Source organism: Parambassis ranga, unplaced genomic scaffold, assembly GCF_900634625.1.
Source record: "Parambassis ranga unplaced genomic scaffold, fParRan2.1 scaffold_33_arrow_ctg1, whole genome shotgun sequence".
NCBI lineage: Eukaryota > Metazoa > Chordata > Actinopteri > Ambassidae > Parambassis > Parambassis ranga.
The window spans coordinates 338,019-410,107 of NW_021144803.1; the positions used below are offsets into that span (position 1 = coordinate 338,019).

A 72,089-nucleotide genomic window follows, 5' to 3' on the forward strand; every position below is an offset into this window, starting at 1 on the left:
ATCTGATAACATTCTTCCATGCAAATTCCCTCCATTGCCCTGAACTGGTGGCGGAGGAGTTTATTTCACAGATGTTTACCCAGTCATCTTCTGTCAAGGTTATGTTTGCTTCTTTCTCCCAAGTACATTTAATATATGATGTTGAAATATTTTTATGTAGTTGTAAGCAATGGTATATTCTAGAAACCACTCTGCTATGGAATTTACCTTTGTATGCATCAATAAGGATATCGATAAGGTCTGTGTTACCTGATTTTAAGATTTTAAGATTTCTGTTGAAATGATGCCTAAGCTGCAAATATCTGTAAAAGTCTTGCCTGTCTAAGTCATGGGTTTCCTGTAGATGAAGAAAGCTGTCCAGGCCAGTATCAGATGAAATTACACAATATGAAGTAATACCTTTCCGTGTCAGTTCATTAAATCTCAAATCAAGCTGAGCCGGTTTGAAATCACTGTCATACTCCACCCATCTTAACAATCGTGCTTTCCTCTCCAGGTGCGAAATACAGACCTCTTTGAACCAGATATTCAGGGGAATTTTAGTAAATTCGCTTAATTTACTTGAGTATGTAGTCTTGAGGGTTTTATCTCCCAGGAGAGATTGAAGAGGGATATCTAGCTGGTTCAGCTCTAGTTCCTTCCATACTGCATCATAGTCCTCCCTACACCAGAAGACCACATACTGCAGTTGAGCTGCTTTGTAATAGTCCTCCAAACATGGGAGTGACATCCCTCCTTTATCTTTTGGCAGGTGTAATGTCTTAAAGCGTACCCTTGGCTTCCTGTTCTGCCATATAAACCGAGAGATAATCCGGTTCCATTCGTCGAACTGTTTAGATGGTACTACCACGGGTAGCGATTGGAAAAGAAATAGCAGTTGAGGTAAAATAATCATCTTTATGGTTTCTATTCGGTTGTACATATCAAGAGTTAGGGGAGTCCATCTGTCCAAATCACTTTTAATTTTATTTGTGATGATGCCATACTTTTCAGCATATAAATCTTCAAGGGATTTAGGAATATTAACACCTAAGTATTTCATAATTTTAGTTTTCCATTTAAATTTAAAGGTTTTACGTATATTTTCCTGAGGTGAGTAGTTAAAGCAGAGGGTCTGAGTTTTTTCTATATTCAGTTTGTATCCTGAATAGAGACCATATAGGTCAAGGCAGGACATCAGTTTCGGGAGACTAGTGTCCGGGTCGGACAAAGTCACTAATATATCATCCGCGTATAGACATGTCTTATATTCTCTTCCCTTAAATGTAATTCCCGTAATATCTGGATCGTCTCTGATGTTTTGAGCAAGTGGCTCTATAAATAGAGCAAATAGAATAGGGCTCAATGGGCAGCCCTGACGGCATCCCCGTTCCAAAGAGATTGTATCTGAAAGACTGCCATTTATTTTAACCCGAGCCACTGGTGAATCATAGATGGATTTAAGACATCCTATAACTGTATCATTGAAGCCAAAGCGTTGTAGCACCAAGTATAAAAATTCCCACCGCACGGAATCGAAGGCTTTTTCTGCATCGAAGCTGATTGCTAAAGATTTAATATTACGTCGGTTAATAATATCTATCAAATGTATTGCTCGTCTGACATTATCTTGGGTGCGTCTGTTCTTAATAAATCCCGTCTGGTCAGTATCGATCAGGTCGGGGATAATCCTTTCCAGCCTACTGACGATAATTGAGGTGAAAATTTTATAGTCGGCATTTAACACAGAAATAGGTCTATACGAGCTGCACATCCACTTATCTTTTCCTGGTTTCGGAATCACCGATATTATAGCTTGTTTCCAAGATGGTGGGGTCTCGCCCCCTTTTAGCACGTAATTAAAACAATTTAATAACAATGGGGTCAAAGGGTCCCTAAAAACCTTGTACCACTCCGTAGGTAGTCCGTCTCCCCCAGCCGCTTTGTTTGATTTCAGGTTAGAAATAGTCTTATTAAGCTCTGCTATTGTTATATCTGCAGTTATCTGTTTGTTTTGTATTATGCCAATTGATGGCAAATCTAGGGAGTCCAAAAAATACTTAACTGTTGCGGGGTCTGCTAATTTGGGTTGGGAGTATAGGTTCCTGTAGTATGTTTCAAATGACTTATGTATTTCTTCGGGCTTAGAGCATAACTGATTGGTGACTGGATCTTTTACTTTATAAATAGCTCTTTCAGATTGTTGTTTTCTTAGCCTCCAGGCTAATATTTTTTTCGCACGGGGCCCATTTTCATAATAACTTTGTTTGATACGCTTCAGTTTATATTCCTCCTGATCGTTGAGTTTCTTATTTATTTCTGATTTTACAAGAGATATTTGTTCCAGTAGGGCAGGGTCATTAGTCTCTATATGTTTCTGCTCGAGTAAGTCTAAATTATTAGTCAAGTCATTCAGCCGTTTAAGTTTTTCTTTTTTCTTTTGGGACGACCACATTATAATTTTACCACGCAATACTGCTTTTGCAGCATCCCATAATATACTTGGAGATACCTCTGTGTTACTGTTATGTTCTATGTAATCCTTAGTTTCCTTTTTAATGAATTCCTCAAATTGGTTATCATTTAGCAAGGAGGTATTAAGCCTCCAAATTGTATTCCTGTGCGGGACATCCAAATGTAATTTCAGATATACTCCTGAGTGGTCCGATATGTCTCTAACACCAATGTTACAGTCCAGAACTCTGTGTCTGTCTGTTTCAAACATGAAAAACTAGTCGATCCTAGAATAGACTGATTTGGGGTGGGAGTAAAAGGTAAATTGTTTAAGGAGTGGGTGAATGTCCCTCCATACATCTATTATGTTAAACCCTTTAATCATTTTCTTAATATACGATGATTCAGAGTTCATTTTCTTCGTTGGATTTGTAGAGTCTAAGGTGGGGTGCAACTGTACGTTCCAGTCCCCCCCACAAATCAAGACACCGGAAACCTCTGTGGCTATCAAATCAAATATTCTATTAACTAATGTCCTGTCTTGTCCCGGGGGTCTATAAACATTAAGTAATGTTACTTCTTTAGAGTCCAGTAATCCCCTCACTAAGACAAAGCGACCTTCCTTGTCCGCGATCTGTTTGGAAAGCTGGAAATTTACTTGATTTGCAATAAGTATCTTTTTTATTTTAGATACTGTATTAATCCCAGAGGGAAATTCGTTACGGCTGCTGCACAAGCAGTGTCATACAATGACTAGCAAGGCGCGCCACAGGCTAGGGTGAAGTGTCTTGCCCAAGAACACACAACAGTGACTAGGGAGGAGTTGGGACCACTTGCGTAGGAGGAAAAGAACGTATTTTTAAAACCCTATATAAGGAAGCTATAAGTTTCCTTCTTTTAGTGAAATTCTGTAACCCATTAACATTAAGTGTTATGATTCTGTATTCTTGCTGGGGCATTTAACAATAAGTATAAGCCCCTCCTTCTCATACACCCACAGTGACCTTAACGCTTGAACATGAACAGTTATAGTGATAGAAAACATATAACTTAAAACATAGGAAAAAAATAAATGAAAGAAAAACAGGCTTCCATAACTAAAGTTCCTCATGATAAGGGTTTTAGTTGGGGAGGGAAACCTTCACTGTATAAAGGGCCTCTCCAGTGCCAACTGAGATAACTCAAGAATGAGTATCGAAGCAGTGCACGTCCGGAATAAGTTAAACAAGCTCCCAGTCCGACGGTCAAGTATATTGATCCATTTACAGAAGATTGAAGCAGTCCACCCAGATTAACACTGGTACAAGGTATGAAACGTAAAATGAACACAGTGTACCCTTTGGATCTAGACCAGTCGTGAATCATACACTGGTTTAAGTCACTGTGTTGGCAGGTCTTACCGTGGGGATGATAAGTTGTTGTAGGGTTGGTACTCATTTTGTGGGGGGTGTCTCTGCAGTGTCACGGCGAAATCCAGTAAGTTTTTTCCGTGCCCTCTCTCCATGTGTGTCTTGATTTTGTTGTTTGCCAACCACCGTCTCCCATGATAACCTATTCAGTGTCTCCATCGGTGTCGCCGCGGGGGGTCCCTCCTCAGTACTGTCATCTGGTGCGAGCCCTCTCTTTCTCAAGTCTTCCATGGCCTCCGGTGCGTTGTTGTAAGTGACGGGACCATCAAGAAAGAACACTCTAAGTTTTGCTGGTGGTGGGGTCTGAAAGCGGAGGCCTTTTTCCTTTAAAAGCTTTCTGATAGGGGCGTAGGCTCTCCTCTTTTTTTTGGGTCTCTGCAGGGTAATCATGGTCAAAATATAGCCTCTGCTGATTGAGGCGGATGTCGCCTTTTTTCCATGCGGAGCGAAGCACCAGCTCCTTGATTCTATATTCCAGGAAATGTATCACCACCGATCGGGGGTTGGCGTTCTGTGGCGGCTTAGGGCCCAGTGCACGGTGACAGCGTTGTATGCTAAGATCAATGTCCCGAAGCGGCAGCTCAACTTTGATAAGACTTTCAATAAATTCTTGCACGTGAGCGTGACTCTAAGTCAGTCAGTTTGGCTTGGAGTCGATCATGATTGTGTAGAGTTTGGGATAGCACCTCTTTCACCGCAGCGGTCCACTCTTTCATCTCTGAAACACGCTGTGTCGCCTCATCAGCTCTGTCCCTGGTTTCTTTTAAGTCGGCCACAATTCCGTTCAGTTTTCCGTTGACGTCCTCTCTCAAACTAACCAGGTCATTCTTCAGATCTCTGGAGAAGCTTTCACGAAAGCAGCCTAGTTCCATCTTCATGTCCGAGCGGATAGCTAGTATTTCTTTGTGGATAGCCCTGATGCTAGCTTGCAGGCTGTCCATGACCCCGTGTTCATCAGTCACGTCTCCGTTGCTCTTTCCCGTCGGGTTATCTTCCCCTTTCTCTTGAGTCTGGGTTGGTTTGCCTTTAGTCTTTCGAGTCTTGTCCCCTGACATCATAGTATATACGATTTCAAACGCTTGAAACACCTCAAATTTAGGGGATTTCGTAAGTCGGACCGGGAGCACTTGTTTAGCACGTCCGCTCACCTAGGCACCATCACCGGAAGTCCAGTTTTTATTGTTTAAAATAATGACATCGGGGACTGTTGGCCCTCGGAGAGTTTCGCATTATCGAATCTGGCCCTCCCCGAAAAAAAGTTTGGCCACCCCTGCTGTAACCTCTGGGGCTTGATCTGCTGGGTGGGAGTCCACTACATTATCCATCCATCCTCATCCATCCAGCTGAGATACTGAATGTGGGTTTTCATTGGTTGTCCGTTATAACCATCACAATTAAAAGAAATAAACACTTGAAATATTTCAGTCTGTGTGGAATGAATGTTTGCATTATACATCTTTCACTTTTTGAATGGAATTAAGATAAGAGATAAGATAAGATAAAACTTTATTAATCCCGAAGGAAATTCTTGTGCCAGAGGTATCAAGTTACATTAAATGCAGTTAAGTACAGAGTATAAGAGTATAAGTGTCACTATAATCCAAAATAAGAGTACAGTACGCAGTATGAGCACAATATATGATACATGGATACAAATATGGAGATATAAGGTGCTAAGTAAACATAAATATAGACCAGTGGAGGGAATGACAGTGATGCCTGACATGATTATCTAGCACTTCTCCCTACAGAAAGGGGAGGAGTTATACAGTCTGATGGCCACTGGCAGGAAGGACCTCCTGTGGCGTTCTGTGCTGCTCCTCGGTAGTCTCAGTCTACCGCTGAATGTGCTCCTGTAGGACAGCAGTGTGTCGTGCAGGGGGTGAGACGTGTTGTTACGAATACTGAGGAGTTTCCTCAGTATCCTCCTCTCTGTCACCTCCACCACAGACTCCAGCTCCACTCCCAGTACCGAGCCAGCCTTCCTAATGAGCTTGTTGAGTCTGTTTGTGTCGGCCGTCTTCATCCTGCTGCCCCAGCACACTACAGCATAGAAGATGACGCTGGAGACCACCGAGTGGTAAAACATCTGCAGCATGGTCTGGCAGACGTTAAAGGACCTGAGTCTCCTCAGTAGATACAGGCGACTCTGTCCCTTCCTGTATATTGCCTCTGCGTTTGTGGACCAGTCCAGTTTGTGGTCAATGTGGACACCCAGGTATTTGTAGCTGTCCACAATGTCCACGTTGGTACCCTTGATGCTGACCGGGTTTGGGAGTGTCTGGTGCTTCCTGAAGTCCACCACCAGCTCTCTTGTCTTTGTGACATTCAGCTGCAGGTGGTTCTGTCCGCACCACTCCACAAAGCTGTCCACCACACTCATATACTCCGCCTCCCGACCTCTGCTGGTACAGCCCACAATGGCAGAGTCATCCGAGAACTTCTGCAGGTGGCAGGACTGTGAGCAGTGTCTGAAGTCCGATGTATAGAGTGTGAACAGGAATGGAGACAGTACCGTGCCCTGGGGTGCCCCCGTGCTGCTCACTATTGTGTCCGAGACGGTGTTCCTCAGCCTCACAAATTGTGGTCGACCTGTAAGATAGTTAGTGATCCAGGTGACCAGTGGGGTCTCTACCTGCATGTCCAGGAGCTTCCTATTCAAAAGGGCAGGCTGCACGGTGTTAAACGCACTGGAAAAATCAAAGAACATGATTCTAACAGTGTTACCTGCCTCCTCCAAGTAGGTGTGTGCTCTGTGCAGCAGGTAGATGATGGCGTCCTCCACTCCAATACGGGGCTGGTAAGCAAACTGCAGGGGGTCCAGCGATGGTTCCACAACAGCACGCAGGTGTTTCAGGACCAGCCTCTCCAGAGACTTCATCACATGTGAAGTCAGAGCAACTGGTCTGTAGTCGCTGTGTGTGCTTGGATGTTTGGTCTTGGGCACAGGAACAAGGCATGTTGTCTTCCACAGGGCAGGGACAGTCATCAGGCTCAGACTCAGGGAGAAGATGTGCTGGAAGACCCCACACAGCTGTGTGGCGCAGTCCCTGAGTACTCTGGGGCTGAGTCCGTCCGGTCCTGCAGCTTTTCCCGGTCGTAGGCGACTGAACTCCCTCCTCACATCCTCTGTGGTGATGGTAACTGTGGACACAGAAGAGCAGAGAGAGAGATCTGATGGGGGAGGGTGGGGGGTTGTTAATGGAAGGTGGGGTAAGGGGGGCAGGGTGATGTTATTGATGGGGAGGTGAAACTGGTTAGTATGGTTAGGGGGAGGGGGAGGGGGAGGAGGAGGAGGTACATTGTTGTTATAGACAGGTGTTAATGGTGCATCACAGGGAGGGGGAGGGTGGTCAGGGAGTGGACTATCAAACCTGTTGAAAAACAGGTTCAGCTGGTTGGCCTCCTGCAGATCTCCATCCATCAGCTGGTCAGAGATCCTATTGTGGCCGGTGATGGTTCGCATGCCACTCCATACCTCCCTCAAGTTGTTCCGGGCAAGTTGGCTCTCCAGCTTCCTCCTGTAGCTCTCCTTGCCCTCTCCAATCTTCTCCCTCACCTCTGCCTGGGCCCTCCTCATCTCCTCTCTGTCTCCACTCAAGAAGGCTGTCTTCTTTCTGTTGAGTGATGCCTTGATGTCCTTTGTCACCCATGGTTTATTGTTTGGAAAGCAGCGTATTGACCTGGTGGGGATTAGAGAATCTGTGCAAAAATTAACATATTCTGTGATACAGTCTGTGAGTGTGTCTACATCCTCACCGTGGGTGTCACAGAACACATCCCGTGTGTCACCTCAAAACATCCCTGCAGGGTCTCCAGGGCTTCCGGTGTCCACCTCCGTACAGTTTTGGTGGTCACCGGCTGCCGCTGTACTGCTGGTACAGTATATACTGGGGTTTGAGATGGACTAGGCTATGGTCTGATCTGCCCAAGGGAGGGAGAGCTATGGGGCTGTATGCCTCTTTAACATTAGCATACAGTAAATCTAGAGTTTTATTTTCTCTTGTTTTACAGTCCACAAACTGCTTGAAAGTGGGCAGAGTTGATTTCAGATTAACATGGTTAAAATCGCCAGAAATCGCTATGAAGGCATTAGGGTGCTGGGTCTGAAGCCTCGCGGTCACAGAGCTAATGACGTCAGTAGCCCGCGACGCCTCAGCCGAGGGAGCAATGTAAACAACGAGTACAATGGCGTGAGAGAACTCTCTGGGCAAATAATATGGACGTAGACTCACCGAACTAAATCAACCTTATGATGATACTCTAATTATATGACCAGCACCTGTAGTGGTGTTTTGTTGCAGCCTGTGGGGTCACCATAGAAACAAAGCTATTTTATTTTGCTTAGAGAGCACTTGAGAGCACTCCCTAATACTTGTTCTTGTTTCCTGAATAATGAGCAGGACACACCAGCATGGACAGCAGAGGATTCCATGTTATAACTGGATCATCCAGCACAAGCAGCAGGATTCAGCACCACAGCCTCCTTCATGGCCTTCAGTCCATTAATGACTACAGCTGGACCAATGAACAGACTGTGGACTTCTCCATAGACTTAACTGTGTAGAAAGGACACCAGGATAACTGTTGAAACAAAAGGTTCCACTGAGATTTGAACTCAGATCACTGGATTCAGAGTCTTTTTTTTGTATCTTTTATTTATTAAAATATTCATTTAAAATATTTACAGAAAACAAAAAACAAAATACAATAATTTATTCGTGTCCTAAGAGGATACCTCAAAACCCCATTTTAGTAACACCCAGGTGAAAATATTTTCAGAAACAAAAATACACGATTTCATTCTCTATGTAAAATAAATTGTGCCCCTCCAAAATCTTTGCCCGAAGGCGTGCTCCCCTACCCACCAGTGCTCTTACATATTGTTTTAGTGTCAATGTGAAAAAATCCCAGGTGTTCAGTTTCCGGTTTTCCTTCAGTTTTGTGTTTCTTGTGATGTATATTGCATGTTTTGCTGGATTCAGAGTCCAGAGTGCTAACCATTACACCATGGAACCTCCTCTGTGAGTAAACCTGACTGGAAGAGAACCAGAGACCTGTCTTGTCCAGATGGTCTGTCTTTCCAGAAATGGAGTCTGTCAGTTGTTAAAATGAGTGAGCTGATGTCCAGGTGTAGAACAAAGGAGCTCCTGCTAGCAGTGGTGCAGTTTGTACCTACCAGCTTCAAATGAAGACAGAAGTGTCCTCTGATGACTCACACAGCACTACAGTAGATCATTAATCATCAATCAGCGCTCATGCTAACGGCTAACAGCTCGTAAATCGTAAATTGATATGCAGCGATTTTCCCTCAGTTTCACTAAGATTAAAAGCTCCTTAAGGAAACAGGCTGGTTTGTTTGTAGGTGATTTTGTGTTTACAGACGCAGAGCTAGCAAATTTTAAAAAGGCTCTATTGACTTGCTAAAGGTAAGATTTGACCAGTCAAGGATTGGAATGACTACATAACACATCCTTCATTACATAAACGTGTTGTAAACACATGTATTGAACAAATGCACTTCAGATAAAAAATCAAATCAGATAAAAATCATTGAGACATATATGTCACATCGGCCCTTTAGCCAAAAAAATCGGTGAAAAAATGATGTGACATTATGATGAAACTCTTGAGGGTTAAAAGTCTCTCCTTCGAGCCGGATTTGAACCAGCGACCTAAGGATTTCAGTTTTATTGTCTCACTACAGTCCTCCGCTCTACCAACTGAGCTATCAAAGGGTGGGCTGAGAAAGAAATGCCCGAGCACAGCCGAGCGTTCATAGTTGACTCAAACACAGGTCATCTGTGCTTGATTTGAAAGTCAGGAATGTGGATTGGATTTGTGAATAGAATAGAATATATACTTTGAGGCAAGGCGTCTGGACTTGTAGAGTTTTCTTGAAGACGTTTCGCTGCTCATCCAAGCAGCTTCATCAGTTCTAACTGTTTCGTGGGAAACATGGTTTATATGTGGTTGCAGACCTCAGTGGGTGGGTCTGGGTCAAACTTAAAAACAATAGCACTAAATGTTTCCATAACTACCTGTGATGATCTGGCAGGTGTGTCTAACGACTGGCTAACGACTATGAAACTGTCGGAGGGGGACTGGTTGACAGCCCTTTGTTCTTGCTGTGAGTATGTGCAAACTTCCTGGGAATGGATGGAATCACTGCATTGTATGCTTCCTGGGGAAGCCAATCCATGCCTGTATGGACTCCCCAAGATTCACAAGGAGTCCGCCTCAGACCCATCGTCAGCAGCACAAACTCAGTCACATACAACATGGCTAAGCACTTGGCTGAACTCCTGACACCACTGGTAGGACTTTGTGAACAAGGTAGAGAAGATCCGAATGGACCCAGACGACACTATGGCCTCATTTGATGTCACCTCCCTGTTCACCTGCATCCCTACATCAGAAGCCACAGAGACGGTAAGGACGTGCCTCACACAAGACAGCACACTCAAGGAAAGAACCAACCTCATGCCAGACCACATCTGTGACCTGCTGGACCTCTGCCTGACCACCACTTATTTCCAGTACAATTGGAACTTTTACAGACAGAAGCACGGCTGTGCGATGGGATCACCTGTGTCTCCTATTGTGGCCAACCTCTACATGGAAGAAGTGGAGAGAAGAGCCTTGAGTTCCTTTTCTGAAACCACCCCCACCCACTGGTTTAGATATGTGGATGACACCTGGGTGACCAATGAAGTGGAACGGTTCACAGAACACATCAACGCAGTTGACAACGACATTGAGTTCACTCGGGAGCACATCAGGGAGAACAATCTGGCCTTCTTGGACTGCACAGTACATATTGAGGAGGACAGGAGCCTCAATGTGGAAGTATACAAGAAACCCACACACACGGACCAGTACCTGTTGTTTGATTCACACCACCCATTGGAACACAAACTGGGAGTCATCAGGACCCTGCAGCACAGAGCACAAACTGTACCAACCAGCTCAGAGGGGAAGAAGAAGGAGCAACACCACATCAGGAAGGCCTTGCAAACCTGTGGCTACCCCAAGTGGGCACTCATCAAAGCCACAAAAACAAGACCCCCCCAGCAACAAGAAGAAGGAGGACAACAACCGGCAGAGAAAGAACATCTCCATTCCATAGGTGTCAGGAGTATCAGAGAAACTCTGCAGGATCTTCAACAACCATGACATTCCGGTCCATTTCAGACCGATGACAACACTGAGAAGACAGAGACTGGTTCACTCGAAGGATAAGATTCCCAGGGAGAAACACAGCAATGTGATATATGCAGTCCAGTGCAGTGAGGAATGCTCTGATCTGTACATTGGAGAAACTAAACAACCACTCCACAGAAGAATGGCTCAGCACAGGAGAGCCACCTCCTCAGGACAAGACTCAGCTGTTCACCTCCACCTCAAAGAGAAAGGACACTCCATTGAGGACAACAATGTTCACATTTTAGACAGAGAGGAAAGGTGGTTTGAAAGAGGAGTCAAGGAAGCATCTCTGTTAAGCTGGAAAAACCTTCCCTTAACAGAGGTGGTGGCCTCAGACATCATCTTTCTACCACATACAATGCAGGGATGCCATCCATTCCCAGGAAGTTTGCACATACTCACAGCAAGAACAAAGGGCTGTCAACCAGTCCCCCTCCGGCAGTCTCACAGTCATTAGCCAGTCACACCTGGCCCAGGCAGCCATGGAAACATATAGTGCTATTGTTTGTTAGTTTTACCCAGACCCACCCACTGAGGTCTGCAACCACATATAAACCATGTTTCCCCACCAAACAGTTAGAACTGATGAAGCTGCTTGGATGAGCAGCGAAACGTCTTCAAGAAAACTCTACAAGTCCAGACGCCTTGCTTCAATCTTCTCTACGTATTAACATATCATATTTTCACAGCAGTTTTAAGGTGTGTACATACTCCTAAAGGTTAAATTAAGAATTTTTGTTGGTGCAGTAGTCAGAGCGCATATGAGAGATATTCTCACTAACATACTGCAATGTAGATGTCTTTGTTAGAAAAAGGACCATATTTCACTTGTTTGTGAGCAACCTCAGCCGCAGTAGGCAGCGCGTCAGTCTCATAGTCTGAAAAGAGTAGTAGCCAGCACGTATACGAGACATATTGGCACTAACATGGGCACTGTATATGAAAAAAGGCCTTAAACTTCCTGGTATTGTGTTCACAATGGTGGCATTGATCCCCAGCCTCTGTCACACAGTCTGTTCAGTGTGGGGCCCCTTAAGGTCTGTGTTCTACACATGCACAATGGGTAGGCAACCACCGGATTGTATAGTAAGCGCTGACAGACACCTGCTTTTATGGTCATTTCCTCTGTACATTAACTTGTCGATGCTACTATTTAATATTATGTACCTGTAAATGGTGAGTGTGTGTACTCTTTATTCAATGCTGTCTCTAAAAGTTGTGCCCCGTGTGAGGGTTGAACTCCCGACCTTTAGATCATGAGACTGACGCGCTGCCTACTGCGCCAACAAGGCCTAAAAACTGGGACATATGGTCTTCTTTCTTTTTTTTTTTTAACAAAAATCTACAGCAGGGGTCTCAAACTCAACTTACCCGGGGGGTGTCACTTGTTGTGACCTCCCCTGGTCACCCCGGATTGTCAGACTCCGTCTTCTGTAATCAGAACATTGAGTGAAAGACAATACACTTGGTTTATAGTTTCGCCTTTTGCAAAAGGGAGAACACTCAGTGAACACAGGCCTTTCAGTCTGCTTCACTCCCCTCCATAAGTGCTCTGCCCCTCCCTGGATACAGGCTCGTTTTATTCAAAAGTAGAGGTACATTTGCATAATAGATAAACAGTTTTACCATATTGGGAAATGTTACCCTTTTATCCCCACCTACCAATGATTATAATTGGTCTAACATATTTCTGTGGAACACTCTGTATCACTCCTATGTCTGACGATTTATCTTACGTCCGATGCCTTCCAGTGCTTCGGTCTTCACCGCATCAAAAGGGCTCCCGGAATGTCAATATCCTCCCTAACTCTCTGTAAGGGAGTATGTGTGTGTGTGCAGAGAGTCTCCCTTTTTCTCTGAGTGAAAGCATACATAAGAGTACATAAAAAGTAAAAGATCTCTGTATCATGTCAGTGTGTAGTTAACCTTATATAATCCCACAACTCCCCCTTTTGGACTCTACTACAGTCCAACACCCAAAGAAAACCGTGACAAAGGTTATATGTGTCAAAAATATAAGTAAAAGTTTGTGAGCAGTAAACATGTTATACATCATAGTATGTGGGGGTGTTTTAATCGGTCGGTCTTTCACCGTTCCCGCCCCCAGATACTCCTAACAACTCAAATATAATGAAAATTGTTCTACAGTAAAAATGTTCAAAATTGTGTTTTTATCAGTTCATGTATGTGTTCCTGTCCATCTGCCTCATCGTCCAGCGCCCCGCCTGGTTCTCTGGTCCTCTCGTCCTCAGGATGTGTTTTCTTTCTTCGGATCCCTGGGGTTAGACTACCCGGGATCCTGGATTCCTGTCAGGGGATTATTCTGCCCCTTTTGTGACAGGATCCGTATCTGAATCAGCCGATTCAGACTTCTGCGCCCTCAGATCAGCGTGGACGTCCTGTAGAGATCATTGAGGCTCCTCTGCAGCTGTGCACTGGCTCCAGTGGAACCAGGTGTCCCCCTTTCCTCTCAGCCGAACTGCGTGTGAGGTGCGTTCCGTCACCTGATAGGGACCTGTCCACCTTGGCTCCGACCACTTCCTCTTGATGACCCTCAGGAGTACCCACTCGGCTAAATACTAACACCAAAGCTTTAAATTCATTATGGTTTATATTAATATCATACTACATACTCTTTCAGTCTCAGCCGGCCAGCTGGTCCAGGAAACTATCGACCTGTAAGAAGCTCATAAGGTGTAGATTATATGGCGATACCAGAACATCAATACAATACTAATACATGAACCCATATAAATTTGGTCTGTGCACAGATTTTAGCCAATTTTTGTTTAGGTTTGATTCATCCTTTCCACCTTTCCTTGAGACTGTGGATGATAAACAGTACCAAAAGCATGCTTCAGTCCCAACATAGCCTCCACCTGCTGGAGGTCTTTGTTTTTGAAATGTGTTCCATTGTCAGATCTGATTTTTTCAGGAAAACCATGTCTAGGGATGTAGGTGTTAATCAGAAATTTAATGACCGTTTTGCTGTCCTCCCTTTTCGCAGGACAGGCTTCTGGCCATCCTGAGTATGCATCAACATACATCAAAATGTATCTGAATCCCCTCACAGAGTTAATCATGTCAGTGTAGTCAATGATGATTTCTTTGCCCGTCTTGGCCTCTAGTGGGTAGTGTCCTGCTTCTGGTTTGATGGTTGGTCTCGGATTGTATTTATTACACTGATCACATGTTCAAATTACATACTGAGCCATGTCTTTCATGTAGGGGTACCACCAGTGCTCCAGATTTCTTAACATCTGAGCTACCCCCACATGGCCTAGCACATGTGCTTCTTCCATGGCAGTTTGTCTCAATCCAGGTGGCAGTATGTGTCGTCCATCCGGTCCCCTCCATACGCCTCCTGTGTCAGTGGGGTGAGTGTGAATGTCTCTGAGTTTACATATGCGACTACACTATGTGTTGTGAGTACATACAGCTGGTGTCCCATGACCATGTGTTCAGTTTTCTGAATTAGCTTAGCTATTACTGCATGTTGTGTGCACTGCGGGTGTCTTTTTTCCATGTTGTCTAAGAGGACACTGATGTACATCAGTATTACTCTCTCTCCCCCTTTTCTCTGGAACTCCTTCTGCAAACTTCCTCTATCTTTCACCATCAACTTTCACAACATCTTTCTGCCAACAACTTATCTACAGCATCCTTCATAAGAATCACTTCTGCCGCTGCAGTCTTAGAGTCATAAGTCTGGTTCAGTATTCCGCCTAAGACCGTCAGCTGTTCTTCTACCGTCTTTAGTGGGCTGTGCGGACCCCACCCGCCGTCAGTCATGTCTTGGTGCACACTTAAGTCCATGTCGTCAGTCATTAAAGTCTTAATCTCGTGGTCACGTAGGAATTACAAAACTATAGTTCAAATTCAAATTTACAAAACTGCAGTTACAATGGTTCTATGTCCTCTACCAAACTATGTACACATCAGAAGAAAAAAATAATCCAGTTCGTGAGTGAACCTACTTCAACAGACCACTGCTTTACGTTAGCACCAGTTAGGTTTCCAGCAGTGCTGCTGCTTCAGCTCACACGTCCCTGGCACTCATCCACATTTCTCATTCATGCATTACCCATAATATGAGCGCTCAGTATGTGTGTGTGTTACAGCTTCACTCTCAGCTGTGTGTCTCAGTAAGGGGTGCTTTCGAACTTACAGGACTTTCCTCTGTTCTTGTAGCCGGTCCGACTACTCACAGTTCATCTGTTCTTGCGGTCTCTCTTTTAGACGGCTCACAGTTATAATAACAGTGTTCTTCACTGTCTAGATTCAGGCCGACTGAGAAATATGGCACGCTGTGTCCCTAGTACTCAGTCCAGTGGATTTGAGACTAGCCTCTCTTCCACGACACCAGAATCTTATATGTCTGTAATTTGGAAGCCTGCAGACTTACTACAACTTCCGCCTAACTAGTGCGGTCGTTGTTTCAGTTTCCAGTCATTCCAACATTCATACCATGTGTTTGCCTGTTCTTGTTCTATTCCTCTCTCTTTTTTTAGTGATTTAGGGTTCCTCAAGCCCCGGGACTCAAACCCAGCTTTTCCGGCCTCTCGTCAGAGCACCGGTGGAGTCGCCACACTCAGGATTTTGCAACCCCTTTTTTCTTTACCTTTTTATTCTTTATCTTTATTCTTACAAGAATTCTTTAACCTCTTTTTTTTTGTTTCAGTCAATGTTCCTATAATTTACAGGCAGATTACTACTAAGACTCGGGACATGTTACACTTTAGAGTAGTCAATGCAGATATAAAAGGTCTCCTCACCTTATTGTTGGCGTGCCACGTGTCCTCTGTCTGTTTGTAATTAACCCCTGTGTTCAATTGACGGATCTGAGAAGAATATAATTACCTTCTATCCTGGACGGGCCCCCAAAATGTCGTGACCTTTCCTGGTCACCCCGGATTGTCAGACTCCGTCTTCTGTAATCAGAACATTGAGTGAAAGAAAATACCCTGGGTTTTGTAGTTTCACCTTTTGCAAAAGGGACAACACCTAGTGACCACAGGCCTCTCAGTCTGCTTCACTCCCGTCCATAAGTGTTCTGCCCCTCCCTGGACACAGGCTAGTTTTATTGAAAAGTGGAGGTACATTTGCATAATATATAAACAGTTTTTCAAGACCTTCGTTGGTATTCCCATATTGGGACATGTTGCCCTGTTATTCCCACCTACCAATTATAATACTTGGTCTAACTGTTATTTATGACTGTGAAACACTCTCTATCCCCCTCTGTTGGATGCTTTATCTTACGTCCACCTTCACCATAACAAAAGGGCTCCAGTAATGTAAACATCCTCCCTAACTCTCTGTAAGGGTGTATGTGTGTGTAAAAACTCCCTTTTTCTCTGAGTGTAAGCATATACAATCGAGTACATATGTGCTCTATATCATGTCAGTGCGTAGGTACCCTTATATAATTCCACAGCTGCTAACTAATTAAACAAACTAAACAGCCTTATGTTATTTATGCTAACTGACGGTAACTTCAACGGTAAATAAACAAAGCACAGAGCTCTGAGGAGCTAAAGCAGAGAGAGAACAGCTGGAGGGACACATTTGTAGCTCCAAGTCATGAAGTCAGTGTCCTCCTGTCAGAAACACTATGTGCTGAATGTCACTCTTTTCACACAGAGCCGTTGTTGTTCCGTGACATTGTCATGTTTACATACCTGTTCTGTGTAGCTTGATCTCAGGCTTCAGGAGCAGATCCAGCAGTTTGCGCTGACGGTCCAGCTCTCCCTCGTACTGGACGATAGTTTGTTCAAACACTCCCAATATTTCAGCAGCAGCAGCAGTTAGCCGCTCGCTGATAAAAGCTCTCAGAGACTCAGCAGCAGCCATTCAGATGTAATAAAACACTTACAGCGGAAAACTTCTGTTGAACTTCTGCTGTCGCTGTGCTCGTCTTTCTAGTTCCTCTTCCCCCTCCTTCTCCTTGTTCAGTTCATTTGTTTGATTGCTGTTGCTAGGCAATAAAACACTTGTTATTCACCCTCTTTCATCTTTTTTGTTTGATTTCCGTTGCTAGGCAACTTGCCGTTGCTAGGCAATCAACTCTTGTTATTCACCCTCTTTCTTCTTCTTCTTCTTTGTTTGATTGCCGTTGCTCATCTGTTGTTCATCTCCCAGAGGACATTCCGGGTCAACTTCACGTTTTTTTCAAAAAATGATCAAATATTAAGCAATTTCGGTGTCATCTGCCAAATGTATCTCCTCCTAGAAATTTCAAGCTGCAGACTCCATTTTAGTCTTAAAACGCTCATTAGATGCTGCTCTATCAAACTTGTAATCAGAATTTTCTAATTCCGAATCGTTTCCACACGCCAGGCGCAGCCACAGGTTCTGAGTGCTGTGTTTACTTGTTTTTGCTCCTTGGCTTGCTTTATAGTTTTTTTACAAACCATACATTTTGTATGACTTACAAATGCCAATATTTCCTTCAGACTAGATTTCATTATATTTCCATTTGAATGACTTAATTGGAATTGTGAAAAGTCTCCTACCCTGAAATGACTGAGCCGTTTCTGAGGTATTGCCGTCTCCTTCCTCCTCTCTGGCGCTTACTGTTTGTAAATGGCAGATTTCAAGCCCAGGAGACTGGTGGGAGTGCATGTGTGACGGAGCTCAGGAAGGGAGGGTGTTAGGTGAAAGATTTTATTTTGTATAATGTTGTTATGTGGTGTGGGTCCACATATCTAGAAGTGTGTCCCTAATATGAAGTTTTCATTTCTGTATGCATATTACTGTAATGTGTTTTATAAGTACTTATGTGTGAAGTAAGTTTTACAGAAGATCAGTTAGCTGTTGTCTGCTCTTTGGAGACAGCTCTGGTTGATATCAAGCTAAGGTTGTAAATCTAGATCTTGACAGAAAGGATGTGTTCACCTCCATGACCCAATTTTACGACCCACCCTTCCTGTGAGTTTGTCTTCCTGGTCACCTCCAGATCCGACCCACAGCCTATGAGATGTTAGGACTTAAAGTGAACTTACATGGGGGAAGAGGTGTAAGCTTTTATGGGGCGTCGTAAAGTCCTCGTATGGGACAGTGATCATTGTCGTGGTGAACTTATCTTCAACTTAGGTTTATGACTGACAAAAGGGGACCCCCTGCTATTTCCTTTCTGTTTTCTCCTGACTCTCAGGTTTAACCATTACCAAATAAGGTAAACTAAATATCAGTTGAGCTGACCCCATTGGTGCAGAGTTAGGGAAGGACATGATTTTATGGGATCTCAAGATAGGATAAAAGGTGTTTACAAAAGAATGGGATGTTGTTCTCTGGCTGTGAGGCTAGGCAACCACAGAAGCTTCTGTTTGTGTGACTCAGAATTTGTTTCTTTACTGTTAGAATAAATTGTAATTTGAGACCAGATATTGTCTACTTCTTCTTAGTCAAAGAACCGGGGAAGATAAACGAAAGGATCCAGAAGATTTTACTTCCAGAACAATTTGGTGTTTCTGCCCGGTTTGAAGAAGTGAGGGTCTAACAACATCCTGCCTGGCTGTGTGACTGCTGGTGGCCACAAGAATAAAGAGGTAAGCAGAAACCTGTTTAATCAAATTCTGCATATTGGACACTCTAAATTAAGTAGTCACTGTGACTGGTATGGTGTTTTAAAGTTAAAATTGTAAGAGGCAAATTGTAAGTCCACAAAAAAACAAAAACACAACAAAAATTAAATGAGAAAAAGAGAGAAAAAGTGACACTGGTAAGAGTATTAACCAATTAAAGCCAAAGACAAAAAAAAGAGGGTTAATACATTAGTCTCTGGGTTTGGCAGCCCCAACTATGTTTTGGACGCAGGCATAGATAAGCCCGGTTGAAAGCCCGTGGGATGTGGTGACCCCTAAAACGACTGTGATGACCGCCTAAACCTCATAAAAATAAAAAAACAGGGTCACACAGCAACAGTGTCACTGTGATCACAAAATATACAAAGACAAAAAAAAGGATCACGAGAAAAGAGAAAAGAGAAAAGAGAAGAGAATATATAGAAGTTGTGTTTTATGTACTTGAAAATTGTGTTAAATTGTTTTGACCTTGCGCCGTCGAGGAAAGGTGTTTACTCCGTCCCGTCGGAAAACTGTGTGTGTGTAGGCCTAAGTAAATTGTTGAGAAAGTGCTTTATTGTTGAGAGAAAGATAAACCGGTGATTTGTTTTGTCTTGTCTTGTTTTGTCGTTGTTGTTTAATGTACTCCGCACTGTCGGAGAATTATTGTGTTTAAAACTGATTCTGCGTCGGCAGAAAAGTGAGGTTGTGCGGAGTGTACGTGGGAAGTTGGTTGTGTGAGAGTGTGTCTAAGTGAAGGTGTGTGACTCTGTTGACAGAGTCACAGTGGGGGACAGAAGAAGGTACATAGGAAGTTAAATTTTAACGTATAGAAGGAATTTGTAAGTGGTAATCATGTCTAAATGGAAGACAATTGATGAACAGATGGGTAAGATGTTGAGCCGTTGTCGCGGACAGGCAGGTCCGGACAACAAGCAGAAGGTAGCTGCTGAAATGCAAGCAGTGGTTCGTGAAGTGGTGACTGAACAGGAAGTTAAGGGATGTGATAGGAAGCCGCTGAAGAGTGTAATTGTACTAGCGGAGAGCAAATATAAGATGGAACGAGAGGAGTTGGAAGCACAGAGTAAGACAGCAGGGGTATTCAAGAGAAATAAATTCAAGAAAGCAGCGCAAGTAGCAGAAGGAAAGAGGCAAGCGTTGTATCAGGCATATTTGTGCTGTCTTGATGAGGACTGTAGGGAGTCCGAGAGTAGGAGTGACAACGAACAGGAAGTGGAGAGCGAGGGAACTCAGGAGGTGGAGATACCGCCTCCTTATTCGCCCGCCTCCACAGTAGCTGCTGCCCTATCTCAGACCCCACCTCCTGGGATGTACCCTATAATAAATATCACTGATGGGAGGGTACAAGTAACAGATAGACAGACAGGCCAATCCCTTTTAAGCCCAGTCCAAAGGCCTTGTGGTAACTCCCAGGCCTCACATATGCAGCATTCATCCACCCCCCTTCATCAAGATGCATTTGCATGGAGAAGTCTTCAGGAGGCAGGACCACCAAGACCAGTTATACCTCAACATTCTGGACACACTGTAAGGGCTACCTCCCCAGCTCCTTCTTGTGGATCATATACCCCTCTGCCCCAGACCTCAGCCACAAAAAGGAAAATAGGAAAAGGAAGGCAGGTAGTGGTGACTGCTCAGGTAGCAGGAGAGGTGGTAGATACAGATGATGATAATGATGAGATAGAGAATGAAAAGGATTCTATCTGTACTAATACAACTGATCTGCTGCAACAGATAGATCAAACTATAGTAGAATTGCGACACCAGATGAGTGAGGCTGATCTGCCACGACGACATACTATGACACTTAGGTCTCACACACAGCAAGATAAACCAACTAAACCGACTGAATCAGCATTCCAGTTCCCATTAGTGCAGGCAGGCTCATTTCTGCGCTATAAGCCATATTCAGTAGGAGATGTGAACTCCCTGGTGGAAAAAATGCCACCCCCTAGAGAGGGTGGAGGTTTGTGGATGGACAAGTTGGCTGAAATGACAGCTGGCCAAACATTAGCTTTAGGTGATTTCAGGGCTGTTGCCTCTAGGATGATGTCACGCAGTGAGCTGCATGAGATAGAGACACAGTCAGGCACAGTGGGGCGTGGTGATGATGAAAGATTTACTACATATAGTACCTGTATAGGGTTTGCTATGCGTGATCTGTTTCCATTGCCAGTATCCACAGGTCCTCCTAAGTACACATGGGATCCAGCAGTGTCCCCTAGGGATCATTTAGTGAAGTGTAAAGAGGACTGGACAAGGAAAACGGGAGTGAATCCCACTCAGCAGGGTATCCAACAGCAGTGGTTCAGGAAGGCAGTAGAGGAGGGCCTCCCAGTCTCTGTCCAACAAGCTTTAAATAATAACCCAGATCTTCCTGGAAGTGTTTCTACTGTCTGGGAGCGACATGTTACACATCACATGGAACAACACAAAACAAAAACAGATCAAGAAAATGCTGAAGTAAAAGAGCTTCAGGTTAAGTTATTAAAATTACAAGTGGGACATGCTCGTAAAGACGCCACGGATCAGAGAAAGAGTAAGAAAGACACTCCAGCAGTTCAGATGGTGGCGCAACCTCAGCCCACTCCTCAGCCACAGCCACAGCCACAGACACAGCCCCCAGTTGTGAGTAATTTTGATTTTTATTCAACCCCACCTTGGGTTCCCCAACCTCCTAATAATAGAGGGTGGGGCCAGGATCGTAGAGGAGGAAACTGGAGGGGAAGGAGTGGCCGAGGGGGAAGGGGGCGTGGACGGGGTGGAAACATGGTGGGCAGGCCTGGGAGCTGCTACTTCTGTGGTGAGCTTGGCCACTGGGAGAGAGACTGTCCCTACAGAGTGCAATCTCTACACCGTCCACAAAGGGTACCCTGGTATCCATCACAGGGAAATGAAAATCAAGGTCCTCAGCAGCAGGGACCTCCACCACCAGGACAATACCCCTCCCAGCCATGGGGTGGCGAGGGACCTTACTCAGCATGAAGGTCCCCACAGAGAGGCCTAAGTGTGGGCGTGTTGGCAGAACCCACACTGGAGGTGCAGGTCAATAATTCTGATCTGCCTTTTTTGGTTGATACTGGAGCAACATACTCCACTTTGAGACATCTTCCACCATCAACCGCACTGTCATCACACACCATTCCGTTGGTTGGCTTCTCTGGGGAAACTCAACATCTGCCGTTTACAGATCCTGTGAACACTGAGTTAGCAGGCCAACAACACAGACATTGTTTTATTTATTCTGCCTCATCACCAGTGAATCTGATGGGGAGGGATCTTTTGATCAAGACTGGTGCATCTATTTTGTGTTCTTCGGATGGACTGACAGTGACCTTTCCGAATGGAATGACAATTGCCTGCTCCCAAAGCGTTGGGATGGGTGGACAATGGCTTATGAAGCCACTTACTCATCATATGACTTGTGCAGATATCTATTGGGCAAGACTATTGCCTGAACCTCCCACGGGGGGCGGTCTCTTGAGTCTGTTTCACCTGTGGAAGCCCTGGATCATGTCCCTCCGACCTTATGGTTTGCCCTCTGACCCTCTCCATGTTACCCTTTTCTATGATAGAGATGAGGATCATTTTTATCAGGAAAGATTTATGTCTCAACTAGAAGGGCAAAGTTGGCCCATAAAAACAGATAAGTTGTTTGTGGCTGAGGAAGGAGTGGTTGCCGATGTGCAGCTGACATCAGCACAATATGAGTGGTTCAAAATGACAGAAGAAAGTGTGCCACATGTTTCGTTAGCTATTCATCCGAAACATCAAGCTAAAGAGTTGGGCCCAGTGATTAAGAAATGTAAAGCAGCTTCTGATTGGGAGCAATCTAACTGGCCAGGTGTCCAGTATTCTCCATCACTTAAAGCCTATCAGGTTGCTATTAACACAACTGATAGTTCTGTCTTGGAACATGAACAGCTAGACAGATGGCATGGTAGGGAAATGACTGACCATGACAGCGCTGAGCAAATGTTAGCCACATTGCCTATTAGTTTATGGTCTTCCTCCCCCACAGATGTAGGTTTTTGTGATACTTGTGTGCCGGTATCATTCACAGTCTCCACGTCAACACCCATTTGGCGACCTCAGTATTCTCATAAACCACAAGCTGAGGCAGGAATAGCAGACACCATTGAAGGTCTACTCCAAAAGGGGGTGTTAGAACCCTCCCAAAGTAATTGGAATACCCCTATCCTTCCAGTACAGAAGCAGGGAACTGATAAGTATCGCATGGCTCATGATTTGAGATCTGTTAATGCTGTAGTGACTACTGCTACACTTCCTGTTCCTAACCCATACACTGCACTTTCTAATCTCACTCCTGAACAGAATTGGTACACATGTATTGATTTGGCTAATGCTTTCTTTTGTATCCCATTACATCACAGTTGCAGAGACATCTTTTCATTCACATACAAAGGCCAGCAACTGCGCTACACAAGGCTTCCACAAGGTTTCAGCCTGTCTCCTGGTCTGTTTAATCATGTGCTTAAGGACATGTTGACTGGGTGCTTTCTCCCTCCTGATACCACTGTAATACAGTATGTGGATGATATTCTAATTGCAGCAACTTCTGCAGAAAACTGTCTAGCTGCTACTCATTCTATACTGACTAGATTGGCTGAGAAAGGTTTTAAAGTGAGCAAGGAAAAGCTACAAGTGGCTAGACGACATGTGTCATTCCTAGGCCGTACTCTGTCAGGGAAAGGATCAGGCGTCTCTCCATCACATAAAGAAAATATCTTACACCATTCACGCCCATGCACTGTCAAGGAAATGTTGTCTTTTTTAGGATTGACTGGTTACAGTAGACATTATATTCCCAACTATGTAACTTTGACCGCGCCCCTTCGAAAGATGGTTAATGACAAAGGCATGAGAAATCTGTCTGCTCCTCTGGAGTGGACAGTGACTTCTGAACAGTCATTTATTGATCTTAAAGCATCTTTGGCAAGAGCAGTTGAGTTGGCTCTTCCTGACTACTCAGTTCCGTTTCACCTTGATGTTTCTGAAACAGAGGGAGTTGTGAATGGTGTTCTGTTTCAGAAAAAAGGGGGTAAGAGACAGGTGTTAATGTACCTGAGTTTTAATTTGGATGCGATGGAGAAAAGACAACCAGAATGCACCAGACATGCAGCAGGAGTGGCTAAAATGGTGCAGAAAACAGCTCATCTAGTGATGGGACATCCGTTAATAGTACTAACAACACATAGTGTAGTGGCCTATGTTACATCCCAAGCATTCACCATGACATCATTGAGACAAAGAAGGATGAGTAAAATTTTGGAAGCGAGCAATCTCACCTTTACACACGAGGGCATTAATATGGCAGATCAGATGGGAAAAGGAGAATTACATACATGTCAGTCTAAGGTTGAGGTTGAGATTAAAGCCAGACCAGACCTACAGACAGAGCCCCTCCCACAGGCTGAGGATGTGTTCACAGATGGCTGTTGTTTCAGGAAACCTAACAATGAGTTACAGGCAGGCTATGCAGTGGTAAGAAGAAAGGAGAATGAGTTTGAAGTCGTATGCCAAGAGGAGGTTACAGAGAGGCAGTCAGCACAGAGAGCAGAAGTCTTAGCTATGATAGCAGCACTAAAATGGAGCAAAGGTAAAAGAGTGAACATTTACACTGATTCAGCTTATGTTGTAGGAGCAACCATCACAGAACTTCCCCAATGGCAGAGAACAGGGTTCTTGACTGCAGATGAGAAGCCCATAAAACATGAACAAGAGATGAGAGAGCTGTTAGAGGCTCTGCAAGAACCACAGGCAGTGGCCATTATTAAGTGTAGAGGTCATAGTGGAGACAACACTTTGATAGGCCGAGGAAATGAGGCTGCAGATCAGGCAGCAAAAAGAGCAGCAGGATATATTAATACTCTCCAAATGGTAACCACAGAAAAGATTCTACCAGAACTTCTCCCTAGAATCTCTATAGACATGATAGCGGATGATCAGGACAAAGCATCACCACAGGAAAAGACAGTCTGGGTGCAGAGGGGGGCCGCAAAGAACCAAGATGTATGGAGGTCCCCAGCAGGGAAGCCTGTGCTTCCACCAGGGCTCAGGAAGAGCATCTTAAGTGAGGCACATGGGCTTGGACATGTGGGACATAAACAGATGCTGAGGAATCTGGTACATTGGTGGCATCCATTTATGTCAGAGATGACTAAAAATTGGGTAAAAGAGTGTAAAATATGTACACAGTATAATCCCAAACACACAGTGAGGCCGGATATGGGAAGTTTTCCACTCCCAGTTGTTCCTGGACAGGAAATAGTTATTGATTACACAGACATGGTGGAGAGGCACCAGGGATGTCGGTATCTCCTGGTGGCAGTAGATTCATTCACAGGGTGGCCAGAAGCGTGGCCTGCAAAGAAGGAGGACAGTGCTACAGTGATAAAGTGTTTGATTAATCATTACATCCCACAGCATGGATTTCCAGAGCGAATTAGATCTGATAATGGGTCTCACTTCAAGAGTGCAGACCTAGAAAAGGTGGAGCAGGCTTTGGGCCTAAGACATAGGTATGGTGCAGTATATCACCCACAGTCACAGGGAAAAGTGGAAAGGATGAACCAAAATTTAAAACAAAAATTGGCTAAAATCTGTGCACAGACTAAATTAACATGGGTTCAAGCACTGCCTATCGCTCTAATGACTGTCAGATGTTCTGTTAATACTGTTACACAGTTTACACCTTATGAGCTCCTTACAGGTCGACAGTTTCCTGGACCGGCTGGTCCATTGAGATTAACAGAGTATGAAGTAAGGTATCAGTATAAACCTTACTTTAATGAACTCAAAGCTCTGGTGTCAGCATTTGCATTACAGGTGAAAGGTGAGACGGAGAGTCCAGATAGAGCCACACCACACACAGCTGAGTGGGTCCTCCTGAAGGTGATAAAGAAGAAGTGGTCGGAGCCAAGGTGGACAGGTCCTTACCAGGTGGTGGAGCGCACCTCCCATGCGGTGCGGCTGAAAGGGAAAGGAGACACCTGGTATCATTGGAGCCAGTGCACCCCGGCTGTGGAGCCAGGGCGGACGCTGGCCGACATTCAGACGGAGCAGGACAAGGAGAAAATACAAGGGGCAGAATAATCCCCTAAACGCAGGAGTGTGACCAGTAGGTAGTCTACCCTACTGGTTGAAGAGGACGAGACGTGAATTACAGCCGACACGAGTGAGCAGTTGTCAAGAGGAAGGTTTGAAACTTCAGGAGCAGAGGTTTTGGTTCCTGTTATCAAGAAGACCTCGACTGTCAAGATGGAACTGTGGGGAAAATGGAGAGTGTTGGGTGGTTTTATTTTGTTATTTGTAACTGTTGTAATTCTGAGTTTATATGTGTGTGAAAAGAGAAGTGATTTGTTTTTTTCCTCAGGGTCCAGCATACGTAGGGTGAGGAGAGCACCAGGGACAGGAGGAGATGCATGTGTGAGAAAAGAAAGGGGTATAGAGTTAGACTATTATAAGGGTGCAGAGTCCTCTTATATTTTTGATCTGTGTGCAGTAATCAACTGCGGAGGACATAATGCATCGTGGAGAGAGTATAATGTCTATGTTTGTGGGTTAGGATGGCCAGGGGCCTGGAGATGGTGTTCCTCATGGGAACATGTATGGCAGGCAACAAATTGGGCACCTAGAACAGCTAAAACAACCTCAGATGGGCGGATCTTGTTAAGTGGGTTTTTCCGTATACAAAGGGATTGGAGCCACACACAGAATCCCATTATGCTATCAATTATTGGCTTGGAGCAAAACCCTTATGTTAAACCTTCTGGAGTGCCTGGCCAATGTTGGGACTCCAAATCTGATGATTTTTATATTGTCGTAGGAGTAGACGTGTCCGGTAGGGATCCTGTAGGATTGATTAAGATTAATTTGCTTGATAAACCGGCACTGATTAATCCATTGCCAACTCCCCCTCCTCAGAAGGACATCGTAGTTCATGATTACACTATGTTTACCCCATTTGATGTATTAGCATTGTCTACTGGTTATGAGGATGATAATATTTGGCTCAGATGGATGGTGAAACAGGTGAGGGAGCAAAATATGTCAGATTGTGTTGCCTGTGCATCAGCGCGACCCCACTTGTACACTGAACCCGCCCCATTGTATCCAGATGATGCATGGGGATTTGGTTGTATTATGGCCATGACTCGTGAAGTCTCTCCATCAGATTGTACCACGTTGTCTTCTTTATTCCCACCAATTAGTGAGCAAACTAAAACTGGACCCTTCAGGCCGTGGAAGGGTACTGGTAATTACACATGTTTCAACATGACAGGCACAGGAACGGTTAATTATGGAAATATTGATGTATCATGGTGTGAGACGGTGTTGCAACGTAATACCTCGGTTTTAGGATCAAAGGCTAGAGCAGATTTATATTATTACTGTGGGGGGCCTCATTTGTTTGTTTCTTTACGAGTAGACGGAAGGGGTTTATGTTCTATGGTCAGATTGATGTCTCCATTGCAGATAGTAGGTGAGAAAGCTACCAGGGCACCATCCCAACAACACGTAAATGCGGCGCTGACTCGCAGACGGCGGCGACATGTCATCACAAAGCGTTACGCAAGCCACTTTGATTTATCCTTAGGCAGTCCCACCTACATAGATGCAATAGGGGTTCCAAGAGGCGTTCCAGATGAATTTAAATTGGCTGATCAGGTTGCAGCAGGGTTTGAGAACATTCCTATTCTCTCTGCTCTTTTTCCAGTGACTCCTAATAAAAATGTTGACAGAATTAATTATGTGCATTATAATGTTCTTAGGTTAGCTAATTTAACCAGGGATGCTGTAGAAGGTCTTTCTGAACAGCTGGCCCCTACCTCTCTGATGTCAGTACAGAATAGGATGGCTTTGGATATGTTATTAGCAGAAAAAGGAGGGGTATGTGCTATGTTTGGTGAAATGTGCTGTACATTTATTCCTAACAACACTGCCCCGGATGGTAAGGTGACAAGAGCATTAGAAGGCCTCAGAACCCTGTCTCAGGAGATGCATGAGCATTCAGGAGTTGATAACCCTTTAGATGGCTGGCTGAATAAGTGGTTTGGTCCCTGGAAAGCTTTAATTATTTCTGTAATGACTTCTCTTACAGTTTTTATAGCTATTTTGATTACATGTGGATGTTGTTGCATACCTTGCATGCGTAGTTTGTGTAATAGATTAATTGTATCAGCTGTTGAGAAGAAGGATATAGGTGTATATCATCCATATCAAATGCCTTTGTTAGCAGCAGAGGTGCCTGAGGGAGATGAGGATGAGGAGGCTCCGTTGTGAGCTCTTAAATGAGCTCAAAAGGGGGAACTGTTAGGTGAAAGATTTTATTTTGTATAATGTTGTTATGTGGTGTGGGTCCACATATCTAGAAGTGTGTCCCTAATATGAAGTTTTCATTTCTGTATGCATATTACTGTAATGTGTTTTATAAGTACTTATGTGTGAAGTAAGTTTTACAGAAGATCAGTTAGCTGTTGTCTGCTCTTTGGAGACAGCTCTGGTTGATATCAAGCTAAGGTTGTAAATCTAGATCTTGACAGAAAGGATGTGTTCACCTCCATGACCCAATTTTACGACCCACCCTTCCTGTGAGTTTGTCTTCCTGGTCACCTCCAGATCCGACCCACAGCCTATGAGATGTTAGGACTTAAAGTGAACTTACATGGGGGAAGAGGTGTAAGCTTTTATGGGGCGTCGTAAAGTCCTCGTATGGGACAGTGATCATTGTCGTGGTGAACTTATCTTCAACTTAGGTTTATGACTGACAAAAGGGGACCCCCTGCTATTTCCTTTCTGTTTTCTCCTGACTCTCAGGTTTAACCATTACCAAATAAGGTAAACTAAATATCAGTTGAGCTGACCCCATTGGTGCAGAGTTAGGGAAGGACATGATTTTATGGGATCTCAAGATAGGATAAAAGGTGTTTACAAAAGAATGGGATGTTGTTCTCTGGCTGTGAGGCTAGGCAACCACAGAAGCTTCTGTTTGTGTGACTCAGAATTTGTTTCTTTACTGTTAGAATAAATTGTAATTTGAGACCAGATATTGTCTACTTCTTCTTAGTCAAAGAACCGGGGAAGATAAACGAAAGGATCCAGAAGATTTTACTTCCAGAACAAGGGGAAAAGGGTGCTAACAACGCCACCCGGGGAGGCGAGGGCCTCAACCCAGGAAATGAAACAAGGTCACACAGGTTTGACTCACACACAGGGCAAGGGTCAGGTACCATAAAAAGAAGATTTATTTAATTACGACACGAATAGGATCCATATACCATGTTTAAAATCAGTTGTAAAATATGTTGCCAGTTCAGTAGGTGAGATGGGTTGGGATGGCCCTGCAAAATGAAATAAAAAAAATAATACTGACAAGACTGCGGCTCACCAGGACGGAGGGACAAACCAAGAGGGATCAAACTACACCTGTGACACTACACTCCAAACGAAAACCCGTGAAGAACACCCACCACCAGGGAGGGGGGACCACCACCGCTGGGCCGCAGCTCCTGTACAGCAACAAAAGAAAATTAATCACAGGCAACAGGGACCCAACGACATCGACAACATGGCAACATAGGAACACCCATCCGTCCACACACACACACACCAAAACAAAGAAAACCCACAACACAACTTGGAATATCAAAAAAAGAAAAAAATAGAAATAACCCAATAAGCCAACCCGATAACCCAGAGATAAATCAAAAGACACTAAATACAAAATCTATCACAACAAAAATATAACCTAATACAATACAAAAAAACAAATAATAGGCACAGGCCTATAAACTAATCAAAACAGTCAGAATGCCCAAACCAAAAAATTAACGCAGAGATCCAAGCGCCCAGCACCACAGGCAGGAGGAAATGCGCCTGTGTTCAATCTGCTGGCCTAGATTCCACCAGCGAGGACCAAAAATCCTGCGAATATAATTAAGTCCTGGACCAGAGCAGCAACACCCGCCGGTGCAAAGATGAGACAGGTGTAGGAAACTCCCCACCACGCTATGCAGCCACGCTGTACAGCCACACTGATTCCAGGTAAGCCGATCCCGTCGCCACCACTGCTGCAGATCAGAGAGCAGTGTCAGCACAGGGAGATCTAATTTAATGACAGGGATGCGGCATCTTACCGTGCCAACGCCACAGGTGGAATCAAGGTAACAGAGGACGTCAGCCCCGCCGCACACACGCCGCCACCACGCTCGCTGTAAAAGTCATGCGGTATTGATTTCGGTTCCCCTGGTACACAGGCACAACAAACCGAGCCTACCTGGATGCACAAACACCACGGCCCCACGTTCACCGCAGCCAGCTACCGCTGCAAGCTTCTGCCGCACAGGAGGAAGGAGAGAGAGGCAGGCGCACAGCCAGCTGCCTGCTTAAATAGCTGCAGCACCGCCCCGCAATCAGCACGCAGGCTGGAAGGGGATAACTCACCTGGTCACACATGCAGCCTGTGGGAGTCAAATGAAAAACAAACTGGAAGATTGTAAACAAGAAATGTTTATAAGAAATGTGAATAGCTGGTTCATAGAGTGGAGGCTGACCACTATTTTAAATCTGTCCTAAAGTGCATATTGTGCAGAATCAGAAAAACCTCATTAATCCCTGCAGAGATGCTGCTTTGTTCAGTCACTCAACATCATAAATTGTACTGGATAGTATGAGAGATGGATTGATTTCTCATGTTCACAGTCCTCCCAACATCAACAGACAAGTGCCTCATAATGCACCTGTAAGGGCTACTGCTGTAATAAAAGGAATGGCGCAAAAATGTGACATGCATCTTACACACACACATTTCCAAGAATCCGTCTGTATATTATAATTTGTATATTATGTATATTTAGGGCCCGAGCACCGAATGGTGCAAGAGCCCTATTGAAACCCTTAGGATTATTATTTTTTTTTTTTTTTTTTTTTTTTTTTTTTTTTTTTTTTTTTTCCCCCTCCGAGATCGCATTTTTGGAGGCCTTAACATGCCCAAAAACTCACCAAACTTGGTAGAAAAATTCATTCGCCCGAAAAATTTTGAAATTTGCTGACTTTTGAAATGCACATATAAAAATGGCTCTATAGCGCCCCCAACGCGTAGCCCCTCTGGCCGGTTTGACACAGGATTATGAAAATTGGCACACATATGTATCACCTCAAGCCGCACAAAAAAGTCTCTTGGACCCCCCCTCCAAACCCAACAGGAAGTCCGCCATTTGAAGGTTTGTGGCCATTTTTGGCGATGTGTGACCCTGCTGCCAAACTTTTCACGCCTCGCATACTTCAACGGATTGAGCTGAAATTCGCCGTGTCCACTCAGGACACCATAGGGAATAGACGCATTCCAAAACTCTTACAAAAGTCTGACGGTGTGGCCGGGGCGTGGCCTCAAAGTTTGACCATTTCTGAGGACACAGAAAGTCTCTATAACTTCTTCGTTTTCTGTCCGATCTGTACGAAATGTCACATGTATGATCAGAGTCTGACCCTAAACACATCTATACAACAATATTGAGGCTTTGACAGAGCGCCACCTACTGGCTACACAAAATGTTGTGTTTTCATAGGTTTTTCTGCCTGCCCCCCTGGCCTGTTTTGAGTAGGGGCATGAAAATTGGTACACATGTGTATCACCCCAAGATGCACAAAAAAGTCTCTTGGACCCCCCCTCCAAACCCAACAGGAAGTCCGCCATTTTGAAATTTCTGTTAATTTTTGGCGATTTGTGACCCTCCTACAAAACTTTTCATGCCTCGCATACTTCATCCAAATGAGCTAAAACTCACTGTGTCCACTCAGGACACCATAGGGAATAGACGCATTCAAAAACTCTTACAAAAGTCTGACGGTGTGGCGGGGGCGTGGCCTCAAAGTTGACCATTCGCCATTACAAAGGAACTCACTGTATTTATTGCCCTAATGCGTAGCCCCGCTGGCCAGTTTGACACAGGATCATGAGAATTAGCACACATGTGTATCACCCCAAGACGCACAAAAAAGTCTCTTGGACCCCCCCTCCAAACCCAACAGGAAGTCCGCCATTTTGACTTTTGTGGCCATTTTTTGCCTATTTTTGACCCTGCTTCAAAACTTTTCACGCCTCACATACTTCATGCAATTGAGCTGAAATTCACTGTGTCCACTCAGGACACCACAGGGAATAGACGCATTCCAAAACTCTTACAAAAGTCTTACGGTGTGGTGGGGGCGTGGCCTCAAAGTTGACCGTTCGCCATTACAAAGGAACTCCCTGTATTTTTTGCCCTAATGCGTAGCCCCGCTGGCCAGTTTGACACAGGTTCATGAAAATTAGCACACATGTGTATCACCCCAAGACGCACAAAAAAGTCTCTTGGACCCCGCCTCCAAACCCAACAGGAAGTCCGCCATTTTGACTTTTTTTTGTAATTTTTACCGTTTTCTGACCCTGCTATAAAACTTTTCGTGCCTCGCATACTTCATGCAATTCAGCTGAAATTCACTGTGTCCACTCAGGACACCATAGGGAATAGACGCATTCCAAAACTCTTTCAAAAGTATTACCGTGTGGCGGGGGAGTGGCCTCAAAGTTGACCATTCGCCATTACAAAGGAACTCGCTGTGTTTTATGCAGTACTACCCATATACTTTATGCAATGTGGACAAAATCTTACAGTACTGCCATGGAGCCGAGTCTAAACAGATATATATGCTAATAGGATGATACGGTCATAGCGCCACCTACTGGTAGCAGGAAAGTTTGGTTGTAAACATGTGTTTGTTGTATATCTGTGGAAATGAGAGGAGGAGAGCATAGCACAGGAGAGTATAGGAGACGAGAGCATAGGAGAGAAGACTGCGATGACCCCGCGGATCGCAAGGTGCGCGAGGGCCCGCAATGCTGCTTGCAGCTTTAATATGTATATTATGGTTTGTGGTGAAACGGTACCCTAGCTTCTATATCGTATGCTCACTCAGCTGTAGTTCCTCCTCTCAGTTCCATTGCAGTGTATTATTTTGTCTGTCTCCTTCATATTTCATTTCCACTGTGTTTGGGGACTGCCAGGTGAATGCCTGTTTTGTCCATCTGCTGGTGTCGTATGTTACTAACAGTGTTGTCAGTTACTGAATACAGATTACAGGCCCTACAACTTAACATTACTCAGTCTAAGTAACGTATTCTGAATACTTGGATTACTCACACATTGAGTTGTGTAGCATGTATATGATCTCTACAAATCTGGAAGTATTGACTTGGACTAGTGGCTCAGAAGTGAAGGAGCAGCTCTGGGAGTGAGTCAAATAGAGACAGGGAGATGAAGATTTGCTGAAGTACTATATATATTTAAATGACACAGACAAAAGACAAACAGTTAACAAAACCCCACTATTATAAATGGCCGTTCATATCCATCATGATCATACTGCAGTTCAATAATAAACACTGTTTCAATTGTCCATGCTTGTAAACACACTGGACCTGATGCTACGTGCACAGGAAACAAAGGGGGAAGGAAAATCCCAAAAAATAATTGAAATCAATCGTGTGTAGGCAATGGGGGGGGGGGGGGGGGCACACGCAGCGAGGGGACAAAAGTTCAAAATAAAGGGGGCTGCAGGAGCCTCCTAGCACTCCTACAACCAGAAGAGATCTGGGCCAGATCCAGACATTGAGCTGAATCGAAGCTGAATTTATTTTATCAGTGTTATGACCCGCTCGTTCTGATCACAATAATAGTCGGACACACGCTATTAAATTAAATAAAGCAATCAATTTATTTGACCAAAGCAAAACAACCAAAACGAACACTGAGACGGCCGAGCACACAGGAGGCAGGTGGTGAATGCAGGAGAAGAGAAGAGACTGCAGTGCAGGATCAGGTGGAGCTAAATACTTCATTCAGAACACTGGCCAGGGGCTCTGCCTCTGCAATCAACACAGCTCCACCCTGATGGAACCCTGCAACCAGAGTGGAACAAACACAACAAGCACTAGGCCCTGTGGCCGTCACAATCATGAATATATCTTTCCTAACTTATCCTTTGCTGTCTGTAAATGTCTCCACACATAAAGACTTTGGTAGTTGGCTCCTATAGATCGACATTCAGTACATTTAATTTGAAGAGACAGCAGTTTCTACAGGACCTGCCAAGAAAATTTTATGTGACAAACACACTAGACCATGTGGCCTAATGGATAAGGCGTCTGACTTCGGCTCGGAAGATTGAGGGTTCGAGTCCCTTCGTGGTTGAGATTTTATACAGGTATGAAATGAGCCAACTTGTGGTTTATCCGCAACTCACTTCCACTGCTAGAACCTTTAGTGGGTCTACTACTACACTACTACGCCAGTTTGGAGTCGCCCTCAGAACCTGAGACCATCTTCCTCCTTCTCTTTTCTTTGGCACAGTCACCTAGGAGATTGAGGCTCTGATCCAGGTAACGGTCCTGATAACTGTCTGTCTTGATGGGTTCCCTCAGTGTGCAGGGGTGATGGATGGGAGTCATATTCCCATTATTGCTCCTGAGGATAACCATGCTGACTATTTTTTATTTATTCAACATCTGTCCAGTCAGCAGTCTTCCCCATGTGTTCCCATTGTGTCTGCTTTGCAGGTGTTTTGAGTTCATCATCTGATCACAGTGTGACATCATTAGTTTATAATATTGAACTTTTCCACAATATTCTCATTTATGGAGATGCACCTGTACATGGTGGCTGATTATGATAACAAACTAATGAAGTGCTGTGAAAATGAGTTAAATATAAAAACATGAGACAGTGGGGACCTTGGGTGTCTCCTTCAGCCACAGACCTTTGTCCAGACAGGGGTCAGACTGTATAACATCAGTCCATCTGTACTCTAACCTCTGTACTTTATCACCATGTTTACACCCAGTGACACTGATGGTGAAACAGTAGTGTTTTTTCTCTTAGTGCAATAACATCCTCACCTACAGTGTAATACTCAGAGTTTTTCATGATATCATAACAGGACATAATACATCTCTGTAAATTTCTCATCTGTATATCTGCATATCTTATGGTTGCTCTGTACATAGTCTTTATTTCTACTTTATCTGTTATGCTGCTCAGGACCTTGTTTTCATGCTGCTGTAATGGAATGGAAGGAACGCTGACAACCAACATAGGTCATAGCAGCAGTCACCTGGTGCGGTCATGTATCAGCTGGGGTGTGACGCAGTGGCTCCGTCAGTAACTATGGGCAGTGTGTACGCACCCAGACACACATCATTGGAAACCAGCTTTAATGAGAGGTGAGGGTTGCAAAAGTCAGAACAAGAGCCTGTTGTAGCAGTGCCACATATGCATTATGTTTTTGATGTTGTTTTCAGGGGGGTATTGCCATATAAAAGATCTGCTGTATATTGGGAAACGGGGGAGACTATGAGGGACCCGTGAGTAAATTAAGGAATACTACGGACCGTAACGGGTGAGAGGATTCCTTTGTTATGGACCCTGACGGCGGACTCTTTCCTCTATTTTTCTATTTTCGTTTGTTGAACCCCGGACACGCTGGTGGAGAGAAACACCCGCGTGGAGCGGGGCTGGAGTGACTTTGTTTATCTGTCTGTTTGCCAGTGGACATTTGGTTTAGGACGGAGCGGACAATTATTTGTAAATATGGGTCGGGTTGTGGGGTTATTTGTGTTGTGATGGAAATATGATTTTTGAATAAATACAGCAGAAAACATCCCTCTAATGGGTCTGTGGTTTATGCAATGACAAAGTAGAAAGAGAGTATAGTACGGGAGAGCCTGATAACCCTGCTTAAAGGTAACAAAACTTTTATTGATTTTGGGAGGTTGTTACACTGTTGACAGAAATCAAAATTCTAAAGGAGAAGGTTGCCATGTTAGAAAACGAACGAGACTTTCTGCAGAAAACCATGACATCCACTGGTAGGTCATCTGTTCTTTGAACTCAAACGTTTGAACTAGTGCCGTCAAATAATTAAAATTTTAATCACATTAATCACTGCATTGCTGTATATTTATTGTGATTAAATATCACTCATTTGTTTAACCTATACTCATTGGATGAACTCAATTAAATTGAGTTTTTCCATCCAATAAATGCAGCAGAAATAGAAACAGTAAGGTGCATAACATTCCTCCAGGACATAAACCTTTGCATTTTAATATACCAAATTAAGTTGGATGAAACTCCCACATCGCTGGGCTCCTGTCTTCAGAACGTGTAAGCTGCCCTGATATAGGGTTAAAAAACACAAACACACATAACACTCATGTTGATCCTGAGCATCACATAAACATGTGAATCTTTCATTAATATAGAAGTTCCTCCTTTGTTCTGGGAAACTTACAGAAGCTTCTTTGAGAAGTGGTTCAGCTGGGCCATGAACTTCAATGCAGTGGCTTTATATTCCTAACCAGAAATCTTTGTTCATAACTTTACCAATGTCAAACTAAGAAGAACATGTTCTTTGTGTTGTTCTTCCACCGACTGAAACATGAAAAAAGAGATGTCATACATGGCTCGTTGGTCTAGGGGTATGATTCTCGCTTTGGGTGCGAGAGGTCCCGGGTTCTCCCTCATCTTTGAACTTCAGTAGATAGGATGGCTGCCTCATGTTTACATTTACAGCACATAAGTTCATATTCCAACTTAGTCCCTGTAAACACCCTAGAAGCAATCATTCTAGAACTGATATTGTTTATTCAAGAGAAGAACTCTTTACACTGAGGACTAACGTCGGAATGCAGCACAAGGTCCAGGGAGAGCTGAGGAAGAAGTACAGAGGCTGTAAGGCAGGAGTGAAAGTAAAGGCTGCACGTAGACACTTTAAGCCAGCGATCCCTCGGCAATAATAAGGAATGTCAACTGAGCTGGGCCATAAACTTCAATGCAGCGGCTTTGTGGTGATCTGCAAGAAGTCATCATTCACCTGGAAAACGGTAGTAGTACAAACAATATTGTTATTTGTAGTTACTCTCACACAGACTATAAAGAAATGTGAGTTTTCATTTTACATTCATTAATTACCATGGATAAATAAAAATGTGATTTAGTAGTAGCATAATCCATGTATTAAAGTATATCTGCATGTAGGCGGTGTATGGTGTATGATAAGCTGCAGATGCATAAAAGTACCTGATTCCAAACTGCACTCTGCACACTTCCACATACAGCATCCTGTAAAATAAAAGAAGTCAGAAAAGAGTCAGATCACATTGACCAAATAACAAGATGCTGTAATTGATTACCAAGTATATAATTAGCTACAGTCATTAAGAGCATAAAATGAGATTATATATTAGAGGTATGCATATAATAAATATGTTAAAGATGTTATGCTGCAGCAGCCACTCCCAAATTTTCACAATGAAATTTCAAATCTGAAAAGCCTCTGAGGTCCACCCAAAACTTTAATCTGAAATCTCAAATCGTTTTAATCAAATATCATTTAATAGGTATTTTTTAGGTTGAGTTGGACCAACATGGAAAAAAATCATGTTGGTCCAACTCAAATACATCACATTGAGTTGGGGCTACCCATATTTATTGGATGGAAAAGTCTCCCACAATTTAACTGAGTTCATCCAATCCATCCATCCAACCATCTTCAACCGCTTATCCGGGGCCGGGTCGCGGGGGCAGCAGTCTAAGCAGGGACACCCAGACTTCCCTCTCACCAGACAATTCCTCCAGCTCCTCTGGGGGAATCCCGAGGTGTTCCCAGGCCAGCCGAGAGACATAGTCTCTCCACCGCATCCTGGGTCTTCCCCGGGGCCTCCTCCCAGTGGGACATGCCCGGAACACCTCCCCAGGGAGGCATTCAGGAGGCATCCGAACCAGATGCCCGAGCCACCTCAGCTGGCTCCTCTCAATGTGGAGGAGCAGCGGCTCTACTCCGAGCTCCTCTCGGGTGACTGAGCTTCTCACCCTATCTCTAAGGGAGCGCCCAGCCACCCTTCGAAGGAAACTCATTTCGGCCGCCTGTATTCGCGATCTCATTCTTTCGGTCACTACCCAGAGCTCATGACCATAGGTGAGGGTAGGAACGTAGATTGACCGGTAAATCGAGAGCTTCGCCTTCCGGCTCAGCTCTTTCTTCACCACAACAGACCGGTACAGCGACCGCATTACTGCGGAAGCTGCACCGATCCGTCTGTCAATCTCCCGCTCCATTTTTCCCTCACTCGTGAACAAGACCCCGAGATACACAAACTCCTCCACTTGGGGCAGGAGCTCTCCTTCCACCCAGAGAGGACAAACTACCTTTTTCCGGTCGAGAACCATGGCCTCAGACTTGGAGGTGCTGATTCTCATCCCAGCAGCTTCACACTCAGCTGCAAACCGTCCCAGTGCACACTGGAGGTCCCGGCTCGATGAAGCCAACAGGACAACATCATCTGCAAAAAGCAGAGATGAAATCCTATGGTTCCCGAACCAGATCCCCTCCGGTCCCTCGCTGCGCCTAGAAATTCTGTCCATAAAAATTATGAACAGAACCGGTGACAAAGGGTGGAGTCCAACATGCACTGGGAACAGGTCTGACTTACTGCCGGTAATGCAAACCAAACTCCTGCTCCGGCCATACAGGGACCTAACAGCCCTCAGTAGAGGGCCACGGACCCCATACTCCCAGAGCACCTCCCACAAGATGCTGCAAGGGACACGGTCGAACGCCTTCTCCAAGTCCACAAAACACATGTGGACTGGTTGGGCGAACTCCCATGAACCCTCCAGCACCCTGCGGAGGGTATAGAGCAGGGGTGGGCAATTATTTTTTTGCGAGGGCCACATAGACTTCCATTAGAAAAGCAAAGGGCCACAAAAACATACAAAAACATCTGAAGCTGAAGGTTTTTATTTCACTATATGAAGTCAACACTGACCTCATATATCAGCCTGTTCTTGTTTTGTAAAATGACATTTTCTGGTAAAATAAAGGTTAAAATAAATAATGTGATATAACCACATAAATACATTAATAGCATAAATACTATAATCAGATATATGGAACTACTAAAGGCAACTAACTGATTAATAAAACAGCTTTTGATGTTATTATTTATATGTGACTATTGTCATATGACGTAGTTTATCTCAACCGCAACCGCGTTTCACCTTAAATCACCTATAATGTTTGCTGCGTTACCAGCTCTGTCTGTGCTGAGTTAGGGTGCGCGATGTTCCATTATCAAGAACGTTGGTCGTCTTCTCTGTGAACATATCCGCGCTTATGTGTGTATGTGTGTGTGAACGCGGACGGGAGGGAGAGTGAGAGTTGCGCGGAGTTGAATGAATGGAAAGATAGCTATATTATAAAGTCGCATTGGCGGAAAAAAAACAGAGAATCAATGTGTGGCGGAGGGTGTTGATGATGTGAACTGGTCTGTGTGTTTACTGCTCTCTCCTCTGTCCTCTGTGTGTGTGCTGGTTGTATGTTGAAAAACACTCCCGCACAGTGCAGAGCAGCACAGATGATGTAAAGATATTTTTACAGAAGAAAACCATTAGAGTTAAAACTAATTTTAAAAACAATCCCAAAGCTCTGAAAGTTGGACAAGGTCTGAGCTTTTTAAGAGCAGATGACGGCTGCAGCACCGCGGTAACATCTGAATGCGCTGTGGCGTTTCTTCTCGCTTTACCGTACATTTCAGCATAGTCGCGCAGCATTTTTAAAGTGTACACAGCGCGACCGTGTCTCTTCAAAGAGTAGATGGGATGAAGCAGTACACCAGCGTGGAAGAGACAAGGAGGGTTGGAAAGACGTTACCGGTAATGACGTGCTGACAGCTGACTTTTGATACCTTTTTTTTGCCCCGATGCCACACGATGTTGCAGAGGCGTGTCAACCAAGACAGCCCCACAACATCCAGAGACTTAAGGTACCCAGGGCGAATCTCATCCACCCCCGGTGCCTAGCCGCCGGGGAGCTTTTTGACTACCTCGGCAACTTCAGCACAGGTGATGAACGAGTCCACCACTGAGTCATCAGCCTCCGCTTTGCCAGAATCTCTTTGAGCCTGACCGATAGTCCTCCTCCATGGCCTCCCCTCCAACTCCTCCCAGGCCCGAGTTTTTGCCTCTACAACTGCCCTCGCTGCAGCACGCTTGGCCTGCCGATACCTATCAGCTGCTTCAGGAGTCCCACAAGCCAACCAGGCCCAATAGGACTCCTTCTTCAGCTTGACGGCATCCCTGACCTCCGATGTCCACCACCGTGTCCAGGGATTGCCGCCACGACAGGCACCAGAGGCTTTGCGGCCGCAGCTTCGGACAGCTGCATCGACAATAGAGGTGGAAAACATGGTCCACTCCGACTCAATGTCTCCAGCCTCCCTCGGAATCTGGGTGAAGCTCTCCTGGAGGTGGGAGTAGAAGATCTCCCTAGCGGAGGTTTCGGCCAAACGCTCCCAACAGACGCACAGTACGTTTGGGCCTGCCGGGCCTGTCCAGCCTCTTCCCCCGCCAACGGATCCAACTCACCACCAGGTAGTGATCAGTTGACAGCTCAGCCCCTCTCTTTACCCGAGTGTCCAAAACACAAGGTCCAAGGTCAAATGACACGATTACAAAATCGATCATTGACCTCCGGCCTAGGGTATCCTGGTGCCAGGTGCACCGATGGACAACCTTGTGCTCGAACATGGTGTTTGTTATGGACAAACCATGCCCAGCACAGAAGTCCAATAACAAAACACCACTCAGATCGGGGAGGCCGTTCCTCCCAATCACGCCTCTCCAGGTGTTACTGTCACTGCCCACGTGGGCGTTGAAGTCTCCCAGCAAGATGACAGAGTCCCCGGTTGGGGTGCCATCCAGCACCCCTCCCAGAGACTGTAAGAAGGTCAAGTACTCTACACTGCTGTTCAGCGCATACGCCGAAACCACAGTGAGAGACCTCTCCCCAACCTGAAGGCGCAGGGAGGCGACCCTCTCACATACTGGGGAAAACTCCAACACATGGCAGCTAAGCTGTGGGGCTATAAGCAAGTCCACACCAGCCTGCCGCCTCTCACCATGGGCAACTCCAGAATAGAAGAGAGTCCAACCCCTCTCAAGGAGTTGGGTTCCAGAACCCGAGCTGTGCGTGGAGGCGAGCCCGACTATATCTAGTCGGTACCGCTCAGCCTCCCGCACAAGCTCAGGCTCCTTCCCCCCCAGCGAGGTGACATTCCATGTCCCCAGAGCCAGTTTCTGTGTCCCGTGGTCATGTCGCCGAGGCCCCCGCCTTCGACTGCCACCCAATCCACTCTGCACCGGCCCCTTACGGTTCCTCCCACCTGTGGTGGGCCCATGGGAGGTCGGCCCCACGTCGCTCCTTCGGGTTAAGCCTGGCCGGGCCTTTCCCCACGGGGCCCGGCCAGGCGCTCGCATTCGAGCCCCAACCCCGGGCCTGGCTCCAGGGTGGGGCCCCGGCTGCGCCATACCGGGCGACGTCACGGTCCTTGTTCCTCTTTTCTTCATAAGGGGTATTTGGACCGCTCTTAGTCTGGCCCATCACCCAGGACCTGTTTGCCTTGGGAGACCATGCTGGGGGCATTAAGCCCCCGACAACATAGCTCCTAGGATCATCTGGGCACTCAAACCCCTCCACCACGGTAAGGTGGCAGTCCATGTCCATCTATAGCGCCAGATCACAACAGAAGATATTTAATGGTCCCTTACAATAGAACATGTTTATACCGTTTCCTTTTACTAAACAAAGTCATTTCAGCACATTTACAGGTCTCCCCTGCTCTCTGTGTCGTACGGCGCAGATCCAGCCTGATGCACACCCAGCAGCACAGACACACACGCAGGGGAGCAGGCACCCACCAGCAGACAAAAAATATATAAAAATAAAATATATCGCTTAAATATGCCGACTGCTTCACTTCAATAAATCACGACTGTATTGTTTCACATTAACTACACTTAAGCACTGGCTGTACCCCTGCATACAAGTGCTGCTCAGGCTAACACAACGTTAGCCTGCCAGCTACGCTACAAAAGTAAAGCAAAGCACTTTTGGATTGCGTTAGCTGGCGGCAAGCTGCGCTCTCAGTGTGTTAAGGATGAATTCAACGTGCCTGTGTAGAAAACTCCAAGTACTAACTGTGTTTACCACTTACCTCTGACAGCTATATGACGCGACCATAGACGTTAGCTGCAACGAATGCTAACTAATCTTAGCTGCTTGTAGCCTGTCTACCCCAACATGAACAATGACTGACATGTCTTCTTAAACTCAAGGTCCATTTATCTTAAGGCATGCACATTGTTTCACATAAAGATAATAAACTTATTGAATAGAAGACAGAAAACTTACCAACAATTTCAAGCAGAGGCAGATGGCGGGTAGGACAGAGGCTGATCTCGTGCGCTTGCTCTTGCTCTGCTAGTTGAACTCATTCGGTTTGAGAGGGCCACGGGAGTTAAAGCAAATATATTTATGTTACATCTGCTAAACATATTTGGGTATTGTTGGAATTAATAACATTTTCATAAGACAAATAATAATAATACTGTTTCACCTCTAAGAGGGGCTTGAATCAGTTTTTTGAGTGCAGTGAGTCTGCTCCCCTATGTCCTCAACATGTGTTTTTAGCAGTACCCAGTCAGTGGTGTCAAAGCAGTCCCTCAGACCATCCTCTGCCTCAGGTGACCACTTCCTGATTGAACGTGTGGTTTTAGACATCCTTTTGACCAGGGGGTGTACTGTGGCTGCAGGTGAACCAGGACCATAAATGCCTCGGGGTGCTTTGTCTGCACCTTGCTGTTACTGTGTGTATCTTCTCACAGGCAGCTGATGTGTCCGTGCTCGGTGGGGCGTAAACACAGAGCACGATCACATGACTTCCCTCGGCAAGTAATATGGCCGCAGGCTAACGGCTAACAGTTCCAAGTCCTGACAACACAGTACCTTTTTCACTGAGACATGTCCTGGGCAACACCAACCTTCATTCACATATATGATGAACCTCTGCTCTTCCCACAAGCGTTTGTGTCTCTGTCGGCTCTCACAGCAGTAAAGCCCTGTAGATCCACGTTAGCATCCGGTCTCATATCAGTGAGCCACGTCTCTGTGAAGATGTATAAGCTGCACTCACGCTAACTCTGTTGATTGTTCAGTGCAAACAGCTCATCCATCTTATTCGGTAGTGAGTTGACATTCCTTATTATTGCAGAGGGGATCACTGGCTTAAAATGTCTACGTGCAGCCTTTACTTTCACTCCTGCCTTGCAGCCCCTGTACTTCTTCCTGAGCTCTCCCTGGACGTTGTGCTGCATTCCAACATTAGTCCTCAATGCAAAGAGTTCTTCTCTTCTCTTCTGGTTCAGGTCCTACCTAACAGGGAGAACCTTTTGTGTACAACTTGGAACAGCAGAGTCTTGTGCAGCACCTCTCACGTCTGGCGTTCCTCAAGGCTCTATACTTGGCCCTCTTCTTTTCTCCCTGTATGTACTTTCAGAAAGCATGGTGTCACATTTCACTGTTATGCTGATGACTGTCAAATTTATCTGCCACTAAAACAGGGAGAGGCTTCTTGTTTAGACAAACGTTTAGACTGTATTGCAGAGATTAAGGCATGGATGTCATAGAACTTTCTCAGCCTGAATGACAAAAAAACTGAAGTCATGTTGTTCGGCCCTTGTGATGCCTCCAAAATTCATGTGGATCTGGGTCCTCTGAGTCAACATGTGACACATACAGCCACAAATCTGGGGGTAAAAATGGACAGTGGTCTGAAATTCGATGTGCAGATCAAATCAGTTGTCAAGTCCAGTTTTTATCATTTACGACAACTAGCCAAAGTCAAGCCATTTTTATCAAGACATCACTTTGAGATTTTAATCCATGCTTTTATCTCATGTAGACTTGACTACTGTAATGCACTTTATGTTGGGCTCAGCCAGACGCTGCTGTCTCGTCTGCAATTAATTCAAAACGCTGTAGCCCGACTTTTAACAGGTACCAAAAAATTTGAGCACATCACTCCGGTTTTAGCTTCCATTCATTGGCTCCCAGTGCATTTTAGGATTGATTTTAAAATTCTTTTATTTGTTTTTAAATGCCTTAATGGCCTCGCCCCACAGTATCTGTCCGACCTGCTTCAGCCATACACTCCCTCACGCTCTCTCAGGTCGGCAGATCAGTCTCTTTTAATAGTCCCACAAACAAAGAGGAAATCTAGAGGGGATTGTGCTTTCGCAGTCACTGCCCCCAAACTATGGAACAATCTGCCCTTGCACATTAGGCAGGCTGACTCTCTTGTATCTTTTAAATCCTCTTTGAAAACACACCTTTTCTCCATGGCTTTTAACTCAGTCTGAGATGTTGACTTTTACTGTTTTATGTTTTTACTATGTTTTTATTGTTTTTTTATCTTCATGTGTTTTATATGCTTTTGTATTTGTGGACAGCACTTTGGTTGATTTTAAAGTGCTCTATAAATAAAGTTGAGTTGAGTCTTGAATAAACAATATCAGTTCTAGAATGATTGCTTCTAGGAGTTTGAGCATGCTGTTTACCCTGCTGTTTACAGGGTCTAAGTTGGAATATGAACTTATTTGGGTTGAAGATTATTCCTGTAAACATAAACATGAGACAGACATCCAGTCTACTGAAGTTCAAAGATGAGGGCTCGTCCGGGATTTGAACCCGGGACCTCTCACACCCAAAGCGAGAACCATAACCCAAGACCAACGAGCCACATGTGACCTCTTGCTTTTCATGTTTCAGTCGGTGGAAGAACAACACAAAGCACATGTTTGTCTTAGTTTGACATTGGTAAAGATATGTACAAAGATTTCTGGTTAGGAATATATAGTGTTGCTCCTGAACAGGGACTTGAATCCTGGGCCCTCAGATTAAAAGTCCTGCAAGATCCACCCACAGAGAACCTGAACACATAAAACTCAGATTCCCAACCAGAATAGTAGCAGAACTGAAGACACCACTTGGAGGAGTGTCTTCAAAAACCAATCCTTGAGTCCAATGTACCAACCAGCACACAGTAAGTGAAACAGGCATGTCCACACTTCAACAATGAAAACACAGATTGGCTGTATGGGGATCGAGCTAATCGGTCGAGCCCTATTGATTAAATGACTGTTATTCGGGAATTCTGCCTATCATTCCGGAATACTGATGTCTATACTGGAATGCTACCGCTTATTCTGGATTTCTGCCTTTCATTCTAGGACAAAAAAATAGACTGCTTTGTGGCTCTGTGGCGCAATGGATAGCGCATTGGACTTCTAGTTAAACACAGGAGAAGTGATTCAAAGGTTGTGGGTTCGAGTCCCACCAGAGTCAAAGTGCCTTTTAACTTCCTGTGGCACCGTCCTTCAGGGTGGATACCTGTTGCAGCAGCTCCTGTCCTGAGAGCTAGAAAAAAGGACTGCACTCAGACATCCCGGAAAACAGCGTTGCTGCCCCCGGCTTTGTGACTGTACAGGTGGACAGAGATCTGACTGGTGTGAGCTTTTGCTTGGCACAGAGGCAGCTAATAAACTGAAAGTTGTACCTTTTTCAAATGACATGGTGAGGAGGAGAACAGAACATCTCTCAGCTGACATTCAGGCACAGCTGCTGGATAGACTGCGATCATGTAAGAAATTTTCCTTTCAGTTGGATGAATCGACAGAGCAGAGCATCTCCAGTGCTGCTCAGTTGATAGTTTTGGTGTGCTATCCTTGGAAAGGAGATATTTTGGAAGACTTTCTGTTCTGCAAGTTATTGCGCAGATAAAGTCTGTCAATCCAGAGATTAAAGCTGCTCACTGTATGCTGCTGAACATGAGGCACTGCTGGATCACTCTGAGGTGCGATGGCTGTCGCAATGGCTGCAGCACAGAGCTCAAACTGTACCGACCAGCTCAGAGGGGAAGAAGAAGGAGCAACATCACATCAGAAAGGCCCTGCAAACCTGTGGCTATCCCAGCTGGGCTCTCATCAAAGCCACAAAAACAAGACCCACAGACAACAAGACAAAGACAACAACTGGCCGAGGAAGAACATTGCCACTGCAGAACTGAAGAAGCTACGGGGGAGTGTTGGTCCCACTTAAGATTAAAATTTAGGGTGTTTTCACACTTGCTCCCTTGCGGCCCTCTAAACGAATGCAGATCGATGACTCAGGATTTTTTGCTCTATTTAACTCTAACTCTATTTTCCCTGAATGTGCAGTAATTTAACCAGAAAACACAGGAGAAAGCTGACATTCTGCTTCAAGTGAAAACTACCCAGAATTCAATGCAGTGGAGGAGTCTGAGAGCTCTAGTGGACCTGGTGTGAACAGAAAGAGACTAAATTACATAAAAACAGTGACCCTGACATGATTTGAACATGCAACCTTCTGATCTGAAGTCAGATTTCAGCTTCTGCTCTTCTTAGCTTGATGTTCATATATGTGTTACACATTATTACCAGATGAGCTGCAGTGAAACATCCAAGCGACCACGTCCCAGCACATATCAGAGATGCAGAACAGATGGAACAGTCTTATGGAGTGATGGAGGCCATGAAGCCTCCTAAAGCTTTGAATGGAGCTGAAGTCATGATGCACTGATCTTTCTTATATAATAATGTCTCATAAGTATTTGTTATAATATTGCCCCAAAAAGTCAGTCACACTTGTGAAACCAGCCTCTCCAGTTAGGATCAACACTAATTGTGGATCAGTTTCAGCTGCTGTTGTGCAAATGGAACAGACAGCAGGTGGAAATGAGAGGCAGTTATCAAGACAGCCCCTATAAAGGAGGTATTTGTTATAATACTTTAATAAATTATGTCTTCAGCTACTTTTATGCTCATTATTAATCCCAGATTAAGGTGTCATTTAGGAGAGAGATTTAAATTCTATCTTTATGTAACTTCTCCTTCTGATACACTCTGATTCAGTTACAACCATTGACAGTAAAAACTATGGACAGAGCTTCCGTGACGTCACCCGTTTCTTTCTGAAGAGCCATTCTGAGGCTCGGTGGGAGGTTCCAGGATGTGATGACCGCCGCCATGTTGGCAGCGTCACGTCCACCAAAACTCCAAATATGAACAAAGAGGGGGCGCACGAGCGGGGTTTAGGGGGGCGGGCAATCGTGGAAGCAGGAAACTCACGCTGTGATACGTCAACTGTCTGTCACTCAAGCGGCAATGCCCATAATTATGTGTAATATTAAGTCCGTGTTACGTCCCCAGCTCTCTAGGGGTTGAGGAAGGACGTAAACATTAGAATAAAGATAAAATAAAGCAAAGGAAGGCCAAACTCAAATGTCTATTTCTTTACTGGTAGATTCAAACTACAGGCGAAGCACACGGGTTTCCAACAAAACCTGACAACAGTTTCATAAAATGAGAACAATAGTATGAAAAATAAAATACAAGTAGGAACCCTGCTGGGGATTATCGAGACAGCGAAGTATAAAAGGAAATCTAAAGCCACTGCTTCTACTACAGTAGTAAAATCAACAAATAACCCAAAACAACTCTAGGAGCGAAAAACGCACAGGTCAAACAACGAAATTAAATCTACTCAAACTGAGCGAAACTCTCTCTCACACACACAGGAGGAACAGCACACAAAATCCCAACAACGAAAGAAAACCCAAATTTTCACAGACACAGTCGTTGCAAGTTTGTTAACACAGAGAAACCTCTCTAACTCACAGCACACGGACGCTACAATATTAAATAGTAGCGCGGGGAGAACTGAAGCCACACAGTTGTGCTCTCTCACGCAGTCTCCCAAAGAATTTCAGCCGGCGCGGGCCTTTTACGTCATCACGGTCCAGGAGAGGAGAACCCCCATTGGTGCAGGCATTTCAACGTGCCACTCCTGATGAAGCTCCGGAGGTGTGGCAATCTGCATACCTAATCCGTCCCATTCATAGGATAACCTCATACAGACACACAGGCTCAGGGAGAACGTCACTCTCTCCCATACGGACCTCGGGGGCCGTAACACCTCCCCCCTTAAGAGTGACGTTCCCCTGCGCGAGATCCACATAATATACATAGGTTAAATATGCACACAGGTTACACGCGAGACAGAGCATCAGCAATCACATTTTCAGAGCCCTTTTTATGTACAATCTTTATATTATAATCCTGAATCAGGGTGGCCCATCGCATGAGTCTCTGATTGTGATTGTACATACGGTTCAGGAACACAATCGGGTTATGATCAGTGTACACGGTCAATTCTTTTCCTGAATCTACGTATACATCAAAATGTTGCAGAGCTAGCAGCAACGCTAATGTTTCTTTCTCAATAGTTGAATAGTTCAGTTGGTGTTTACAGAACTTTCGAGAAAAGTAACTCACCACCCGGTCTATACCGTCTCCATCCTCCTGTAGGAGTACCGCACCCACAGCAGTGTCACTCGCATCAACTTCCAGCTTGAATGAGCGCCTGAGGTCTGGAGCTGTTAAGACAGGTGCATTGCACAGCAGAGCTTTGGCATTTTCAAAGGCAGTTTGACAGTCAGCACTCCACACGTACAGGCTCTTAGGACTGAGAAGTGAAGTTAAGGGATGTACTACTGCAGAGAAGTTTTTGCAAAAATTCCTATAGTATCCTACCATGCCAAGGAATCTGCGTAGTGCCTTACGGGACGTGGGAGTGGGGAAGTTTTGAACTGCTTCAACTTAAGCGGAGAGAGGTTTAACTTGTCCGCGGCCAACCTGCTTTCCCAGATATGTTACGGTAGCTCTACCAATCTCACACTTTGCCAAATTCAAAGTTAGGGTAGCCGAAGCTAGACGTGAAAATACCTGTTCTAGTATTTCCATGTGTTCTTTCCATGTCGAAGCATATATCACAATGTCATCAAGATACGCTGTGCAGTTTTTGAGCCCTGACAAGACAGTGTTAACGAGCCGCTGAAAGGTGGCAGGGGCGTTACACATACCAAAAGCCATCACGGTGTATTGCAGAAATCACGAACGCAGAAATTTCTGACGCACGCTTAGTTAAAGGCACTTGCCAGTAACCTTTCAGTAAATCAAGTTTCGTTACAAACTTGGCAGCGCCGATTGTATCTACACAGTCATCAATCCGGGGTAGAGGGTAGGAATCAGTGACAGTAACAGCATTGACTTTCCAGTAATCTGTGATGAATCTGGGGGTACCATCAGGTTTAGTCTCCAGGGTGAACTCCAAGGACTGGAACTGGTTACAGCCAGGCCATTCTGCAACAGATAATCAGTTTCTGACTTCATTAGTTCGCGCTTACTTGGACTTGCTCGGTACGGATGTTGTTTGATCGGTTTAGCATCACCTACGTTAATATCATGTTCAATCACAGAGGTACGCGTTGGAACATCACTGAACAGCGAAGCATAAGTTTTCACCAGCTTATCAACGTCATTTCTCTGAGTCTCAGTCAAATGTGTTAGATGATTGGGTAGCTCACGTATCATAACTGAATTTACAAGTCTAGCACTCAAGGGTGCTGAACGCACGGTGGGACAATCTGGTCCGCACTCTTCCTTAGCGATGAGCGCAACACCGCATACAGGAGAAATAGACGTTTCCGGCTTCTCACACACAGTTTCACATGCGTCACGGGGGTTATATTTCTTTAACATGTTTACATGACAAACACGGGACTTCCGTCTTCGCTCTGGGGTTTCGATAACATAGTTTGTGTCAGAAATGCGCTGTAACACATTAAACGGGCCACAAAAGTTTGCAGACAACGCTGACCCTTGTGTTGGCATCAATACTAACACTTTCTCTCCTATTTCAAATTTTCTAGCAGCAGCGGAGCAATCAAATCTAGCTTTCATTCGTTTCTGTGTTTGTGTAAGCTTCTCTTTTGCTAGGGCGCGGGCACAAGACAAATGTGCACGTAGAGTAGCGACGTATTCAGGTATTTTTACACTTTTACCGGGCAATGAGAGGATCTGCTCCTGTAATGCTTTCAGCGGACTTCTCCGGTTATGCCCAAACACTAGTTCTGCAGGACTAAATCCCAGTGATTCCTGAACTGCTTCTCGGGCTGCAAACACAACAAAGGAAATGCCTTCATCCCAATCTTTTTGTGTTTCAAGACAAAACTTTCTCAACATTGATTTTAAAGTCTGATGCCAACGTTCTAATGCGCCCTGGGACTCTGGGTGATAAGGGCTAGATGTCACATGTTGAACGTGTAAAGTATGGAGTACCTGTTCAAACAGCCTTGACATGAAATTTGCACCTTGATCTGTCTGGATTATTTTTGGTAAACCAAAAGTGGTGAAAAATTTTGTCAATGCTCGAACAACAGATTTTGTGGTAATTTTCCTTAACGGAATAGCCTCAGGAAATCTTGTGACAACACACATGATAGTGAGTAGGTACTGATTTCCACTCTTTGTGCGCGGAAGCGGACCCACACAATCTACTATCACCTTTTCGAACGGTTCTCCTATAGCAGGGATAGGATGGAGCGGAGCAGATGGGAGCGGTTTGTTTGGCTTTCCGCTCATCTGACATGTATGACAGCTCCTACAATGTGAAATCACGTCACGTTTTAATCCAGGCCAGAAAAAATGGTTTAATATTAACCTGTAAGTTTTTGTAATGCCCAAATGTCCGGACCACGGACTCTCGTGTGCCAAAGACAGAATTTGCGTCCGATATTTTGATGGCACCACTACTTGGTGAACGTTAGTCCACTCACATCCAGAGGCAGCGCACCATTTTCGCATAAGGACGTCTTTATCCAAATAGAAAAGTGGAGCGTCAGCCACATCAGAAATTTTCCTCATAGCTTTACTGAAGCATTCTTGCAAAGTAGGGTCATTTTTCTGAGCTTCACATAACGACACACAGCCAGCACCAATACAGGGGTCTCCAGGAGGAGGGGGCGAGACCCCGTTTACCTGCTCTGTAGCAGCGGCAGTCGTCTCTTCCTCCTCCGGAAGGTCCCTCACAGGCCTCTGATCAGTAGAAAATACTGTAGCAAACAGACTGTCAGCCAAGGCAACATCTTTATCTTTACGAGCTTGTGCTCGAGTAACAGCACAGGTGGGAAATGTGTTCTGTGCCAGTTGATCAATTGATTCCTCATTTACCACGGAGGGTGGCTGATCTAAAATTTCCAGGTTTGGAATTACCTTCCCGCCTGCGATGTCGTTACAGAGTAACATCTGGATTCCTTTGATCGGAAGTGCGGGGCAAACCGCTACAGGAAATATACCTGAAATTAATTCAGAAGTTAGCTGAATGTAGTGCACAGATCGCGGAACATATCCCATCTCAACGCCTTGGATAACAGCGCTGTAGCCAGCAGCAGACTGATCTGAGAACGGCAGACACTCAGCTAGAATCAGTGATTGGGAGCCACCAGTATCACGCAGGATACTCACAGTTTTCTGATCGTCAGGCTGTCCAGGCAGTGACACTAAACCATCTAGCAGAAATGGTTTAAAACAAGAATCCACAGCACTTTCATCATTTTCTGATTTTTGTTCACAAGCAATCATCTTGCTATTTATCAAGCCGACTCCTTTAATTTGGGACTGAGCCGCTCGTTCCTTTCGCTTGACAGCCAAACAATTTGCAATAACATGGCCAGGTTTGTGGCAGTAGTAGCACTCGCGTGTGTCTTTCACGGGCGCCTTTTTTTCAAAACGAGCAAAAGTGCTGAAATTATTTACAGTCCGATCTCTGTTGCCAGTGACTGCAATAGGAAAGGTCTTGTGCGTAAGGACATACTCATCAGCCAGCAACGCAGCCGCGCCTACTGTGTCAATTTTTTTTTCATTCAAGTATGTAACTATGCTCTCAGGCAAGCACTGCTTGAACTCTTCAAGGAGCATCAATTCTCTGAACGAAGCAAGATCATTAACTTTCTCCGAAGTACACCACCGATCAAAGAGAACAGACTTTTCTCGTACAAACTCTACATAAGTCTGAGTAGGGAGTTTTCTTGTGTGTCTGAATTTTTGTCTGTATGCTTCAGGCACCAACTCATATGCCTTCAATATCACATCTTTGACTTTCTCATAATTTGTGCTGTCCTCCAAATTGAGTGCCGACACAACCTCCTGAGCTTTGCCACTGAGTTTACATTGCAATAATAACGTCCAAAACTCTTTTGGCCATTCTAATGCAATAGCAATTCTTTCAAAAAGTGAGAAATATGAATCTATTTCAGCTTCACGAAAGGATGGCACTACAGCAATATATTTTGTTATGTCGAATTTTGGGAGGATGGTGGAAAAAGGCATACCTGTTTCACTGGCTGGCGTCACTTGTGTTGCTCGGGGCTGAGCTTCTAGCTCGACCTGGCGCAGTCTGATGGCTGTTTCGGCCTCAATTCTCCTCAATTCGAGCTCAAAGTGCCGCTCTTCTCTCCGCTGTTGAGCCTCCAGCTCTAGCCTTGCCAGGCGCACTTTCAGCCGGGCATCTAAGCGTGAGCTAGCACTGCTCTGTGGAGACAATGGATCAAATTTGGGAACCGTGAAGGGGGTTTTCACCTCGGCCGGCTTCCCACTGACCATTGCCGCAGCCGCAGCTTTGCCGTCATACACAGGACTATCAGCCGCGCTGTCCTGTTCAGCAGGAACAACACACAAGGCTACAGGTTCCTCCTGCTCTGGAAATGCAAGTCCTAATTCCACCAACCTGCTGACAATCAATCCTTTTAATTCTTGCTTTCGAATTTGTTTTGTGAATTCAATTTCATAATACAAAGCAATTCGAATTAAATCCTCCTTTCTAAATTTATCAAGAACTTTTATCGAAGGAGCAACAAAGAAATGCTCTAGCTCAGTTGTGGCCATTTTCTCAGCAAAGTTTATCAGTTGCACCTGCACTCACTCAACTCACGCTCCCGCTCTCATACAATTATCCAATTATCTTACAAGAAAACAGGAAAAATAGAAATTGAGTATAGCCAACAATTGTTTTAGCTTACCTTTTACTGTTTCAGAAAAAAATGTGTTTATTTATTTTTTTTTTTATATATATTTAATATTATATATTAATATATAAGGGAACAATACTCCAAAATTAATACTCCAAGATTAATTATCCTGGACGAGCCCCCATTAATGTTACGTCCCCAGCTCTCTAGGGGTTGAGGAAGGACGTAAACATTAGAATAAAGATAAAATAAAGCAAAGGAAGGCCAAACTCAAATGTCTATTTCTTTACTGGTAGATTCAAACTACAGGCGAAGCACACAGGTTTCCAACAAAACCTGACAACAGTTTCATAAAATGAGAACAATAGCAGCAGCTCCCGTCCTGAGAGCTAGAAAAAAGGACTGCACTCAGACATCCCGGAAAACAGCGTTGCTGCCCCCGGCTTTGTGACTGTACAGGTCGACAGAGATCTGACTGGTGTGAGCTTTTGCTTGGCACAGAGGCAGCTAATAAACTGAAAGTTGTACCTTTTTCAAATGACATGGTGAGGAGGAGAACAGAAGATCTCTCAGCTGACATTCAGGCACAGCTGCTGGATAGACTGCATTTCAGTTGGATGAATCGACAGAGCAGAGCATCTCCAGTGCTGCTCAGTTGATAGTTTTGGTGTGCTATCCCTGGAAAGGAGATATTTTGGAAGACTTTCTGTTCTGCAAGTTATTGCGCAGATAAAGTCTGTCAATCCAGAGATTAAAGCTGCTCACTGTATGCTGCTGAACATGAGGCACTGCTGGATCACTCTGAGGTGCGATGGCTGTCGCAATGGCTGCAGCACAGAGCTCAAACTGTACCGACCAGCTCAGAGGGGAAGAAGAAGGAGCAACATCACATCAGAAAGGCCCTGCAAACCTGTGGCTATCCCAGCTGGGCTCTCATCAAAGCCACAAAAACAAGACCCACAGACAACAAGACAAAGACAACAACTGGCCGAGGAAGAACATTGCCACTGCAGAACTGAAGAAGCTACGGGGGAGTGTTGGTCCCACTTAAGATTAAAATTTAGGGTGTTTTCACACTTGCTCCCTTGCGGCCCTCTAAACGAATGCAGATCGATGACTCAGGATTTTTTGCTCTATTTAACTCTAACTCTATTTTCCCTGAATGTGCAGTAATTTAACCAGAAAACACAGGAGAAAGCTGACATTCTGCTTCAAGTGAAAACTACCCAGAATTCAATGCAGTGGAGGAGTCTGAGAGCTCTAGTGGACCTGGTGTGAACGGAAAGAGACTAAATTACATAAAAACAGTGACCCTGACATGATTTGAACATGCAACCTTCTGATCTGAAGTCAGATTTCAGCTTCTGCTCTTCCAAGGACTCAGTTTAGCATGACATGATTAGCTTGATGTTCATATATGTGTTACACATTATTACCAGATGAGCTGCAGTGAAACATCCAAGCGACCACGTCCCAGCACATATCAGAGATGCAGAACAGATGGAACAGTCTTATGGAGTGATGGAGGCCATGAAGCCTCCTAAAGCTTTGAATGGAGCTGAAGTCATGATGCACTGATCTTTCTTATATAATAATGTCTCATAAGTATTTGTTATAATATTGCCCCAAAAAGTCAGTCACACTTGTGAAACCAGCCTCTCCAGTTAGGATCAACACTGATTGTGAATCAGTTTCAGCTGCTGTTGTGCAAATGGAACAGACAGCAGGTGGAAATGAGAGGCAGTTATCAAGACAGCCCCTATAAAGGAGGTATTTGTTATAATACTTTAATAAATTATGTCTTCAGCTACTTTTATACTCATTATTAATCCCAGATTAAGGTGTCATTTAGGAGAGAGATTTAAATTCTATCTTTATGTAACTTCTCCTTCTGATACACTCTGATTCAGTTACAACCATTGACAGTAAAAACTATGGACAGAGCTTCCGTGACGTCACCCGTTTCTTTCTGAAGAGCCATTCTGAGGCTCGGTGGGAGGTTCCAGGATGTGATGACCGCCGCCATGTTGGCAGCGTCACGTCCACCAAAACTCCAAATATGAACAAAGAGGGGGCGCACGAGCGGGGTTTAGGGGGGCGGGCGATCGTGGAAGCAGGAAACTCACGCTGTGATACGTCAACTGTCTGTCACTCAAGCGGCAATGCCCATAATTATGCGTAATATTAAGTCCGTGTTACGTCCCCAGCTCTCTAGGGGTTGAGGAAGGACGTAAACATTAGAATAAAGATAAAATAAAGCAAAGGAAGGCCAAACTCAAATGTCTATTTCTTTACTGGTAGATTCAAACTACAGGCGAAGCACACAGGTTTCAAACAAAACCTGACAACAGTTTCATAAAATGAGAACAATAGTATGAAAAATAAAATACAAGCAGGAACCCTGCTGGGGATTATCGAGACAGCGAAGTATAAAAGGAAATCTAAAGCCACTGCTTCTACTACAGTAGTAAAATCAACAAATAACCCAAAACAACTCTAGGAGCGAAAAACGCACAGGTCAAACAACGAAATTAAATCTACTCAAACTGAGCGAAACTCTCTCTCACACACACAGGAGGAACAGCACACAAAATCCCAACAACGAAAGAAAACCCAAATTTTCGGCCATTTTAACATGTACCATCTGAAAGCAGTGTGCCAGGAGTACAAAGCTTTCCACCTGAACAGGGACTTGAACCCTGGACCCTCAGATTAAAAGTCTGATGGTCTACCACCTGAGCTAAGGCTAGCGTGCACGTGTCGATGTTGAGACCACAAATCGCACTGAGAGCGCTAGGTACATTAATATTTGCCACTAAAATTACGCGAAACATATTGGCCGTTGTACGACATTTTACTAAGGTGACGTTATAATTAAAAACAAAGCGAAACGAGATTGATACACACTGTTTGTATGTGAGAAATGTCACATGTCATTTGCTGTAATAGTCCAATTACACATACATGCATTGAATGGGATAAATGCAATCTGCTCGCTGTTTAGCTAATGTGGAAAGAGCTTAAGAGGAACAGGATTGTATAAAATAATTTTATCCTTAGAAACAAGCTGTAATGCGTTAATCTGCATTTTTCTTAACATCCTTTTTTGTATACCGACCTTGTCTGCAATATAAGGCTCATCAATGGCTCCAGACTCTTGATTAACCCCCACAAACCCAAATATATAAGAACAATGGAAAAAAACCTTTTAGGTGTTATTACCATTTCAGTAACTTTTTGGGGGGAATATTGCTCACATTGAGCACATGTAAAGGACCAGTAGGAGTTTATTTGCAGTCTTTACTGCTCATAAAGCCTCTTAATATTAGTCTAAATTCATATTTGGATAAACATCATTTTTTATCAAAGTATTTTATGGAATTAAATGGTATTTACAAACACTGAAATCAGACTGTCTTTACAAATCCTGTAAAAACCGAACACAAGCTTTTGTAACATTTATAGCCTCATTTAATTGTGATAAAGGCAGATTCACAGTTCCACACATTCCAGAGGTCAAACAATACTGTCTGGCAGACCTGTTGTTCAATCTACTATCATGCTATGACCCTGTACATGCGCAACTACCTGAACATTATCATTAACTGAATTACACAGAGGGGGAAACTGATACCAAAAGAATGTGTTTATTTACACTATATACACACTGATATACACTGCAGCAAAGATGGTGCCCTGTTGGCAGGATGCTGCAGTGAAGCAGATGCCGAGCTGGCCTCAAGATTCAGAGAAGAGATGGGGGTCTGTCTCCCCCAAACACCAGCTGCCTTTTAAACCTGGCCATGCTGCTGTATTGGCTGGCAGGGTAAAGCTGTGCAGGTTGTCCCCTGCAGCCATGGTCAATGGTCATGGTCATGGTCCACTTTCTATAGGCTGAATCAGTTTTTGAGTGCACCACAACTTGGTGTTTTATACTGTGTTATTATATTGTATGTTCACCGTGGGGGGATGTTTACTATTTACATCCCTGAGCTGGAACAAAGCTGTGAAACGTGAGCAAGAAATCAGAAGAAAAGATACAGACTGATGACCAAACCTAACCAAACCAAACCTGACCTAACCCTAAGCCAATGTAGCACCGGCGGGGTTCTTGCTCCTCCCCTCTGTTACAACCCTCCGCTAGGGGACAGAGGGTGGAGAACATTGACCAATCAGGACAACAAGATTGGTTTAAAGTTGTTTTACTGATTATTCAGCAAGTGATTATAATAACCAAGAATTTAACACGTCACAATTTGGTGGACAGCATTCCAATCTGCTTCCACCGAGTTGCACCATCTATGCATCAGAATTTCGTTTTCAATGTAGAATGTCAGAGTGTCACTGTTTACATTGTCGTCACTCACCACCTTGGAGAAACACTCACGTAGTGTTGAATCCGCCTTTTGAGCTTCCCACAATTTAGTACGATTTACAGGGGGAAGAGAACCAGGAGGAGAAGTGTGCTTTGGAGCGGAGACTGCACGTGTGTCGGTCTGTCCCACCTCCTCCGGAGTCTCTCCCACCTGCTCAGAGACATCATTAGTGACAAGGGTAGCAAACAAATCATCCCCCAATATGATTTCATTATCACTTCTACGAGCTTGAGCTCGAGTAATTGCACATACTGGAAACGTGTCATCTGGAGTTTCATTCGATTTATCTTCAGTAACCACAGGAGAATCTAGAATTTCTAGACTAGGCATTACCTTCCCTCCCCCAATGTCATTACACAGGAGCATCGTTACTCCCTTCACGGGGAGTGCAGGACAAACTGCAACAGGGAATTTTCCTGAAATTAAATCCGACTTTAGATGAACGAAATGCACTGCTCGGGGCACGTATTTCATTTCAACCCCCTGAATGACGGCACTGTAGCCGGCCGACAATTTAGAGAAAGCTAGACAACCTGCGATAATCAAAGACTGAGAACCTCCCGTGTCGCGGAGTATGCGTACCGGATGCTGATCCTCCGGGGATCCAGTAAGTGACACAAAACCATCTAGCAAAAATGGCTTGAAACAAGCATCAGGCCGTCCATCAGAATTTGGCTCCTCAGCAACCGGAGCTCTAGTTATGAGTGAAACCGCTTTCACATGCTGCGACTGAGTTGTGCGCTCTTTTCGTTTGAGCGTTAAACAGTTTGCAATCACATGCCCTACTTGGTGACAATAGAAACATTCTCTTACTTCTTTATCAGAATGTGGCTTTTTGTAGCTAAACGAGGCACCGGCAGTGCGGGGCCTGTCAGACTCAGCAGCGGAATACTTGTGAGTAAGTTTAAACTCTTCTGCTAACATAGCAGCGGCAGCGAGTGTATTTGCTTTCTGTTCGTTAATATACACAACAATACGTTCAGGCAAACAATGCTTAAACTCCTCAAGCAGTATTAATTCTCTCACAGAGGCAAAATCATGTACATCTGCTGAGGCACACCACCTATCGAAAAGTGAACTCTCTCTGGCAAATTCTAAATACGATTGTGTAAGAACATGTCTGTGATTTCGGAATTTTTGTCTGTATGCCTCTGGCACTAGTTCATAAGCTTTTAACACAGCAGTTTTGACAACCTTGTAATTCATACTGTCGTTCAGAGAGAGTGCAGTCACAACTTCCTGTGCTTTGCCATTTAATTTGCATTGCAGCAGGAGCGTCCAAAATTCTTCCGGCCACTGTAATCCAACAGCAATTCGTTCAAAGGTAGAAAAGTAGTATCTACCTCAGCTTCTCTGAAGGCAGGCACTAAAGCAATATACTTGGTTATATCAAATGCAGTAGGAGGGTGAATGGGAAGAGACATACCCGAATCAATGGCTGGCGCGGACAACACCGCCCGGTTCTGAGCTTCCACCTCGACTTGGCGCAGCCGCACAGCTTTGTCAGCCTCGACTTGCATCCTCCTCAACTCCAGTTCAAAGTTCAAAGTTCCTCTGTTTTCTGTTGAGCCTCCAGCTGCAACCTAGCCAGGCGCATTTTTAGCCGGGCTTGTACACGGGAACTCACACTGCTTTCTGGGGAGTGAGGGTCAAAACGAGGAATCGTGAAGGGAGTATAACTCACCTCCACCTTACCGCTCACCGGGGCAGCATTCGGGGTAGCAGCAGCGTCTGCCACCTGCTCACAGCTACCAGCCTCGTCACTCTGCTGTGCAGACATGACGGTCTCGGCCACAGGCTCACCCTGCGCCGGCACAAGGAGTCTCAATTCCACCAATTTGTTTATAATCAAACCTTTTATATCACTCTTTACTATTTGTTTAGGGTGCGTGATATTAAGAACTGCAGCAATTTTGATCAAGTTCTCCTTCTTAAATGTTTCCAATTGCTCTACAGAAGGAGCGCTAAGGAAATGAGCAATTTCCTCTGACGCCATTCTAGTTTGCACACACAAGCGGAAGTAACTGCACTCACTCAACTAATAATCACACCACTGTTTAATCAGAAAACAACCAGGTAATTTATATGATCCAAAAATGACGAGCCCCCATTTGTTACAACCCTCCGCTAGGGGAAAGAGGGTTGAGAACATTGACCAATCAGGACAAAGAGATTGGTTTAAAGTTGTTTACTGATTATTCAGCAAGTGATTATAATAACCAAGAATTTAACACGTTACAATAATTTACAATACAAAAGGAAACGAAAAGTGAACAGGAACCCTGCCAAAGCCATATAAGGTAAATCAAACAAAAGAACAAACAAAAGAACACACCTGATTACGGCAACAGGTGGAATAAAACAGGCCACTAAATAATCGGCCGGTGGAAGGTGAAATAAATACAATGCAACACTTTTCTATACGGATAAACTAACACAAATAGTACCAGAACGAAAAATCACAACCACGAGGTTGGAATTACATACTAAGACTTTCTTACTACCGAAACAAAAAGGGACCGCGTACCAAAAGGGTTCACACAGAAGCGGTTTCCACAAAACAAGTTACAAATGAACATACAAACGAGGCGAAACTCAATTAACCAGTTCTTACTATTCCACACAAAAAGCAAGCAATCAAATAAGCTATGCCAGAGAGAGAGAGGGGGAGAGAACTCATGCCAAACAGGGCTCCAAGTCTTTTCCCGTCGGTGTGTCGTTTCCGTCGCCTTTTCAATGGGCTTCCTGAAGTGCAGCCTGGTGATTGGTTGAGGAGCAACCCAATCACGCAGCGTCAGGTCTTCAGTCCCCCAATCCATGCAGCTCCAGCTCAGCCTGTTCAGTGTCCATTCATTAGGTTCACACATACAATCCACAAATCATACAAACGGCCCGGGGGCCATAACAGCAGGATCCATTTTAGCCTTGCGTGCTGCTTCAGCTGTGGAGAAAGTGTGAGGAGACACTTCAGTCTTATAAGCAGAGAGTGGAGACTTCGGACTGCCATACTTAGAAGCTGCTTTCACCTTGCTTAGAAGTGGTGAATCACTACTGCTTGGGAGCAGTGAGAAGCTAGGATCATTTCGCATCCTGGCTTGTTTGCAGATAAAATCTACAAAACACTCAAATAGTGGAAATGGAACATTGTACTCATCCTTAAACCTAGAGCCATGTGAGAGCCATTTCTCCTGTAGATTATATGGTAGCTTCTGAACAATGGGGTTAATACCCCGGGCTGTGTCCAAGTAACCTAGTCCTGATAGTTCTCCTTCAGACTTAGCAGCTTCAATCTCCATTAACAAGTCACCTAAGTCTCTTAGCTTCTTGTGATCTTTGTTGGAAATCCTGGGGAAGCTGTCTAGCCTCTGGAACAATGCATTCTCAATTACCTCTGGTGCGCCGTAACACTCATCTAGTCTTTTCCATGCCATTCTGTGTCCCCTTTTTGGGTGGTGGACAAGCACAGACCTTATCCTTCTCACATGTTCAGCAGACTCAGCCCCTAGCCATTTCACTAAAAGATCCATTTCTTCACCTTCTGTGAGGTCTAAACCTCGTATAGCATTCAAGAATGATGCTTTCCAAGCTCTATAACTCTCGGGGCGATCATTGAACTGCATGAGTCCTGTAGACACAAGTTCACGTCTCGCAAAAAATCTGGCAAAGTCTGACACACCGTGCCTGTCAGCCGAATCAGGTGGTTCAAACTTTGACCACCGGTCAGCTTGAGGAGTCCTCCTCTCATCATATGGGTCTGTGTGATCAGTATGATCCATGATTACCTTTGAAGGTGTCGCTTTCTGTGGTTTCACACCTAAATCATGTGACACATGAGGTTCTGTGTTCTCCACATGATTTACAAGTAATGGCTTGGTGTCTAGTTCCTTAAAACCATCAGTTGGATCTTCCTGTAACCCAGATGTTGTAGCTTGCTTTACTTGCTCTTCCACATATTTTTTTGTGCATTCTGCAGGATCATGGGTTTGGAGCTCAATATGTGAGCTGAGAGCATAACTTTGCTCTTCTGCTGCTGCCTCTAATGCCTCAGCTTTAGCTACTGCAGCTGCAGCCTTTTTCTCCAGTTGAAGAGAATCTAAGGTTACCTCTAAACGTGTACGCTCTACCTTCATGGATGCTTCTAAGCGTGCTTGTTCCATTTTTATTTGGCTTTCTTTCATTGCAAAAGATGCCTCTGCTTTAGCAGCTTCAGCTTCAGCCCGAGCCAGGGTTGCAGCTGCACTGGCAGATGAGCCATGTGATCGTCTGGATGCAGATGAACGTGACACTTGAGACCTTGTGTGCAATGACTGCAAGCTTGATGATTTCTTGTCTGCCATTGTTAGAGTCACTTGCCTTTGTATTCCAGAAAGCGTTGTTTTACTGTCCTGTCCTCTTCACACGCCTTGCATGAATTGACAGGCAGATAACTCCATCCCCAATAACTACAAAGACCAGGAAATATTGCGTTGGTCGTCTTTAATGTAGCAACTGGCAGTAGGGTAAAACTAACAAGAAAAGAAAACATGCATACATTCATCATAAATAAATTTACATATATAAAAACAAATGATGAACTTAACCCTCATGCATTGTTCGCAAACACTACCCTAATGTGTTGTTCGGGGACAAAAACGTCCCCTAACTTTAACGGTTTTAAAAATATATTAGATAAATATTTTTTTGAATTTTTTTTGCATAGACCTTTTAATTAACTTCAGTTCTAATCAACAGTAGTGAAAAAATCATTTTCCCCCAGGATTTTAACCCTTTAATCACCAATTTTATAAGGGGTGGTGCTGAAAATTGAAAAAAAAAAAACACAAAATGGCTCATTTTTAATAGAAAAGGTGAATGTGGACTGGATTCTTTTGAACCTTTATTACAGTCTTGGTCATGTCAAACATCAGTAAAAAAATTGACTTGATTGCATTATTAGTTTTTGCACAGCACTGGATTTTCTTTTTTTCTCCCTAATGTGTTGTTCGGGGACAAAAACGTCCTCTAACTTTAACGGTTTTAAAAATATATTAGATAAATATATTTTAGAATTTTTTTTGCATAGACCTTTTCATTAACTTCAGTTCTAATCAACAGTAGTGAAAAATCATTTTCCCCCAGGATTTTAACCCTTTAATCACCAATTTTATAAGGGGTGGTGCTGAAGATTGAAAAAAAAAACACACAAAATGGCTCATTTTTAATAGAAAAGGTGAATGTGGACTGGATTCTTTTGAACCTTTATTACAGTCTTGGTCATGTGAAACATCAGTAAAAAAATTGACTTGATTGCATTATTAGTTTTTGCACAGCACTGGATTTTCTTTTTTTCTCCCTAATGTGTTGTTCGGGGACAAAAACGTCCCCTAACTTTAACGGTTTTAAAAATATATTAGATAAATATTTTTTTGAAATTTTTTTGCATAGACCTTTTAATTAACTTCAGTTCTAATCAACAGTAGTGAAAAAATCATTTTCCCCCAGGATTTTAACCCTTTAATCACCAATTTTATAAGGGGTGGTGCTGAAGATTGAAAAAAAAACACACAAAATGGCTCATTTTTAATAGAAAAGGTGAATGTGGACTGGATTCTTTTGAACCTTTATTACAGTCTTGGTCATGTCAAACATCAGTAAAAGAATTGACTTTATTGCATTATTAGTTTTTGCACAGCACTGGATTTTCATTTTTTTCTCCCATTTTGTCCCATAGACTTACATTATAAACACACTTTTTTTGACTGCACAGCCATGGCACTACATAATCATGCATTCTTGATTGTTGGTGGTTTACCCTGTTGGTAGGAGGTAACATTTGTGATTTTTAGAGTTAACAACTTAATATTATACCATATTAACCCTTTACCTGCAGGGCTGTGCTCATGTAGTGTAGTTTCTGGCTTGTATATGGAGTTATAGGGAGTATTTTAGCACATAATTGTGTGTCTACACACTGTGTGTGTATGTTAGAGAGGAAGAGAGCCATTTGCACACTGATCTTGTTGTCTGTGAGTACACACAACCACAGAGTCTTCATAGTAAACAAAAACAAAGAAAGTGTTGCTATGCACGTGTGGCCCTTTGATGTCTACAGGTGCAGACTAAACAAAACAAAAAGGCAAGTGGTCTTACATGTGACCTTGTGGTCATTTGATGGTGAGAAGAGCAGAAAGCAACATGAAGAGAGGATTCACTTGTGCACAATCTCTGGAAATGATTGTGCAGCCTGGCTCTATGAAGGGCCAGGCTGTGAAGCTGTGAAGGCTGCACGTCACCGTCAAGTAGATCCGTCACTTGTTCACAAGCGAATCCTTCATTCGTTCACAAGTGAATCCTTCACTCATGCACAGGTGAATCCTCTCTTCATGCTGCTTGCTGCTCTTGTCACCATTAAATGACCAGGAGGATGCATGCAAGTCCACTAGTGTTTTTGTTTTGCTTATTCTGAACCTCTCAGCATCAAAGGGCCCGTCACTTACTTTTAGGGCTGCAACAAATTTACTTTACTTTACTTTACTAAACTACTTTTAATACTAATTTTAGTAGGGGACTAAACTGTAGATTAGATTTGGTTAGTCAATGATTATTTATTATGTTATCAAGTTATCTATCTATGGTGTCTAGTTAGTAACATGCACATGTACGTATGGTCGTGTGGAGCGCAACACACCATGGAAAAGGGGCACTTAGACTTCACTTAGAATAATTCAGTGATCTCAACTGAGACACTAACCTAAAAGTAAAGTCACTCTACTGGAGGACGTGTTTTCCGAAAGCTAAAAAAAAAAAAAAACAGCTATTTTACCCATCCACAACTTCAGACGCCAGAACTCCTGGATGTTTTCATTTTACATGCTTATGCATCGCCGTTGTACGTCTGAATTAGGTACACTTCACTTACTTAGTAACTTTATTTTCCTGACTTTCCTTCCCTGACAGTGTGCAAATGGCTCTCTTCCTCTCTAACATACACACACAGTGTGTAGACACACAATTATGTGCTAAAATACTCCCTATAACTCCATATACAAGCCAGAAACTACACTACATGAGCACAGGCCTGCAGGTAAAGGGTTAATATGGTAATTAAGTTGTTAACTGTAAAAATCACAAATGTTACCTCCTACCAACAGGGTAAACCACCAACAATCAAGAATGCATGATTATTTAGTGCCATGGCTGTGCAGTCAAAAAAAGTGTGTTTATAATGTAAGTCTATGGGACAAAATGGGAGAATAAAAGAAAATCTAGTGCTGTGCAAAAACTAATAATGCAATAAAGTCAATTTTTTTACTGATGTTTGACATGACCAAGACTGTAATAAAGGTTAAAAAGAATCCAGTCCACATTCACCTTTTCTATTAAAAATGAGCCATTTTGTGTTTTTTTTTTTTCAATTTTCAGCACCACCCCTTATAAAATTGGTGATTAAAGGGTTAAAATCCTGGGGGAAAATGATTTTTTCACTACTGTTGATTAGAACTGAAGTTAATTAAAAGGTCTATGCAAAAAAATTTCAAAAAAATATTTATCTAATATATTTTTAAAACCGTTAAAGTTAGGGGACATTTTTGTCCCCGAACAACACATTAGGGGGTAAAATTTGCCCACAGTGTACCGTTGACCTATGAAAAATTTTAAAATCATATTAACAAAATTTATGTAAAATTAAGCTTATTGAGGAAAAATGATTCAATTTGTCCACATATTGACAAAGTTATGGCCAAAATAAACAGAAAAACTTCTCTCAGAGGACAAAAATGTCCCGAACAACACATGAGGGTTCTCAGTTAACATACCAACGATGCTTTGAAAAGTCCAAACACCAGGATGACTTAAGATACAGAAAAACATGTGCTCTTGACAGATCCAACATGGAAGGCAGCCTTGTCTCCTACTGATGATGTCATCAAAAAGAGACCCCAAAAAACTGCCACTCATATATACCAGTAGGGGGAGCCAAACAGACTAACAGTCAAGCAAAATTAACAATTTACAACTATATGCTTGTAAAACAATACAGGTTCAATATTGAAGACACCTGGAGCCACTCTAACCAAATAATGAACTCAAAACACCTGCAAAGGCCTTTAAATGGTCTCTCAGTCTAGTTCTGTAGGCTGCACAACCACGGGGAAGACTGCTGACTTGACAGTTGCCCAAAAGACGACCATTGACACCTTGCACAAGGACGGCAAGACACAAAGAGGCTGGCTGTTCACAGAGCTCTGTCCAAGCACATTAACAGAGAGGGAAGGGGTGTACAAGCAAGAGGGAGTACAAAGTGTTCTGCCCAAACAGGGACTTGAACCCTGGACCCTTAGATTAAAAGTCTGATGCATCCATTACTTCACTAGTACACTTGTAGAGTAGTGAGTCGTGATTGACTTGCGATTAACCCTTTATACAAGGGGGATTAGCTCAAATGGTAGAGCGCTCGCTTAGCATGCGAGAGGTAGCGGGATCGATGCCCGCATCCTCCAGCCTGCAGTTTAGGAGGGAGGGTTTAGCTGGATGGATGAGGATGGATGGATAATGTAGTGGACGCCCACCCAGCAGATCAAGTCCCAGAGGTTACAGCATCATTTATTAGCTGAGTTTCCCCTCAGGGAAGCTGCTGTTTACAAGCTGTTTACAGAGAGAAGCAAGAAAATAACAGTCAGCATCATTGTCCATAAAAACACATGACAATAACATGTGAGACAGAGAGTTTATGATCAGTGCTCCCCCTGCTGGTGAGGACATAAGATGACATTTTAAATGTACCAGTCAAAAGTCACTCAGTGGTTTGTCTTTGTTTTTATGACTTTCTACATTGTAGGTTCATCCTGAAGACATCGGAGCTATGAAGGAACACATGTGGAATGACGTAGTGAACAAACAGTGTTAAACCAAGCAGAATATGTTTGATGTTTGACATTCTTCCAAGCAGCCAGCTTTTGCTTTGATGACAGCTTTGCACACTCTTTGCATTCTCTCAAACTGAACTGAATCACAGGCTGCAGCCTCCTCATTCCAAAATCAATCCCTCCTCCACATAAAGTCAAAAGTTCTAAATGTGAGTCATTAAATGAGAGGTTCCAGCAGAAACTTCCAAACATCTGAAGAGAAGCTGAGAAGCCTGAGATACAGGGGCTGCAAGCTGAGCTTCAACTGTTCCTGTTTAGACAATAAGAACAGATCATCAATGTCTTTTAATGTGTACAGTGGGTGCAGGAAGTATTCAGACCCCCTTAAATGTTTCACTTTGTTATATTGCAGCCATTTGCTAAAATCATTGAAGTTCATTTTTCCTCATTAATGTCCACACAGCTCCCCATACTGACAGAAACACACAGAGTTGTTGACATGTTTGCAGATGTATTAAAAAGACAAAGTGAAATATGACATGGTCCTAAGTATCAGAGCCTTTGCTGTGACTCTCATATATTGAACTCAGGTGCGTCCATTTCTTATGATCATCCTTCAGATGGTTCTACACCTTCATCTGAGTCCAGCTGTCTTTGATGATACTGATTGGACTTGATGAGGACAGACACACACCTGTCTGTATAAGACCTTACAGCTCACAGTGCAGGTCACATACTGGGTGATGACGTCCTCCTGCAGGTGTTACTGTGGAACAACTGCTCTGGATTGGGATGAGTCTGAATAGAACTTTGTTAGCTTTGTAAAGCTGTGTGGTAGTTAGAGAGGAACTGAAAAGAGTCAACAACAAGGAGTTGGTCTCCAATGGAATACAGTTAAACATCAGGGCTCGTCCAGGATTGGAACCCGGGACCTCTCGCACACGAAGCGAGAATCATACCCCTAGACCAACGAGCCATATGTGAGCCGACAGTTGAGAGAGGAGAGCTTTAAATGTACTGCTACAACCTGATTGGCTGCATGAGCAGCGAGGCAGCGCCTGATTGGTGGAGGAGCTGACTAGAGAGCGTGTCAGTGCATCTGTCATGTGACTTATCAGCTCTGCTCTTTCTGCCTTTTCCTCTGAATCTTTTCATCTCATCAGTGTTCTGACCTCATACGTCCTGCATCAACATGAAGCTGCTGTTTATTCATGCATTTCTAACACACAGCTGACAGGTCCGTCACTCACCTGCAGTAAGGTATTGGATCTGGACTGGAAGCTGAGTGAGGAGAGAAGCATTCTGAAGGCTTCCAGTGACTGACGTGTGGATGTTGAATCTGTCTGAGTCCAGTGTTCAGCTCAGTCCAGCTGCTGCACACAGTGAGGAGCTGTGACTGCATCCAGCTCAGTCCTGCTATGACCTGTGAGTCTGAACTTTGGGGTCGACCCTGCAGGATCCTGCAAAGGCCCAACAGGCTGTTGTACTGATGCACAGGAAGCCATTCCACAGTTGAAGCAGGCAGTGTGTGTGTCTGAAGCAGTGTATTGTGTGTGTGTGTCTGTGTGTTAGTGTGTGTCAGTGTCTATATTGTGGCCCTGTGTTGGCCTCTCAGGGAGTGTTGTGTTGTTGCTGCTGTGTCTCCCCTGTGTGTGCAGGAGGTTGCTGGGTGGAGCTGATCCTGAGCTTATGCAGCTCTCCTGTGCTGACGAGCTGGAGACGGTTTAAGAGTTCCCAGTCTGTTTGCTTCACTCTCTCCCCGTCTGGCCTACTAGGAGGGCTGCTCTCTCTCCAGCCTGCTGCAGGCATGGCGGTGTATTTTGTTTGCACATTTCCTTGTTTGTCAATTGTTGGTATACAACTACTGTTCTTTCTTCAATAAAATGGTCAAACGGTTAATGTTGTGTTTGTCCTCCCCAATGTGTCACACTTTCTGAGCCGATGTGACAACAAATGTGTGTGCATGTTTGTAAGAGTGTGTGTATGATTGTGTGTGTTGGTGTGTGTGTGTTGCGTCTATGTGTGTGTGTGTGTGTGTGGGGGTGTGTGTGTGGTCAGCCTTCATCCTTCCTGTCAGAAGAGCAAAGCTGTATCAGTGTCTCATCCAGGTCTCAGCTCCTCAGGCTTTCTTCAGAAGAGCTGTCACTGTTGGAGTATCTGTTGCACAAGTGCTGCACATATCTGATCTAAGTTCTTTCTGAATCCTCACATCTAAAGTTACAGAGAACTTTTACAAACTCCCTTCTTGTTGGCTGCTACAAGCCTCCAAACATCAGAGGCCTGCACACCATGAGCTTCCTGCACTTCCTGCTGTTGATGACAGCTCTCTCTCCGATTGGGAGATTGTAGACTGATGTGACTGTGACATCATGACGTCACTATTCAGAGCCTGCTGTTTAACATGGTGCTTACAGAGAGACAGAAACAGCAGCAGCACTCTGTGAGCCAGGTCCACTCTACTTGGAGGAAGTAAAACGTCTGAGATACCATAGTTTGAAAGAAATGTCTCTAGACAAGAGGCAGATTTTGATAACCAGGCCTAACCGATGACCGATCCATCCCTGGGTCCAGACACAGATTCAAATCTCCCCCCATAATGAGCAGGTGTGAATTTAAACACGGGATCAATTTAATGATGCGGGAGAAAAACTGTGGGTCATCAAAATGTGGAGCATATATATATTAGCTAAAATAACGTTGAGATTAAAGAGTTTGCCAGTCACAATAACATAACGGTGGCCCACTGCTGGCGACCTCAAGACTTTCTACTGCAGGTTTGAGAGGGACCACTTCACACCTTTAACCTGTACCACAATGACCCCACTCGGCAGCACCCCATCAGGGACCACCATCCCATCACAACCACCAACACAATGAACCCACTCTGCAGCATCTCCATCATAATGACCACCAGAATGACTCCACTCAGCAGCAGCAACCCCAACAGCCCCACAGCCATCAGTGCCTCCTCAGTGGTTTCTATGGTAACCAAACAGAATCCCATTTAAAAGGTTACAATTCCACCACTGTTTCTTCGGTGACCAATGAAAATACAAAACCATAATTCATTCACTGAAGTGAGAACAGGAAGGCCTTTCTGTGATCTGAATTTGATCTGAATCACGGTGAAATGATGATCCTGGAAACTAAACAAACAGCCAAAATAAAGTGTCCAGAGAAAGTCCAACATAATAATCCAAAATACAGGCTGCTATGTCAAAAACATTCTCACATGATATGTTCAGCAAAACACTGCAAAAAGATCAGCAAGAACAAAGAACAGAGGGCCAAAAGGAACAAACTCAGCAGAGGCTGCAGGAGGACTTCTCTGGCCTCCAGAGCTCAGCTCTGGTCCTCTGGTTCCAGCCTTGGTCCTCCACTCACTGTGATCCTTTGTTGTACCAGGTGTAAGATTAAGATTAAGAATAAGAAACCTTTATTAGTCCCACAATGGGGAAATTGCATTTTTGCAACGGCATACAGACAGCAAGGGATAAGTTAAGAGAAAGATATATACATCATAAAATAGACTACCAATAAAAAGATATATACATTATAAACAGTTTACATATTAACAGTTATTGCACAGGTGAGTGGAGGTAGAAGTGGTTTATAAACTGTACATAGTGCAACTAAATAAATAACAGTAAAATAAAAGCACACTGTGGTGTGTGAGTATTGCACCTATCAGAAGTGTTTATTATAGAGTCTGACAGCAGCAGGAAGGAAAGACCTTTTGTATCTCTTCTTCACACACCGAGGGTGGAGCAGTCTGCCACTGAAGCTGCTCTGCAGGGCTGACAGGGTGTCCCGCAGGGGGTGAACTCATTGTCTAGCATTGATGTCAGTTTTGCCAGGACCCTCCTGTGTAGTTTTGGTGGCTACACATGTGTTCAGAAACTGTTCTGTTGTAGCAGCTGAGCTTTACTCCAATCCACCGTCACCACAAACACTTCCCCCTCTCTGTTCTTCTTCTTCCTCTGCCTCTTCTTCTTCTTCTGTGGTGTTTTCTGGCAGCTGACATCCACACAGTGACATTTCTGCCTCCTCCTGTCTTCAGTCAGACTGTTTCTCTCACAGTCTGTAGAGAGAAGCTGACATTGTTGGCACTGATTAACCTCTATGGAGCCAAATCGGGGTCATAAGTTTTGTTCACCTGAAAAAATAAAATTCATTCAAACACAAAAATTTGAAACTGAAAATTTATGTTTTGATGTTGATTTTTTTCAGTTCAAAATTTTTTTTGAATCAAGTTTGAAATTCTTTTGAATAAATTGTTTATTTTCATTTTTCATTTCAATAATTATTTTCATATTTACCATTTTATTTTTTCAGTTTCAGATTTTTTGTTTTCAGATTCAAATCTTAATTTTTTAAAGTCTCACATCTTGTTTCTTCAGGTTCAAATCTTTTTTTCATGGCACAGTATATATGGCAGAGAGTTAAAGGTGGAATATGTAGTCAGAGTTAATACCAAATATTGACACTAGGTGGCAGCACTTCAGCCTCCATCCACTGCTGCACTACCAGCACCACTCTCAGTGCTTTTTGTTTCCATTGACTGTACAACATGATTCAATCCATGTTATTTATATGACAAACTATGGCTGTGTCTCATTTCAGGGTCTGCATCCTTCGGAGTGCGCATTTTAAGGCCGCTTACGTCACAAAGCTGCGCTAAGGCTGTCCCAATTCGCCAAAAGTCGAAGGGTCCTTCAAATGCGTCCTCCAAATGCGTCCTCCTTTTGCCTGAATTTGGAGGACGCATCGCTACCATCCTTCGTGGCCTTAAATATCCCACAATGCTTTGCGGGCCTACTTTTTGTCCAATAGTACAACGACGGACCAAGCGAGCGGCAGCGGCAGGAGTGCCGAATTCACATTTAAATGTAAGTAAAGATACGAGGCGCTGTAAACTAAACGCTTTGATTGAATGTTGTTTCTGGACTGTTTACTGTAGTATAGTATAAAGTATAGTTCACGTGAGGAGCAATATTATCGTTATTATATCAAACGGTCATTCTGCCTGTTGTCATTTTGTTGTAGGAGGAGCAGAGAGAAACAGAAGAAACCTGACAATTGATAACGGAGGAGATGAGGCTGGAGAGGGAGGGAGAGAGAGAGAGAGCGAGCAGAGAAAGAACGGACAGACCTCAGCTCATACAGAGGATGTTGGACAGCAGTGATTTTATGTTGTGTTATTTAAATGGTTACTTATTAAATTGTGTATTAAATCGTTCTTGTCTCTGTGTTCTTAAACTCTTCTAACCTTGTTACATTATGTGTTTCATCACCTATTTATAATTGAAGTAAACTTTTGAACAACTTCTCAGTGACACAGTAAATCATTTATTGTTCTGTTATGTACAATATTTACAAAGACACAGTTTGAACATTTCTAACTATTTACCAGTGGGCATTATGAAAATGTACAGTTTATTATTTATAAAAGATCAGCAGAAAATACTATTCACAAAGAACATATATATAAATGTTTGGCTGAGCAGGAGTCCTTGGTGCTTCTGGACTGGATGATGCCACGGTGAAGACCTTGGAGTCCTCTGGCTGTGAGTGGGACATCATCTGGGGGAGGGGGGTGTCTGTCTCCTCTGTCCACCACATCGTCCATCAGGGTTTGCAGAGCTGACGATCGGCGGCTGCCATGTTACTAAAGATGTTTTTAAAAAGGGCAAAAATAAAAATAATAACTTCCACAGAGCGGCTTCCAACGCAGCTTAAAATATGAAAAGCTATAAAATATGTATCCTCACCCTCCAAAGGTGATGATGGTCAGTACACCTCCTCCAGGACAGACAGCTGGTCCTGCAGGGAGCCCCACTCTCCTCCACCCAGCAGTAATTCTCTGGTGTAGTGACAGACCTGATGCTTAATGACACATTAAAGCAGTGGTTTAATACAGAACCCTGTATCAAGTCTTACAATTGAATAAAATATAAATTACATTTAATCATATTTGTCTATCTACTGGTTATATATCTAGCGTTTGCTCAGTAACTGGTATATTAATTATGATCAATTATATGGTTAAACAGCAGCTTACCGTCACCTCCCCACTGCGCTCTCCCAGCCTGAAGAAAATGAGCCGTCACCGGTTTTGCTGCCGCTGGAGCCGCCTCTCCTCTTCCTCCAACAACAAATAAATATATTAAAATATTCCAAATGTCTAAATCCACACTGTTGTCCCGTTTGTTGTGTAGTCCGTGTTGTGTCGCTGTCGCTGCTTTTGTTTTTCCCGGGGCAAAATTTATGACGTCGCGCCACAATCAGGAAGTGCTTTGAAGGCCAGACCGTCCCATTTACCAACGGTTGAGGATCCTCCGGAGGATCCTCAGGAGGACGCGGCCTCCTGAGACCGCGTAGGCTGCGTCCTC

At 44.1% G+C, this 72,089-nt stretch overlaps 5 non-coding genes across 5 annotated transcripts; 3 read left to right on the top strand and 2 right to left on the bottom strand.

The window, feature by feature from the left end:
- Positions 1-9,489: 9,489 nt before the first annotated feature.
- trnay-gua (transfer RNA tyrosine (anticodon GUA)) lies at positions 9,490-9,580 on the bottom strand. Its single transcript is given in 2 exon segments — positions 9,490-9,525; positions 9,544-9,580. It is a non-coding gene; the product is annotated as a tRNA-Tyr (tRNA).
- A 24,235-nt stretch (positions 9,581-33,815) lies between these two features.
- On the top strand, positions 33,816-33,888 carry trnar-ucg (transfer RNA arginine (anticodon UCG)). The gene has a single exon. It is a non-coding gene; the product is annotated as a tRNA-Arg (tRNA).
- A 10,955-nt stretch (positions 33,889-44,843) lies between these two features.
- trnar-ucu (transfer RNA arginine (anticodon UCU)) lies at positions 44,844-44,935 on the top strand. The gene is given in 2 exon segments: positions 44,844-44,880; positions 44,900-44,935. It is a non-coding gene; the product is annotated as a tRNA-Arg (tRNA).
- A 20,323-nt stretch (positions 44,936-65,258) lies between these two features.
- trnaa-agc (transfer RNA alanine (anticodon AGC)) lies at positions 65,259-65,331 on the top strand. Its single transcript has one exon. It is a non-coding gene; the product is annotated as a tRNA-Ala (tRNA).
- Positions 65,332-66,601: 1,270 nt separating this feature from the next.
- trnat-cgu (transfer RNA threonine (anticodon CGU)) lies at positions 66,602-66,673 on the bottom strand. The gene has a single exon. It is a non-coding gene; the product is annotated as a tRNA-Thr (tRNA).
- Positions 66,674-72,089: the final 5,416 nt, after the last annotated feature.